General features: G+C 45.0%; 1 protein-coding gene across 2 annotated transcripts; it reads left to right on the top strand.

Moving 5' to 3' along the window:
- The first annotated feature begins 17,001 nt into the window (after positions 1–17,001).
- Positions 17,002–69,248, top strand: DNAAF11 (dynein axonemal assembly factor 11). Of its 2 annotated transcripts, none has more exons than XM_077271253.1 (12): positions 17,002–17,116; positions 20,674–20,841; positions 23,345–23,422; positions 27,730–27,902; positions 39,525–39,748; positions 43,697–43,873; positions 47,841–47,918; positions 50,611–50,676; positions 51,072–51,141; positions 55,180–55,275; positions 60,860–60,936; positions 68,948–69,248. In XM_077271253.1, the coding sequence occupies exons 1-12, from the start codon at positions 17,107–17,109 to the stop codon at positions 69,135–69,137; spliced, it is 1,407 nt and encodes a 468-aa protein (XP_077127368.1). In that variant the 5' UTR covers positions 17,002–17,106; the 3' UTR covers positions 69,138–69,248. The 2 variants fall into 2 exon arrangements, with proteins under 2 accessions (XP_077127368.1, XP_077127369.1); XM_077271254.1 differs by having other exon boundaries at positions 17,024–17,116; positions 68,951–69,227.
- The last annotated feature ends 2,841 nt before the right edge of the window (positions 69,249–72,089 follow it).

Genomic DNA, 72,089 nt, shown 5'->3' with positions numbered 1-72,089 from the left:
GTCCTCTCCTCACACCCTCCATGGTGCAGCCCCTTGGTCCTCTACTCACACCCTCCATGGTGCAGCCCCTCGGTCCTCTCCTCACACCCTCCATGGTGCAGCCCCTCAGTCCTCTCCTCACACCCTCCATGGTGCAGCCCCTCGTTCCTCTCCTCACACCCTCCATGGTGCAGCCCCTCGGTCCTCTCCTCACACCCTCCATAGTGCAGCCCCTCGGTCCTCTCCTCACACCCTCCATAGTGCAGCCCCTCGGTCCTCTCCTCACACCCTCCATAGTGCAGCCCCTCGGTCCTCCCCTCACACCCTCCATGGTGCAGCCCCTCGGTCCTCTCCTCACACCCTCCATGGTGCAGCCCCTCGGTCCTCTCCTCACACGGCTCCATGGTGCAGCCCCTCGGTCCTCTCCTCACACCCTCCATGGTGCAGCCCCTCGGTCCTCTCCTCACACCCTCCATGGTGCAGCCCCTCAGTCCTCTCCTCACACTGGCTCCATGGCGCAGCCCCTCGGTCCTCTCCTCACACCCTCCATGGTGCAGCCCCTCAGTCCTCTCCTCACACTGGCTCCATGGTGCAGCCCCTCAGTCCTCTCCTCACACTGGCTCCATGGCGCAGCCCCTCGGTCCTCTCCTCACACCCTCCATGGTGCAGCCCCTCAGTCCTCTCCTCACACTGGCTCCATGGTGCAGCCCCTCAGTCCTCTCCTCACACCCTCCATAGTGCAGCCCCTCGGTCCTCTCCTCCACCCTCCATGGTGCAGCCCCTCGGTCCTCTCCTCACACCCTCCATGGTGCAGCCCCTCGGTCCTCTCCTCACACCCTCCATAGTGCAGCCCCTCAGTCCTCTCACACTGGCTCCATGGTGCAGCCCCTCGGTCCTCTCCTCACACCCTCCATGGTGCAGCCCCTCGGTCCTCTCCTCACACCCTCCATGGTGCAGCCCCTCGGTCCTCTCCTCACACCCTCCATAGTGCAGCCCCTCGGTCCTCTCCTCACACGGCTCCATATTGCAGCAGCCCCTCATTTCCAGCAGCCTCAGCACAACGCTACTTCCTGCTATCGGGTCTTCCATATCTCCTGTTGTGAATTTGGATTCTGGGCTCCCCCGGTGGCTACTGGTGGAATTGAACTGGTGTCTTCATCTTCTCTGTTCACCTGTTCCCATCAAGATGTGGGAGTCGCTATATAACCTTGCTGCTCTGTTAGTTGCTTGCCGGTCAACAATGTTATCAGAAGCCTCTCTGTGCTTGTTCCTGCTCCTAGACAACTACTAGATAAGTTGGACTCTTGTCCAGGTTTGTTTTTGCATTTTGTTCCAGTTCACAGCTGTAGTTTCGTTACTGTGTCTGGAAAGCTCTTGTGAACGGGAATTGCCACTCTGGTGTTATGAGTTAATGCCAGAGTTTTAAAGTAATTTCTGGATGGTGTTTTTGATAGGGTTTTCAGCTGACCATGAAAGTGTCCTTTCTGTCTTCTGCTATGTAGTAAGTGGACCTCAAATTTGCTAAACCTATTTTCATACTACGTTTGTTATTTCATCTCAACTCACCGCCAATACATGTGGGGGGCCTCTGTCTCCTTTCGGGGTATTTCTCTAGAGGTGAGCTAGGACTAATATTTTCCTCTGCTAGCTTTATTTAGTCCTCCGGCTGGGCTGGGCATCTAGAATCAACGTAGGCATGCTACCCGGCCACTGCTAGTTGTGCGTTAGGTTTAGTTCATGGTCAGCTCAGTTCCCATCTTCCAAGAGCTAGTTCCTATATATGCTTATGCTATGTTCTCTTGCCATTGAGATCATGACAGTTTGACCGGCCCGCAAAGTGTTAATTGTTTGGGCTGAAGCAGGAGAAAAAGAAGTGTTGAAGGGAAATTTTTTTTTTTTTCCCCTCAGAGTTTTGCTGCCTAACCCTTAATTGCTGTCTAGCTGCTTCTTACCTCCTCTTAACTCTTGAATGGCTCTGTGTCCACCTGTTTGTAATGGATCTTCAGAGTGTAACTGCAGGTTTGAATAATCTCGCCACGAAGGTACAAAATTTGCAAGATTTTGTTTGTCATGCACCTGTATCTGAGCCGAGAATTCCTTTGCCGGAATTTTTCTCGGGGAATAGATCCGGGTTTCAGAATTTTCGAAATAATTGCAAATTATTTTTGTCTCTGAAATCTCGCTCTGCCGGAGACCCTGCACAGCAGGTCAGGATTGTGATTTCCTTGCTCCGGGGCGACCCTCAAGACTGGGCTTTTTCATTGACACCAGGGGATCCTGCGTTGCTCAATGTGGATGCGTTTTTTCTGGCCTTGGGGTTGCTTTATGACGAACCTCATTTGGAGCTTCAGGCAGAAAAAACTTTGATGTCCCTATCTCAGGGGCAAGATGAAGCGGAAATTTACTGCCAAAGATTCCGTAAATGGTCTGTGCTTACTCAGTGGAATGAGTGCGCCCTGGCGGCGACTTTCAGAGAGGGTCTCTCTGATGCCATTAAGGATGTTATGGTGGGGTTCCCTGTGCCTGCGGGTCTGAATGAGTCCATGACAATGGCTATTCAGATCGATAGGCGTTTGCGGGAGCGCAAACCAGTGCACCATCTGGCGGTGTCCACTGAGAAGTCGCCAGAGAGTATGCAGTGTGATAGAATTCTGTCCCGAAGCGAGCGGCAGAATTTTAGACGGAAAAATGGGTTGTGTTTCTATTGTGGTGATTCTACTCATGTTATATCAGCATGCTCTAAGCGCACTAAAAAGCTTGGTAAATCTGTTTCCATTTGCACCTTACCGTCTAAATTTATTCTATCTGTGACCCTGATTTGCTCTTTGTCATCTATTACCACGGACGCCTATGTCGACTCTGGCGCCGCTTTGAGTCTTATGGATTGGTCCTTTGCCAAACGCTGTGGGTATGATTTAGAGCCTTTGGAGACTCCTATTCCTCTGAAGGGGATTGACTCCACCCCATTGGCTAATAATAAACCACAATACTGGACACAAGTAACTATGCGTATTAATCCGGATCACCAGGAGATTATTCGCTTTCTGGTGCTGTATAATCTACATGATGATTTGGTGCTAGGATTGCCTTGGCTGCAATCTCACAACCCAGTCCTCGACTGGAGAGCTATGTCTGTGTTGAGCTGGGGATGTAAGGGGGCTCATGGGGATGTACCTGTGGTTTCCATTTCATCATCCATTCCCTCTGAAATTCCTGAGTTCCTGTCTGACTATCGTGACGTCTTTGAAGAATCCAAGCTTGGTTCATTACCTCCGCACCGAGAGTGCGATTGTGCCATAGATTTAATCCCGGGTAGTAAATACCCAAAGGGTCGTTTATTTAATCTGTCTGTGCCTGAACATGCTGCTATGCGAGAATATATAAAGGAGTCCTTGGAAAAGGGACATATTCGTCCATCGTCATCTCCCTTAGGAGCCGGTTTTTTCTTTGTGTCAAAAAAAGACGGCTCTTTGAGACCATGTATTGATTATCGGCTTTTGAATAAAATCACTGTTAAATATCAATACCCATTGCCGTTGCTGACTGATTTGTTTGCTCGCATAAAGGGGGCCAAGTGGTTCTCTAAGATTGACCTTCGTGGGGCGTATAATTTGGTGCGAATCAGGCAGGGGGATGAGTGGAAAACCGCATTTAATACGCCCGAGGGCCACTTTGAGTATTTAGTGATGCCTTTTGGTCTTTCTAATGCTCCGTCAGTTTTCCAGTCCTTTATGCATGATATTTTTCGCGATTATTTGGATAAATTTATGATTGTGTATCTGGATGATATTCTGATTTTTTCGGATGACTGGGACTCTCATGTCCAGCAAGTCAGGAGGGTTTTTCAGGTTTTGCGGTCTGGTTCTTTGTGTGTGAAGGGTTCTAAGTGTGTTTTTGGGGTACAGAGGATTTCCTTTTTGGGATATATTTTTTCCCCCTCTTCCATTGAAATGGATCCTGTCAAGGTTCAAGCTATTTGTGATTGGACGCAGCCCTCTTCTCTTAAGAGTCTTCAGAAATTTTTGGGCTTTGCTAACTTTTATCGTCGATTTATTGCTGGTTTTTCGGATATTGCTAAGCCATTGACCGATTTGACTAAGAAGGGTGCTGATGTTGCTGATTGGTCCCCTGATGCTGTGGAGGCCTTTCGGGAGCTTAAGCGCCGTTTTTCCTCTGCCCCTGTGTTGCGTCAGCCTGATGTTGCTCTACCTTTTCAGGTTGAGGTCGACGCTTCTGAGATCGGAGCTGGGGCAGTGTTGTCGCAGAAAAGTTCTGACTGCTCCGTGATGAGGCCTTGTGCCTTCTTTTCCCGTAAATTTTCGCCCGCTGAGCGGAATTATGATGTTGGGAATCGGGAGCTTTTGGCCATGAAGTGGGCTTTTGAGGAGTGGCGCCATTGGCTTGAGGGGGCCAGACATCAGGTGGTGGTATTGACTGACCACAAAAATTTGATTTATCTTGAGACCGCCAGGCGCCTGAATCCTAGACAGGCGCGCTGGTCATTATTTTTCTCTCGGTTTAATTTTGTGGTGTCATACCTACCGGGTTCTAAGAATGTTAAGGCGGATGCCCTTTCTAGGAGTTTTGAGCCTGACTCGCCTGGTAACTCTGAGCCCACAGGTATCCTTAAGGATGGAGTGGTATTGTCAGCCGTTTCTCCAGACCTGCGGCGGGCCTTGCAGGAGTTTCAGGCGGAGAGACCTGATCGTTGCCCACCTGATAAACTGTTTGTTCCTGATGATTGGACCAGTAGAGTCATCTCTGAGGTTCATTCTTCTGCGTTGGCAGGTCATCCTGGCATTTTTGGTACCAGGGATTTGGTGGCAAGGTCCTTCTGGTGGCCTTCCCTGTCACGAGATGTGCGAGGCTTTGTGCAGTCTTGTGACGTTTGTGCTCGGGCCAAGCCTTGTTGTTCTCGGGCTAGTGGATTGTTGTTGCCCTTGCCTATCCCTAAGAGGCCTTGGACGCACATCTCGATGGATTTTATTTCAGATCTGCCTGTTTCTCAGAAGATGTCTGTCATCTGGGTGGTGTGTGACCGTTTTTCTAAGATGGTCCATTTGGTTCCTCTGCCCAAGTTACCTTCTTCTTCCGAGTTGGTTCCTCTGTTTTTTCAAAATGTTGTTCGTTTGCATGGTATTCCTGAGAATATCGTTTCTGACAGAGGGACCCAATTCGTGTCTAGATTTTGGCGGGCATTCTGTGCTAGGATGGGCATAGATTTATCTTTTTCGTCCGCTTTCCATCCTCAGACGAATGGCCAGACCGAGCGGATTAATCAGACCCTGGAGACATATCTGAGGTGTTTTGTGTCTGCTGACCAGGATGATTGGGTTGCTTTTTTGCCATTGGCGGAGTTCGCTCTCAATAATCGGGCCAGCTCTGCCACTTTGGTGTCCCCGTTTTTCTGTAATTCGGGGTTTCATCCTCGATTTTCCTCTGGTCAGGTGGAATCTTCGGATTGTCCTGGAGTGGATGCTGTGGTGGAGAGATTGCATCAGATCTGGGGGCAGGTGGTGGACAATTTGAGGTTGTCCCAGGAGAAGACTCAGCTTTTTGCCAACCGCCACCGTCGTGTTGGTCCTCGGCTTTCTGTTGGGGATTTGGTGTGGTTGTCTTCTCGTTTTGTCCCTATGAGGGTCTCTTCTCCTAAGTTTAAGCCTCGGTTTATCGGCCCGTATAAGATATTGGAGATTCTTAACCCTGTTTCCTTCCGTTTGGACCTCCCTGCATCCTTTTCTATTCATAACGTTTTTCATCGGTCATTATTGCGCAGGTATGAGGTACCGGTTGTGCCTTCCGTTGAGCCTCCTGCTCCGGTGTTGGTTGAGGGTGAGTTGGAGTACGTTGTGGAGAAAATCTTGGACTCTCGTGTTTCCAGACGGAGACTCCAGTATCTGGTCAAGTGGAAGGGATACGGCCAGGAGGATAATTCTTGGGTGAATGCATCTGATGTTCATGCCTCCGATCTGGTTCGTGCCTTTCATAGGGCCCATCCTGATCGCCCTGGTGGTTCTGGTGAGGGTTCGGTGCCCCCTCCTTGAGGGGGGGGTACTGTTGTGAATTTGGATTCTGGGCTCCCCCGGTGGCTACTGGTGGAATTGAACTGGTGTCTTCATCTTCTCTGTTCACCTGTTCCCATCAAGATGTGGGAGTCGCTATATAACCTTGCTGCTCTGTTAGTTGCTTGCCGGTCAACAATGTTATCAGAAGCCTCTCTGTGCTTGTTCCTGCTCCTAGACAACTACTAGATAAGTTGGACTCTTGTCCAGGTTTGTTTTTGCATTTTGTTCCAGTTCACAGCTGTAGTTTCGTTACTGTGTCTGGAAAGCTCTTGTGAACGGGAATTGCCACTCTGGTGTTATGAGTTAATGCCAGAGTTTTAAAGTAATTTCTGGATGGTGTTTTTGATAGGGTTTTCAGCTGACCATGAAAGTGTCCTTTCTGTCTTCTGCTATGTAGTAAGTGGACCTCAAATTTGCTAAACCTATTTTCATACTACGTTTGTTATTTCATCTCAACTCACCGCCAATACATGTGGGGGGCCTCTGTCTCCTTTCGGGGTATTTCTCTAGAGGTGAGCTAGGACTAATATTTTCCTCTGCTAGCTTTATTTAGTCCTCCGGCTGGGCTGGGCATCTAGAATCAACGTAGGCATGCTACCCGGCCACTGCTAGTTGTGCGTTAGGTTTAGTTCATGGTCAGCTCAGTTCCCATCTTCCAAGAGCTAGTTCCTATATATGCTTATGCTATGTTCTCTTGCCATTGAGATCATGACAATCTCCCAACCGTCCCGGATCCCGCGGGACTGTCCTGATTTTGACAGCCAGCCCCGGGATCCCGGGCGGGACACTAATGTCCCGCACTACGTGACTGGGGCGGGGACAATGCAGGGGGCGGCACCTGAGTAGCTTAGGTTTGTGTTATGATTTTCCCAATGGCAGGGAAATCAAAAATAACAAACGGACTAGCTCTCGGGTGATGGAAACTAAAGTGACCGTGACCTGAACCTGACACAACACTGGAAGTAGCCGGGGAGTGTTTCCTACGATGCCCTAGACACCACGCGCCAGCCGGAGATCTAACTACCCCTATCAGAGGAATATACAGGCCTGCCTTACCTCCAGAGATGAACCCCAAAAGGAGATAGCAGGCCCCCACAAATATTGACGGTGAGTCAAGAGGAAAAGACATACGTAGGATGAACAGCAGATTAAGCACAGTGAGGTCCGCTTACTAGATAGCAGAAGTACAGGAAAGAGTTACTTCACGGTCAACTTCAAAACACTACTCAAAAACACCATCCTGAAATTACTTTAAAACTCCAGTGACAACTCATGCCACTGGAGTGGCAATTTCAGTCCACGAGAGCTTCCAGCTACAGAGAGTCACATTGCAGATAGCTGGACAAAAAATAGCATTAACTAGGAACAAAATTCAACTTAGCTGAACTGGAACTTGAGGCAGGAGAATGCAACAGAATGCTACTGATACATTGTTGGCCGGCATCAGACCAGCAGCCAAGCAGGCTTAAATAGGAAACTCCCCTAATGGGTGTCAACAGGTGATCAAGGATAGAAGAAGGCAAATAAGTGGCAATACCATAAAACACCACCGGGGGAGCCCACAAACAGAATTCACAACAGTACCCCCCCCTTAAGGAGGGGGCACCGAACCCTCACCAGAACCACCAGGGCGATCTGGATGAGCACTATGGAATGCACGAACCAAATCAGGAGCATGAACATCAGATGCTGTCACCCAAGAATTATCCTCCTGGCCATAGCCTTTCCACTTAACCAGATACTGAAGTTTCCGTCTGGAAACACGGGAGTCCAAGATCTTTTCCACCACATACTCCAACTCACCCTCAACCAGCACAGGAGCAGGAGGATCAGCAGACGAAACAACCGGCACCTCATACCTCCGCAATAATGACCGATGAAAAACATTATGAATAGTAAAAGATGCTGGGAGGTCCAAACGAAAGGACACAGGATTGAGAACCTCCAGAATCCTATAAGGGCCGATAAACCGAGGCTTAAACTTAGGAGACGAGACCTTCATAGGAACAAATCGAGAAGACAACCAAACCAGGTCCCCAACACAAAGACGAGGACCGACACGCCGATGACGATTAGTGAACTGTTGAGTCTTCTCCTGGGACAACTTCAGATTGTCCACAACCTGTCCCCAAATCTGATGCATTCTATCAACCACAGCATCTACTCCAGGACAATCCGAAGACTCCAATTGACCGGACGAAAAGCGAGGGTGAAACCCTGAATTACAAAAAAATGGAGAAACCAAAGTGGCAGAACTGGCCCGATTGTTAAGGGCAAACTCTGCCAATGGCAAAAAATCAAGCCAATCGTCCTGATCAGCGGACACAAAACACCTCAAGTAAGTCTCCAAGGTCTGATTAGTACGCTCAGTCTGGCCATTAGTCTGAGGATGGAATGCAGACGAAAACGACAAGTTGATGCCCATCCTGGCACAGAACGCCCGCCAAAATCTAGACACAAACTGAGTACCCCTGTCAGACACTATATTCTCAGGAATACCATGCAAACGCACAACATTCTGAAAAAATAGAGGGACCAGCTCAGAGGAGGAGGGCAATTTGGGCAAAGGTACCAAGTGAACCATCTTGGAAAAACGGTCACACACCACCCAGATGACGGACATCCTACGAGAAACAGGAAGGTCAGAAATAAAGTCCATAGAGATGTGCGTCCAAGGCCTCTTAGGAATAGGCAAGGGCAACAACAACCCGCTGGCCCGGGAACAGCAGGGCTTAGCCCGAGCACAAACATCACAAGACTGCACAAAAATACGTACATCTCGAGACAAGGAAGGCCACCAGAAGGACCTAGACACCAGATCCCTGGTGCCAAAAATTCCAGGATGACCTGCCAATGCGGAAGAGTGAACCTCCGAAATAACTCTACTGGTCCAGTCATCAGGGACAAACAGTCTACCAGGCGGACAGCGATCAGGCCTATCCACCTGAAACTCCTGCAAAGAGCGCCGCAGGTCTGGGGAGACAGCTGACAATATCACCCCATCCTTCAGGATGCCAGTAGGTTCGGAATCACCAGGCGAGTCAGGCTCAAAACTCCTAGAGAGGGCATCCGCCCTCACATTCTTAGACCCAGGCAGATATGAGACCACAAAGTTAAATCGAGAGAAAAACAACGACCAGCGCGCCTGTCTAGGATTCAGACGCCTGGCTGACTCAAGATAAATTAGATTTTTGTGGTCAGTCAAGACCACCACCTGGTGTCTAGCACCCTCAAGCCAATGACGCCACTCCTCAAATGCCCACTTCATGGCCAAGAGCTCCCGATTTCCAACATCATAATTTCGCTCAGCGGGCGAAAACTTTCGAGAGAAAAATGCACATGGTCTCATCACTGAGCAGTCAGGACCTTTCTGCGACAAAACTGCACCTGCTCCGATCTCGGAAGCATCTACTTCAACCTGGAAAGGGAGCGACACATCAGGTTGGCGCAACACAGGAGCAGAAGAAAAGCGGCGCTTAAGCTCCCGAAAGGCCTCCACAGCCGCAGAGGACCAATTAGCAACATCAGCACCCTTCTTGGTCAAATCAGTCAAAGGTTTAGCAATGGCAGAAAAACCCGCTATGAATCGGCGATAGAAATTAGCAAATCCCAAGAATTTCTGAAGACTCTTTAGAGAAGTAGGTTGTATCCAATCACAAATAGCCTGAACCTTAACAGGGTCCATCTCCATAGATGAAGGGGAAAAAATATATCCCAGAAAGGAAATTCTCTGAACCCCAAAAATACACTTTGAGCCCTTCACAAATAGAGAATTAGCTCGTAAAACCTGAAAAACTCTCCTGACCTGTTGAACATGAGATTCCCAGTCCTCCGAAAAAATCAAAATATCATCCAAATACACAATCATAAATTTATCCAGATATTCACGGAAAATATCGTGCATAAAGGACTGAAAAACGGAAGGGGCATTCGCGAGACCGAAAGGCATTACCAAATACTCAAAATGGCCTTCAGGCGTATTAAATGCGGTCTTCCACTCATCCCCCTGCTTAATCCGCACCAAATTATACGCACCACGTAGATCGATCTTAGTGAACCACTTCGCCCCCTTTATGCGAGCAAAAAGATCAGTCAGTAAAGGTAACGGGTACTGGTATTTAACAGTAATCTTATTCAGAAGTCGATAGTCGATACAAGGTCTCAATGAACCATCCTTTTTACCCACAAAAAAAACCCCTGCCCCCAATGGAGACAAAGAGGGGCGAATATGACCCTTTTCCAAAGATTCTCTGATATACTCCCGCATAGCAGTATGTTCAGGTACAGACAAATTAAACAAGCGACCCCTAGGAAATTTACTACCGGGAATCAACTCAATAGCGCAGTCACACTCTCTGTGAGGGGGAGAGAATCAGTTTTAGGCTCCTGAAAGACATCATAAAAATCTGACAGAAATGCTGGGATCTCAGAGGGAGTAGATGAAGAAATGGGAACCAAAGGTGCATCCCCATGAATCCCCCGACATCCCCAACTCAGCACAGACATTGATCTCCAGTCCAAGACTGGATTATGAATTTGTAACCATGGTAATCCAAGTACTAATACGTCATGTAGATTATATAACACAAGGAAACGAATAATCTCCTGATGGTCTGGGGAAAGATGCATAGTCACTTGTGTCCAATATTGTGGTTTATTGCTAGCCAAAGGTGTAGAATCAATACCCTTTAAGGGAATAGAAACCTCCAGAGGCTCTAAATCAAACCCACAACGCTTGGCAAAGGACCAATCCATGAGACTCAGAGTGGCGCCAGAATCCACATAAGCATCCACAGTAACAGATGATAAAGTACAAATCAATGTCACGGACAAAAGAAATTTAGACTGCAAGGTACCCATAGAAAAAGATTTATCAACCTTTTTATCAACCTTCTTTATGCGTTTAGAGCATGCTGATATAACATGAGCTGGATCTCCACAATAGAAGCACAACCCATTTTTGCGCCTGTAATTCTGTCGTTCGCCTCTAGACAATACACTATCGCATTGCATATGCTCTGGTGCCTTTTCAGAGGTCACCGCCAAATGATGCACAGGTCTTTGCTCAGAAGATACCGCCATATGGTGCACAGGTTTTTGCTCAAAAGATACCGCCATATGGTGCACAGATTTTTGCTCAGAAGATACCGCCATATGGTGCACAGATTTGCGCTCCCGTAAACGCCGATCAATCTGGATAGCCAATTTCATGGCATCATTCAGACCTGTAGGCACAGGGAACCCCACCATGACATCCTTCACGGCATCAGAGAGACCTTCTCTGAAATTAGCTGCCAGAGCGCACTCATTCCATTTAGTAAGCACCGACCATCTACGAAATTTCTGGCAGTATATCTCAGCTTCATCTTGCCCTTGGGAAAGAGCTATCAAGGCTTTCTCAGCCAAAATCTCTAAATTAGGTTCTTCATAAAGCAACCCCAAAGCCAGAAAAAACGCATCTACATTTAATAACGCAGGATCCCCTGGCGACAATGCAAATGCCCAACTTTGTGGGTCACCCCGCAATAGAGAAATAACAATTTTAACCTGTTGCGCAGGATCACCAGCAGAGTGAGATTTCAGAGACAAAAACAATTTACAATTCTCTCTGAAATTCAAAAAACGGGATCTGTCTCCGGTAAAAAATTCAGGCATAGGGATCTTAGGTTCAGACATTGGAGCACGAATAACAAAATCTTGTAAGTTCTGGACCTTTGAAGCCAGGTTATTCAGACCTGCAACCAAACTCTGTGGATCCATGATTCAAACAGGTGTAACCAAAGCCATTCAGAGATTAAGAGGAGAGGAAGAAAAAAAAAAAAAAAAGGCTGAAGACTGCAGTTTAAGCAAGAAGTACAAATAAGCACTAAGGTGCACTTTCCAAACACAGAAGGAAAAAAAAAAAACCTTTTCATATCCTTTCCTGCTTTAGTGCATAGTTTTAACACATGTGGCCGGCCAAACTGTTATGATTTTCCCAATGGCAGGGAAATCAAAAATAACAAACGGACTAGCTCTCGGGTGATGGGAACTAAAGTGACCGTGACCTGAACCTGACACAACACTGGAAGTAGCCGGGGAGTGTTTCCTACGATGCCCTAGACACCACGCGCCAGCCGGAGATCTAACTACCCCTATCAGAGGAATATACAGGCCTGCCTTACCTCCAGAGATGAACCCCAAAAGGAGATAGCAGCCCCCCACAGATATTGACGGTGAGTCAAGAGGAAAAGACATACGTAGGATGAACAGCAGATTTAGCACAGTGAGGTCCGCTTACTAGATAGCAGAAGTACAGGAAAGAGTCACTTCACGGTCAACTTCAAAACACTACTCAAAAACACCATCCTGAAATTACTTTAAAACTCCAGTGACAACTCATGCCACTGGAGTGGCAATTTCAGTCCACGAGAGCTTCCAGCTACAGAGAGTCACATTGCAGATAGCTGGACAAAAAATAGCATTAACTAGGAACAAAATTCAACTTAGCTGAACTGGAACTTGAGGCAGGAGAATGCACAGAATGCTACTGATACATTGTTGGCCGGCATCAGACCAGCAGCCAAGCAGGCTTAAATAGGAAACTCCCCTAATGGGTGTCAACAGGTGATCAAGGATAGAAGAAGGCAAATAAGTGGCAATACCATAAAACACCACCGGGGGAGCCCACAAACAGAATTCACAACAGGTTTGTGGCTGTTTTTTTTTTTCTTATACATGCTGGGTCTCCTCCCGACCGATCCCGCCCCCACCCCCCCACCCCGCCCCCGCCCCCTGTGTGTGCGGCGCTGCCACGCTGAGGCAGAGAGCCAGCAGCAATCAAGATGAGAGGTCAGCGACTCACTTCCTCCTGTGTGTGCACGGAGCTCCGGCTTCTCCTGCTCTTAGCTGCTATCCTGGCAGAGAAGGAGAGACGGGGGAGGTGCCGGGACAGTGCAGAGCTGTGAGCAGCCGGAGAAACTGAAGAGCTGCACATGGACAGATCAGCCGCCCCTGCACCACAGAGGAGATTGTGTGTGTGTGTGTGATGTGTGTGTGATGTGTGTGTGTGAGATGTGTGTGTGTGAGATGTGTGTGTGTGTGTCTGATGCTGCATGTGTGTGTCATTGTGTGTGTGTGATGCTGCATTTGTGTGTGTGTCATGTGTGTATGAGGTATCTGGTGTGTGTGATGGCTGGGTGTGTGTGTGATGGCTGGGTGTGTGTGTGTGATGGCTGGGTGTGTGTGTGTGATGGCTGGGTGTGTGTGTGATGGCTGTGTGTGTGTGTGTGATGGCTGGGTGTGTGTGTGTGATGGCTGGGTGTGTGTGTGATGGCTGGGTGTGTGTGATGACTGGGTGTGTGTGTGTGTGATGGCTGGGTGTGTGTGATGGCTGCGTGTGTGTGTGTGATGGCTGCGTGTGTGTGTGATGGCTGCATGTGTGTGATGGCTGCGTGTGTGTGTGATGGCTGCGTGTGTGTGTGATGGCTGCGTGTGTGTGTGATGGCTGCGTGTGTGTGTGATGGCTGCGTGTGTGTGTGTGATGGCTGCGTGTGTGTGATGACTGCGTGTGTGTGATGACTGCGTGTGTGTGTGATGACTGCATGTGTGTGTGATGGCTGTGTGTGTGTGATGGCGGCGTGTGTGTGTGATGACTGTGTGTGTGTGTGATGGCTGTGTGTGTGTGTGTGTGATGGCTGCGTGTGTGATGCATTTGTGTCAAAGCTGCATGTGTTTGTGAGCTGCGTTTGTGATGCTGCGTGTGTATGTGTGATACTGTGTGTGTGATGCTGCATGTGTGTGAGCTGCGTGCGTGTGTGAGCTGTGTGTGTGAGCGTGTGTGTGAGCTGCGTGCCTGTATGTCATTATACAGTATGGAGAACTGTGGCCATTATACAGTATGGAGCATCATGTGCGGTCATTATACAGTATGCAGCATCATGTGCAGCCAGCATACAGTATGGAGCATTATGTGCGGTCATTATACAGTATGGCGCATCGTGTGCGATCGTTGTACAGTATGGAGCATCATGTGCAGTCATTATACAGTATGGAGCATCATGTGCAGTCATTATACAGTATGCAGCATCATATGCGGTCATTATACAGTATGAAGCATCATGTGCAGCCAGCATACAGTATGGAGCATTATGTGCGGTCATTATACAGTATGGAGCATTATGTGCGGTCATTATACAGTATGGAGCATCATGTGCGGTCATTATACAATATGGAGCATCATGTGCAGCCAGTATACAGTATGGAGCATCATGTGCGGTCATTATACAATATGGAGCATCATGTGCAGTCATTATACAGTATGGAGCATCATGTGCAGCCAGTATACAGTATGGAGCATCATGTGCGGTCATTATACAATATGGAGCATCATGTGCAGCCAGTATACAGTATGGAGCATCATGTGCGGTCATTATACAATATGGATCATCATGTGCGGTCATTATACAGTATGGAGCATCATGTGCGGTCATTATACAATATGGATCATCGTGTGCGGTCATTATACAGTATGGAGCATCATGTGCGTTCATTATACAGTATGGAGCATCATGTGCGGCCATTATACAGTATGCATGCGGTCATTATACAGTATGGAGCATCATGTGCGGTCATTATACAGTATGGAGCATCAGTGTGGCCATTATACAGTATGGAGCATCATGTGTGGCCATTATACAATATGGAGCATCATGTGCGTTCATTATACAGTATGGAGCATCATGTGCGGTCATTATACAGTATGGAGCATCATGTGTGGCCATTATACAGTATGGAGCATCATGTGTTGCCATTATACAGTATGGAGCATCATGTGCGGTCATTATACAGTATGGAGCATCATGTGCGGCCATTATACAGTATGGAGCATCATGTGTGGCCATTATACAGTATGGAGCATCATGTGTGGCCATTATACAGTATGGAGCATCATGTGCGGTCATTATACAGTATGGAGCATCATGTGCAGACATTATACAGTATGGAGCATCATGTGCGGCCATTATACAGTATGGAGCATCATGTGCGGTCATTATACAATATGGAGCATCATGTGCGGTCATTATACAATATGGAGCATCATGTGCAGCCAGTATACAGTATGGAGCATCATGTGCGGTCATTATACAATATGGAGCATCATGTGCAGTCATTATACAGTATGGAGCATCATGTGCAGCCAGTATACAGTATGGAGCATCATGTGCGGTCATTATACAATATGGAGCATCATGTGCAGCCAGTATACAGTATGGAGCATCATGTGCGGTCATTATACAATATGGATCATCATGTGCGGTCATTATACAGTATGGAGCATCATGTGCGGTCATTATACAATATGGATCATCGTGTGCGGTCATTATACAGTATGGAGCATCATGTGCGTTCATTATACAGTATGGAGCATCATGTGCGGCCATTATACAGTATGCATGCGGTCATTATACAGTATGGAGCATCATGTGCGGTCATTATACAGTATGGAGCATCAGTGTGGCCATTATACAGTATGGAGCATCATGTGTGGCCATTATACAATATGGAGCATCATGTGCGTTCATTATACAGTATGGAGCATCATGTGCGGTCATTATACAGTATGGAGCATCATGTGTGGCCATTATACAGTATGGAGCATCATGTGTTGCCATTATACAGTATGGAGCATCATGTGCGGTCATTATACAGTATGGAGCATCATGTGCGGCCATTATACAGTATGGAGCATCATGTGTGGCCATTATACAGTATGGAGCATCATGTGTGGCCATTATACAGTATGGAGCATCATGTGCGGTCATTATACAGTATGGAGCATCATGTGCAGACATTATACAGTATGGAGCATCATGTGCGGCCATTATACAGTATGGAGCATCATGTGCGGTCATTATACAATATGGAGCATCATGTGCGGTCATTATACAGTATGGAGCATCATGTGCGGTCATTATACAGTATGGAGCATTATGTGCGGCCATTATACAGTATGGAGCATCATGTGCGGTCATTATACAGTATGGAGCATCATGTGCGGTCATTATACAGTATGGAGCATTATGTGCGGCCATTATACAGTATGCATGCGGTCATTATACAGTATGGAGCATCAGTGTGGCCATTATACAGTATGGAGCATCAGTGTGGCCATTATACAGTATGGAGCATCAGTGTGGCCATTATACAGTATGGAGCATCAGTGTGGCCATTATACAGTATGCATGCGGTCATTATACAGTATGGAGCGTCATGTGTGGCCATTATACAGTATGGAGCATCAGTGTGGCCATTATACAGTATGCATGCGGTCATTATACAGTATTGAGCATCATGTGTGTTCATTATACAGTATGGAGCGTCATGTGTGTTCATTATACAGTATGGAGCATCATGTGCGACCATTATACAGTATGCATGCGGTCATTATACAGTATGGAGCGTCATGTGTGTTCATTATACAGTATGGAGCATCATGTGTGGCCATTATACAGTATGGAGCACTGTGTGGCCATATTTTTTTGTTTATAACTATTGTATATGAAACAGTGTGATCAGCAGTGCTAAATGGGTGTGGTTGGGACGTGGATATGGGTGTGACTAATTATGAATGGGTGTGGTCAGAGGCGTGGCCGAAAATTTGCCGCGGCGCGCTTTGCGCGCCGCAAAATTTGTCCCTCTTTCCCATCTTCAAAAGTTGGGAGGTATGTCTTCACTGATTTCACTGACAGTGGACAGAAGGAGGCCTCGCCCTTCCAGTGACATTACCTCAAAAAATCAACTCCGTTCTAGTCGGTACCCCCTGACCACTCATTGGCTTTACAGAACTTGAAATTAGAAATGTCGCAAAAGTCAGCGCTGCTCAGTCACATCTCGCCTTACGGCGACGCGTGTACTCTGCGCCCTCTGCTGGAGGATTGTGGTATATCACCACATCGCGCTGAAGCTTTTTGGTCCGTCTCTCCTTCCGTCCGCAGCTCGTTGTCATGGTTACAGAGCCGCTTCTCTCGGCACACACCGCACACACCGGAGACGTCTCTATCCGTCCGCCGCCGCCGCCGCCATGGTGCTCAGTGAGTGTCCGCGTCCTCATGTGTAACCTGCATCTGTTTATATTGTGCTTGTGAACTACAACTTCCAGCAAATGCTGTCTCGCTGCAGTGACATTACTGGGACCTGTAGTACCACAGCCTCTGCATTCATATTACTAGGGGGGTGCAGGGATGTTGAAACCTCAGGACTTTGATCCGTGATTGCATTTACTCTTTTGTTTTAGCTAAAATGTATATTTACAGCGGTGCTAGTATATAAGGTGTCCTATTGCTGCAAATCTAGACAATAAACACCATGTTGTCAAAAAAGAGTAGAAATGTGAAAAATATTAGATTTGCGCACAGGAAGCCAGATGAAAACAACGTTAAGTCCATAGATTATGAAAAACACTGAATGGAACCTAAATAGAAACAAATGTGTGTTTACGCGGGATCTAGCCGCTGTGTGTTTACGCGGGATCTAGCCGCTGTGTGTTTACGCGGGATCTAGCCGCTGTGTGTTTACGCGGGATCTAGCCGCTGTGTTTTTACGCGGAATCTAGCCGCTGTGTGTTTACGCGGGATCTAGCCGCTGTGTGTTTACGCGGGATCTAGCCGCTGTGTGTTTACGCGGGATCTAGCCGCTGTGTGTTTACGCGGGATCTAGCCGCTGTGTGTTTACGCGGGATCTAGCCGCTGTGTGTTTACGCGGGATCTAGCCGCTGTGTGTTTACGCGGGATCTAGCCGCTGTGTGTTTACGCGGGATCTAGCCGCTGTGTGTTTACGCGGGATCTAGCCGCTGTGTGTTTACGCGGGATCTAGCCGCTGTGTGTTTACGCGGGATCTAGCCGCTGTGTGTTTACGCGGGATCTAGCCGCTGTGTGTTTACGCGGGATCTAGCCGCTGTGTGTTTACGCGGGATCTAGCCGCTGTGTGTTTACGCGGGATCTAGCCGCTGTGTGTTTACGCGGGATCTAGCCGCTGTGTGTTTACGCGGGATCTAGCCGCTGTGTGTTTACGCGGGATCTAGCCGCTGTGTGTTTACGCGGGATCTAGCCGCTGTGTGTTTACGCGGGATCTAGCCGCTGTGTTTTTACGCGGAATCTAGCCGCTGTGTGTTTACGCGGGATCTAGCCGCTGTGTGTTTACGCGGGATCTAGCCGCTGTGTGTTTACGCGGGATCTAGCCGCTGTGTGTTTACGCGGGATCTAGCCGCTGTGTGTTTACGCGGGATCTAGCCGCTCTGTGTTTACGCGGGATCTAGCCGCTGTGTGTTTACGCGGGATCTAGCCGCTGTGTGTTTACGCGGGATCTAGCCGCTGTGTGTTTACGCGGGATCTAGCCGCTGTGTGTTTACGCGGGATCTAGCCGCTGTGTGTTTACGCGGGATCTAGCCGCTGTGTGTTTACGCGGGATCTAGCCGCTGTGTGTTTACGCGGGATCTAGCCGCTGTGTGTTTACGCGGGATCTAGCCGCTGTGTGTTTACGCGGGATCTAGCCGCTGTGTGTTTACGCGGGATCTAGCCGCTGTGTGTTTACGCGGGATCTAGCCGCTGTGTGTTTACGCGGGATCTAGCCGCTGTGTGTTTACGCGGGATCTAGCCGCTGTGTGTTTACGCGGGATCTAGCCGCTGTGTGTTTACGCAGGATCTAGCCGCTGTGTGTTTGCCGCTCGTCTGATGCAGGGTGCGACCTGAATTGAATGGTCCCTGTTGCACCCTGTATCAGACGAGCGGCAAACACACAGCGGCTCCACGGGGTTGATGACGTCCCGCCAGGTCCTGCCCTGATCATCGCACACAGTTATCTTTTTTATTTATATATACTTGTATGTAACCCTTCTCATGTAGAGCACCATGGAATCAATGGTGCTATATAAATAATAATAATAATAATAATAATAGCATCATTAATCAAATTTTGCTGGCTTCATGGGCATATTGCAATCGAATCATACAGGATACTGTTGTCTCCACATTGTATGCTCTATACATTTGTAACTACCCCCCTCTTGTTGTACACTATACAACTCTTTAATATATATCCCGAGTAAACATACATTTTTTTTCCTATTTAGATTCCATTCAGTGTGTTTTTCGTAATCTGGGGACTTAACGTTTTTTTCATCTGGCTTCCTGTGCACAAATCTATTTTTCACATTTCTACTCTTTTTTTTATGCCTAATTTTTGGTGTTTTTCCCTTTTTAATTTTTCACCTTTTATTAATGTCACTTTTTAAATGTATTTCCTGTTTTGTCTCTTCCTTGTGGCCTTTAGGCCGTGTGCACACGCTGCTGCTTCTCTGCGACTTGCCGGTTTGGTGCAGCGTGCCAGTTCTTTTGTAGATTTTTTTTCACCCATTGACTTCAATGAAGTCAGATAAAAGCGCAATAAAACCGCCGCAGGTCTACAGATGACAGCGGTGATACAGATACAGACATATGACTGCACAACCCCCACATGTTCCACATTTGCCCCCTGTGGAGCTTAATCTACAGCGTTTTATGATTAAATAAATAAATGAAAAGAATGGCCCGGGGTTTTTTGGTAACCAGCCAAGGTAAAGCAGACAGCTGGGAGCTGATATTATCAGGCTGGGAAGGTCCATGGTTATTGGACCCTTGCTAGACTAAAAATACAAGCCTGCAGCCACCCAAGAAGTGGCGCATCACGTTAGATTAGAGGTCAGCGAATTTCTTTGGGTCCCCGCTTATTCGGCCAGCCATAGTGTTTGCCGAATAAGCTGCAGAGAGAACCCGGATACATGGATCAGGTGATCGGCACTGCAGCTGCATGGGTCACGGCTGTGTCACTGTCACATGAATGGAGAGCCCAACACACAGGCCCAGCACACAGGCTCTCCATACATGTGCTGTGACACAGCCGCGATGCATGGAGCTGCGGCAACGGACAGCTGATCAGCCGGCGCGCTCCATGTATCCGGGTTCCCCCTGCAGCTTACTCGGTAAGCGCTATAGCTTGCTGAATAAGCGGGGACCTAAAGAAATTCGCTCAACTCTACATGAGATGCTCCAGTTCTGGTGCTTCGCCTTCACTCTTCCCGATTGCCCTGGTGCGTTGGCCATCGAGGTAACAGTAGTTGGGGTTGATGTCAGCTGTGAATTTTCCAAAATCACAGCCGGGATCAAGCCCAGAGGTTAGTTATGGAGATGAATCTATCACACTCTCCCCATTACTAACCCAGTAAGAAGAGACACAAATACTGTACTGAAATAAACACCCCCCACACTCCCTCGTTCCCACGCCGGTCCGATGCAGTCCACCGAATCTGAGGCAGTCCAGAGCACAGGATGGCCGGGAATGTCACTGACCTCACTGCTCCTCAGTCGTTTCTGGCCATTCTGTGCTCCGCACTACGTCAGATTCGGTGGACTACATCGGACCGGCGTGGGAACTTTTTTTTTTTCCTTAATAAAGTGGTGAATGATAGAAAGTGTCGGGGTGTTTATTTCAATAAAGTATTTTTGTGTGTGTGATTGGAGTCACTGACGATAATCGTGTCCTAATGTAGCAGATCTGAAGAGCAGCCGACGATGTGGCGAGGACTGAGCTCCCGTTTTTGTCATCGTCTTCCCAGTCACAGAAGATCTGATCCGGAGACGAGCCGAACACAACAACTGCGAGATCTTCTCCTTGGAGGAAATTTCCCTTCACCAGCAAGATCTGGAGAGGATCGAGCACCTGGACAAATGGTGCCGAGAGCTGAAAATCCTCTACCTCCAGAACAACCTCATCCCCAGAATAGGTCAGTGTGGTGTTCTGTAGGACTACAAATCCCAGAATCCGTTGTCCATCTGGAGTCAGTCTTCGTATTTCACTCAGAGAAGCTGACGAGAAAATCCCTTTAATATTTTAACAGCTGTCAATACTCCTTTAACAGCACGGTTATTCCCATCATTAAAACTTTCGGATTGGTGGGGTCCCACTGGGTTAGACCCCTAGCTCGCCCTGTCAGCAGTAGACACCACTCCATTCATTCTCTATGAGACATCCGACAACAGCAGTCCCATGGAGGATGACAGGATCAGAGAACACCGTTCCCAACCGAGCATTTTATAGCCCCATTCTAGGGGTCTGACCACTGGGAGTCCCAGCGATCTACAAGTTTTGGATAGATCAAAAGGTTTAACACTGAGAATAACTTTGGAAGAGCTAATTGATTCGTAGGATGATTCGTAGAACCCTGACCCAGCCGCCACACCACATGTGAACCCTGCGTACTGCCCCCATCACCGGCAATGCAAGGATGACGTTGCTCCAGGCCTACTGGTCAAAAGAGGTGGCGGAGATGACGGCATGTAGGACGCCATGGACTACTGACCCGCATCCTGAGAATCAACGTGCATCATCTCAAAGGGCGCAGTCAGACAGCCCTATAAATCGGACCACAATGCAAGGACTGGCCGACGGCCCTCCCAACCCGAGCGTGACAGCTTCATATGTTTCTAATCAGCTGTAACGCTGAGGTCGAGGGCGCTGCGGCCGGTCCGAGCATTGCCATCCGATCTTGGTCCGGTTTATATGGCTGTCTGACTGCACCATAAGAATAACACTTTAATGGTCCTTTTTCTAGAGCGCTGCTTATTTTTCTGGTGGGGCGGTGTACTATAACGAACAGAGATCAGAGGCAGACCAAAAAAAAGACAGCAGTGGTTTTCTATTGTTCCTGCCTTTCCATAGCTTTGTACACAAAGCTCATATGAGGACTGTGTATGTAAAAGAGGGAGCGACGCTGCAGGTGCCGCCTCTACTGATCCTAAACGATCGCAGGATCAGCGATAACAGGTCACATGACCCTGGCGCCCCATTTATCTAGACCCAGCGGAGCTCTGACTTTAACAATTATCACAGCAGTTTTACCAACTTCACTTAGGGAAGAAAGAAGTAATAAAACTATAGAATAAATGAAAAAATCCATAGCGCATAAATTGTCTAAAAAGCAAAAAAATGTATGACCAAAAAGATATAAATAATAAAAATTTAAAAAAAACCTTTAATATTATATATATATATATATATATATATATATATATATATATATATATATATATATATATATATATATATATATGTTATTAAAGAATATAAACTTTAATAAAACATTTCATTTTTTTACATTGTGCAATGGTTTGTTTGATATATGACCCGCCTTACGGTATGTGTCCACGTTCAGGATTGCATCAGGATTTGGTCAGGATTTTCCATCAGTATTTGTAAGCCAAAACCAGGAGTGGAACAAATAGAGGAAAAGTATAACAGAAACATCTGCTCCACTTCTGTATTTATCACCCACTCCTGGTTTTGGCTTACAAACACTGATGGAAAATCCTGACCAAATCCTGATGCAATCCTGAACGTGGACACATACCCTATCAGGGGCCATAAAAGGCAGACATTATTTAATTAATTATTATTATTATTTATATTTTTGGTCATATAGGGTACATTTTTTTTTTTTGCTTTTACTTTTTAAGGAATATGTGTTCTATAGATTTTTTTTAATCTATATATTATAATTATATGTGTGTGTGTATATATATATATATATATATATATATATATATATATATATATATACAGTATATATATATATTTTTTTCTAATATTAGGGCTTTTATTTTGCCTTATTAAGGCCAATTATATTTTTTTCACACATTAAAAAGGCCGTTTTCTTCATGAAACAAATAGGTCCAAGAATCCCATTGATAATCTAAAAATGTAATAGCCGATTAGCCACTACATACAGAAAATTTGTTTTGCTCATTAGGGTACAAGCCAGTGTTAGTATTTATCTCTCTTCTCCTTAATCATCTTCTGAGCTGAATAATGACCAGATGAAAGTTGAGAGAGGAGCTCACTGAGGGATTCATTAATAACTCATTCTGCAGTCTGCTATGTACTGTGATACATACAGGATGCAGAAGACAAATGCCCCAACATTGCTAATGAAATCATATTGCAAAGATGCTATGGAGCCAAAAATACGCACATTTAATAAAAATAATGAAGTTCCCCAAAGGTGCCACTGAGTAAATTAAATAGTAGTGCAATTATTTCAGATGATCGCTCGTAAAGGTCACTGACTGGTGGTAAAGTCCGCTCCGCAGCTAATCTGAGGCGCCATTGCTTGTTTCTTCTGTGCTTACCTTGTCTGGTAACACACAGAATCTATCACAGTCGCAGCGTCCCTGGTGGTCCATGTTCCTATAATCGCTGATCCCGGCTGATCGCTCGTTTTTGCATTCCAGAGAATGTCGGCCGACTGAAGAAACTGGAGTATCTGAATTTAGCTTTGAACAACATAGAAAAGATTGAACATTTGGAAGGTAAGTGTGGTTAACCCAATCAATGTGCCCCCCTTAAAGGAGTTGTCCACTTTTTTGGGGAAAAAAAATCAATGCATTAAACCAAACACTGGACGTATATGTAATTTCCACATTGGGTACCAGTGTACGGCGTGTGAGTACCGGTGTATGGCATGTGAATACTGGTATATAGCAGGTGGGTACCGGTGTATGGCGTGTGGGTACCGGTGTATGGCATGTGGGTACCGGTGTATGGCGTGTGAGTACCGGTGTATGGCGTGTGGGTACCGGTGTATGGCGTGTGGGTACCGGTGTATGGCATGTGAATACTGGTATATAGCAGGTGGGTACCGGTGTATGGCGTGTGGGTACCGGTGTATGGCATGTGAATACTGGTATATAGCAGGTGGGTACCGGTGTATGGCGTGTGGGTACCGGTGTATGGCGTGTGGATACTGGTGTATGACGTGTGGATACTGGTGTATGGCATGTGGGTACCGGTGTATGGCGTGTGGGTACCGGTATATGGCGTGTGGATACTGGTGTATGGCGTGTGGGTACCGGTGTATGGCGTGTGGGTACCGGTATATGGCGTGTGGATACTGGTGTATGACGTGTGGGTACCGGTGTATGGCGTGTGGGTACCGGTGTATGGCGTGTGGGTACCGGTGTATGGCGTGTGGGTACCGGTGTATGGCGTGTGGGTACCGGTGTATGGCGTGTGGGTACCGGTGTATGGCGTGTGGATACCGGTGTATGGCGTGTGGGTACCGGTGTATGGCGTGTGGGTACCGGTATATGGCGTGTGGGTACCGGTGTATGGCGTGTGGGTACCGGTGTATGGCGTGTGGGTAGCGGTATATGGCGTGTGGGTAGCGGTGTATGGCGTGTGGGTACCGGTGTATGGCGTGTGGGTACCGGTGTATGGCGTGTGGATACTAGTGTATGGCGTGTGGGTACCGGTGTATGGCGTGTGGGTACCGGTATATGGCGCGTGGATACCGGTGTATGGCGCGTGGATACCGGTGTATGGCGTGTGGGTACCGGTGTATGGCGTGTGGGTACCGGTGTATGGCGTGTGGGTACCGGTGTATGGCGGGTGGGTACCGGTGTATGGCGGGTGGATACTGGTGTATGGCGTGTGGGTACCGGTGTATGGCGGGTGGATACTGGTGTATGGCGTGTGGATACCGGTGTATGGCGGGTGGGTACCGGTGTATGGCGGGTGGATACTGGTGTATGGCGTGTGGGTACCGGTGTATGGCGGGTGGGTACCGGTGTATGGCGCGTGGATACCGGTGTATGGCGTGTGGGTACCGGTGTATGGCGTGTGGGTACCGGTGTATGGCGGGTGGATACTGGTGTATGGCGTGTGGGTACCGGTGTATGGCGGGTGGATACCGGTGTATGGCGTGTGGATACCGGTGTATGGCGGGTGGGTACCGGTGTATGGCGGGTGGATACTGGTGTATGGCGTGTGGGTACCGGTGTATGGCGGGTGGGTACCGGTGTATGGCGCGTGGATACCGGTGTATGGCGCGTGGATACCGGTGTATGGCGTGTGGGTACCGGTGTATGGCGTGTGGATACTGGTGTATGGCGTGTGGGTACCGCTGTATGGCGGGTGGATACTGGTGTATGGCGTGTGGGTACCGGTGTATGGCGTGTGGGTACCGGTGTATGGCGGGTGGGTACCGGTGTATGGCGCGTGGATACCGGTGTATGGCGTGTGGGTACCGGTGTATGGCGTGTGGGTACCGGTGTATGGCGGGTGGGTACCGGTGTATGGCGCGTGGATACCGGTGTATGGCGTGTGGGTACCGGTGTATGGCGTGTGGGTACCGGTGTATGGCGGGTGGATACCGGTGTATGGCGCGTGGATACCGGTGTATGGCGTGTGGGTACCGGTGTATGGCGGGTGGATACTGGTGTATGGCGTGTGGGTACCGGTGTATGGCGGGTGGATACTGGTGTATGGCGTGTGGGTACCGCTGTATGGCGGGTGGATACTGGTGTATGGCGTGTGGGTACCGGTGTATGGCGTGTGGATACTAGTGTATGGCGGGTGGGTACCGCTGTATGGCGTGTGGGTACCGGTGTATGGCAGGTGCCCCGGAGCTGAGCGCTCTCCATACAGGGCGGCTGCCGGCTCTGTTTTACACCCAGAATCTGGTTCTAGCAGCAGCGAATAGAGGTAGGAGTGATCGCTGCTGATTAACCATGTAGATGCTGCTAATCACTGACAGCAGCGTGTATACGGTATGATTCTAACTGGTCTGAGCCTCTGTTCCTGCGCCCATTGCCCTTGACATGCTGTTGCACGGTGTCGATGGGTTGCTGAAGGCCCACGTCATGGTGCACCTGTAAACCCCAGCTCCGGCCTCAATGGAAAATTGTTCATTTCACTATATACTGCAATACCAGGGTATGTACAAAGTACAAGCAAACATTGTAGGTTCTGGTCCCCTAAATAAAATAAAAAATATGCCAAAAGTAAAAAAAAAAAACACTTAAAAAATATAAACCATCCCCTTTTTCCAATCCGAAATGTAAAAAAAAATACACATACCGTACTTGGTATTATTGTATCTGTAAAGTCAGATTAATCACAATATAAAATTATTTCACCATAAATAAATGCCGGAAAAGGTAAAAAAATATATAAATGCCAGAACTGCCGTTTCTTAGTCATCGCCCCTTCCGCCAAAAAATGCAATAAAAAAAAGATGAAAGCGTTATATTCGTCAAAATGGTACAAACAAGAAGTACTAGCAAAGAACAAATTAATTCCCTCTTTGAAAACAAAGACCTTTTTTGCTTTCTTAAAGGTGTATTCCCATTTCCAAGATCCTATCCCAATATGTAGTAGGTGTAATAATAATAATATTAGCAAATACCTCCAATTAGCAATGTAGTATAGTTCTTCTGATTCGCTATGTCTCTTTCCTCATGTGCAGACATTGCAGGACCTTGGGTATCCATGGTTACAACCACTAACAACTAGCTAACTAACTGTCAGTGGTCGTAACCATGGATACCTAAGGTTCTGCAATGCCTGCACATGATGAAAGAGACATAGCGAATCAGAAGAACTATACTACATTTCTATTTGGAGGTATTTGCTAATATTATTATTAATACACTTACTACTTATTGGGACAGGATCTTGGAGATGGAAATACCCCTTTTTAAAAGTCTGATTTATGAAAGCGTTTGGTAACAGTCGTAAAGGTAAAACAAGAATTTGCCAGGATTTCCTTTTTTCGTCGGTCTCACCATACCAAAAACAATCCTTAGCACAGCTCAAATGAGCCGAAAAATAAAAAAGGTTCTGGATCTCTGAAAATGGTGACACAAATAAAACATTTTATTTTGATTTATTTATTTCACAAATTTATGATTATTTTTTTTCACTTAATTTTTTATTTTTTTTTTTACGTATTCCCGTTATTCGCCCCGATCTGAAGAATCGTGTTTCCAGGTCATTTTTACCGCACAATAAGCACCGTAAAATGAAAACCTAAAAAGCAACGGTGGGATTGTTTTGGGTTTTTTTCTTTTTTTTTTTTACTATTTTGACCACTTTAATTGTTTTCTTGTTTTTCAGTACTTTATATAGTAAAATGAATGGTGTCATTCAAACTTCCAACTCGTCCTGCAATAAACAAGCCCTCATACAGCCGCGTTGCTGGAAAAATAAAAAATAAGTTATGGCTCTTGAAAGAAAAGGAGGAAGAAAAAATGAAGGCACAAAAACGAAAAATGGCTCCAGTTGGAAAGGGGTATTCCCATCTCCAAGATCCTATCTCAATATGTAGTAGGTGTGATAACAATAATATTAGCATATACCTCCAATTAGAAATGTAGTATAGTTCTTCTGATTAATCATGTTGCTTGCCTCATGTGCAGGGCATTCCAGTAGCTTAGGTATTCATGGTTATGACTACTCATATAGTAAGTTAGCTGTTACTGGTCGTAACCATGGATATTTAAGCTACTGCAATGCCTTACACATGGGGAAAGTGACATAGCTAAGCAGAAGAACTGTACTGCATCTCTAATTGGACGTATTTGCTAATATTATAATTATTATTATTACACCTACTACATATTCTGATAAGATTTTGGAGATGGGAATGATCTTTACTGCAATGGACGCCATAGTCCTACTACAGAGTATTCAGCATGGGGCTCGTATGCCCACCAGAGGGTACTGTAAGTTTGTAGCCTCCTCAGCCATATGGACAGTACCACATACAAGCCAGGTCATGTGTGTGATTGTAGGGCGTGTGTCCGCTATATGTAACCAGCGTCTTCCTGTCCTCCAGGGTGTGAGTCTCTACAGAAGCTTGACCTCACGGTGAATTTTGTGGGGGAAGTGTCCAGTATCCAAAGCCTTAAACACAACCTCCATCTCCGAGAGCTTTACATGGTGGGAAACCCCTGTGCTCAGTTTCAAGGCTACCGGAAGTACGTGGTGGCTACTCTCCCGCAGCTGAAGGTACCGTCCTAGTACATAGGAACAGTATTATAGTAGTTGTATTCTTGTACATAGGAGCAGTATTATAGTAGTTATATTCTTGTACATAGGAGCAGTATTATAGTAGTTATATTCCTGTACATAGGAGCAGTATTATAGTAGTTAGATTCTTGTACATATGGGGGCAGTATTATAGTAGTTATATTCTTGTACATAGGAGCAGTATTATAGTAGTTATATTCTTGTACATAGGAGCAGTATTATAGTAGTTATATTCTTGTACATAGGGGGCAGTATTATAGTAGTTATATTCTTGTACATAGGAGCAGTATTATAGTAGTTATATTCTTGTACATAGGGGCAGTATTATAGTAGTTATATTCTTGTACATAGGGGCAGTATTCTAGTAGTTATATTCTTGTACATAGGAGCAGTATTATAGTAGTTATATTCTTGTACATAGGGGCAGTATTCTAGTAGTTATATTCTTGTACATAGGAGCAGTATTATAGTAGTTGTATTCTTGTACATAGTGTGAAGGAAGAAATTAAGAAAGAATCTCCATTTTGTGCTTTTCGACTCCATTTTGTTGTTTTGATATAAATTTTGTTAGTAGGCTAAAGGTTACAGCTGTTATGAGATTTTGATGAGACCTTGATTGTTGCAACCTCGGTAGAACATGAGACTGAGGGTGTATTGTTCTACAAAACTTTGACGCACAGATTGTTCCTGTATTCTTATAGGCTAAGAACCGTGAGCGTGTTCTTATGCTGATTGGTTGAAGTGTAATTTCTATGACTGTGATAAAGTCATGCAGAATAAACGGGGGCTAGAGATCAGCTCGATCCCCCATACAGAGACACACGTCTCCGTCTGGTCATTTTCAGTTGCCGGCAACACTTTATATATTAATTTGGAAATCACTGGGTTAACCGTGAAGGATCACTTTAAATCCTCCCTCAACAGTTGGTGCCGAAACCCGGGATCCAAGCAGGAACGCTTCTGCCCCCCGGAGGACAACAAGACAAAGGACCCTCGGACCGGACGCAGGCACTGGAAAATTGGGATTGATCATCCCCCACAACAACCACGGTAAGTTGGCAGTTATACTGTCCAGACTGACCGTTTGGTGTGGTTTTCCTGTGTTTGTTGCTGCAAAGAGGATCTGAGGTTTGTCCCCGGAAGTGGGATGATTCTTGGGTGGAATCATATAGAGGTGTAGTTCCGTTGGAAGCCCAGTGCTTGAACCGTACCTCATAAGGGACGGACACCCCGGATTAACCAGTGATGTAATTCTCTTTACAGTCAAAATACCCTGAATTCCTGATCACTGTTAGAATCAGGCGCGGTGAGGTGATCGAAGATTGGGTAGGATGCGCAACTCAGGAATACATAGATATATATGTGTATGTCCAGGGGCGTCCGGAGGGGTTAAGTCTGAGACGCCCTCCTCCTTTCACTGAGTACCGCGATTTGCGCGGTGAGGTGATCGAAGATGGGTAGGATGCATAACTCAGGAATATATTGATTTAAATATTTCCAGGGGTGTCCGGAGGGTTAAGTCTAAGACGCCCTCCTCCTTTCACTGAGTACCGCGATTTTGGGTTGTCCCAGAGGGGGACAGGTAAAAACCCCAGTGGAATAGACTAAGGGGCCGCTCTGGTATCTATGCACGACTAAGTAGGGGTATTTAACTCTAAAAGAGAATCAGTCCGTGGAAGAAGAAGACTTTGAATTGTGTGATAAAAATTTGATATTGTTAGCCCAAAGAAGGGAAAAGAAATCTGTCAGGAATGCAGGGAAAATATTCTCAATCTGGTATGTGAATTGTGTGATGAAGATTTTGTAGAAATTAATTAAGTCTGAGAACTGCTGTATTTCCGTGTCTGTGTTTGTCTTTGGAATATCCGATGGTCGGGGTGAGTTATACAGCTGCGTTATGGCTTTTTTCTGTGCTGAGGAATGCTTTGATTCTTCCTATCTCCGTGTTTCTGGTAGGGAGGGGCAGCAGCAGGTCGCTGCGCTCTTGAGTCTCTCTGTGTTTTTTTAGTGTTGTACACGCTGATAGATCTGTGTTTTGTTTAAAGCGATAATATTGTTTTGAAGTACAAAGAAATATAATCTGGAAAATTGAAAGTGAAATCTAGTGTCTAGTTTTAGAAGGAAATTTGTAAGTGATTGGTAAAAGCAAGTTGAGTGGTTGATATATAGCAAATTGAGGATCAATAGAGAAAATGAATTCTGATTGTTTTTTGCTACGTTGAAAAATGAAAGCTGTCTACTCCTATGATAAAGTCTGGATGTTTTGTGGTGCAGGAAGGTATTGAGAAAGCGTTTGAGAATAATGTGTCAGAAAGACAAACAATTAAAAATGATGATCTGGAACAGGGGGTCTCCTTGCTTGATGATAAGGTCCCTCCCCAGGAAATCAAGCCTCTTCTCCCGACCGTAAGCTCTGTGCCCCTCAATCCCAAAGCACCAATATATGGTGATCGTGGATCTGTGATGTATGTGGAGTTACTAATTCCCAGTGTAGAGAGGTCCGTTACAATTGTGAAGCAAGAAGACCCGGAGTTGTAGCCCCCACCTTTCCCTTGCTAAACGCTGACAGCAATTCCCCCGCTCCAAATACAGCCCCCCTTTTCACAGCTGCAAGGACGCTCATTATCAGCGGTTCATGTAACAGATTCTAGTTTCTGCCCTCCTCCCATGGTACACAAGTCCAGTCTCATACTAAAATATCCCTTTTAACCCTGTCTGGGAATCTCCCTCCCCAGCCCCATGTCAATTCTCAGATCAAGAGCTTGTTTTAATTAGAGTAGATGACGGACCCAATAAATATACTCTTATAAAACCTATCCCTGTGGGACCTTTCCCTGAAGTTACTGCTCAGTTCGTAATCTCTCCCATATGTCCGGTAAATTTACTGGGGGCAGATTTATTATCACAGTTCTGCTCCAGGATATAATTCCAATATGATGGTCAGATGGTCCTTGCGTTATATAACTCCTATGCAAATGAATATAAAGAGATGTGTATCCTACTTGCCCTTCCCACAGTTATGATGGTCCTGATAGACCCAGATTCTCCCCCAATAATGCCTGTAGAACCAGTAAAAGTGTTTCTCAAACCTGGTGCCCCTTTTTCTAAAGTCCATCAATACCCTTTGAAATATGATCAGGAGCAGTGCCTCAAGGGGCAAATACAAATGTTATTCGATAATGGTGCCCTGATACCCTGTGTTTCCCCATGTAACACACCCTTGTTTCCCGTTAAGAAAAAGACCCCACCCGGCCAACCCCCTGTGTACCGGCTGGTACAAGATCTACAGGCATTTAATGCAGTTACTGTTCCAGAAACTCCGGTGGTGCCTAAGCCACATACTCTTTTGTCCCAGATATCTCAGGATGCCGCTTGGTTCATAGTTATCGATCTTGCCAATGTCTTTTTCAGCATTCCATTACACCCAGATTGCCAGTTCTGTTTGCATTCATTTATCAGGGATGACAATTGACGTGGACAGTTATGCCAAAGGGGGGCCAGTCATAGCCCAAGAGTGTCAGGCCTACCTTGCCACTTATGGCCCCTTGCAACCAGGAGAGGCTATGGCCACCCCACACGATGTATATAGTATCCTTAACCAAGTACAACCTAGCCACATGTCCATGGCTGGACAGCTGCGACTTCAGTGTGCTATTTTAAAAAGGTGCGCTGTCCTAAACCCCGCTACTCTTCCCCTAGTTCCTATGGATCCAAAGGGGGGAGGAGTAGGAGACATGAAAAAGGACACTAAAGGACACTTTTTCTTTCTAGGATGGATCCAGAGGAACAAGATTAGGTTTCCAAACCACATGATTGTCTAGAATTGATGTCTCAGGAAACGGCTGGTCTCTAGTTTGCCTATTCTAATGCTGATTTTGAGCTTTTTGTAGATGGATCCCGTCACCAAGATGACCGAGGATGCTACTGTACCAGATATGCTGTGGTCTCAGAACATGAGGTAATCAAGGCAGAGTCAATGTCAGCTCATATGTGTGCACAAGAAGCAGAAGGTAAGACTGTAAATATCTACACTGATTCCAGGTATGCTTTTGGCATTGCACACGATTATGGGCCTATCTGGAGAGCCAGGGCTTTCCTGACAGCAAATGGCCACCCCTTTAAACGTGCTGAGGCAGTCCAGCAACTTATGAATGCACTACAGCTTCCCACCCAAGCAGGCATCATAAAGGTAAAGGCACATACCAAAGGCACTGATGGACGGACAAAAGGGTAACGCACTGGTAGACCAGGCTGCCAAGAAAGCAGCAAGCACTCCTGTAGCCTCTAAAGTACATCACCTAGACACCCCACCATCTCCATTTGTGTTGAAAGACATCTTAGCCCGGTTACAAGAACAGGCAAGTAAGGAGGAGAAAAATAGGTGGCAAAAGATAGGGGCTTGCCCTGATACCGTCACTGGACTATGGGGGAGGGGTGAAAAGGTCTGCCTACCACAGGTACTGTACCCAATGATGGCACAGGTTCTGCACGGGAATGTGCACCACTCGAAGACGGCCATGTGTGACACCCTACAGAAACAATGGATTGCCCCCGGGTTTTCCACCTGCGCGGAAAGGCAGGTACAGAGCTGCATGATATGTGCCACACATAATCAGAGTAGGACAGTGAAAACCCCATCCAAACACACTCCCCGGCCCCTTTACCCATTCCAGAGACTGCAGATTGATTATATTCAGTTACCCAGGGTAGGGACGTATGAGTATGTGTTGGTCTGCATTGATTTATTTTCAGGTTGGCCAGAAGCCTACCCAGTTGCCAAAGCTACGGCTAAGACAACGGCAAAGAAACTGATGGCTGAGATCATACACCATTTCCATTGCTCTACAGCACCACGGTCTCAGACCAAGATAGACTCTTCATATATTGGGTAGGCCACCGTATTACCTTACTCACTCTATATAGGATATACACCATGATATGAATCTCCCTATACTTGTCTCTCTAAATAGATATGTCTTTATGCCTATTTATCTGCATATGTTTTTCTATGACATCTCACTACTAGGTTACACAGAGACCTATTCTCTGTACATGAATACCTCAATTGTAAATTCTGTATATTGATGTACATTCTTTGATTTATGTATATACACCACTTATTGTTTAAATCTAATTGTAAATATTTGTATTTTCCCTAGCGACGTTGTGATCAAGGCTATACATTAGCCGAAACGTCAACGCTCACCAAGTCGCCCCTTTTTTCTGAAAATCACTATAAATAAATTTTCACTTGAAGCATACTTTCCATTTGTACGTGTGCAGTGATCTCCATACCTAGCATATTAGGAACCTCTGGCTCCTTTCACTAGCACCGTCACCCTCAATTTTGTCGTGTGCGGGCCATCACAGCTTCATATGTCAGAGGTAATGGCAGCACTGGGGGTAAGTCAAGCATTGCATAGTCCATCCACAGAGCAGTGGAAAAGTGGAGAGACTAAATGGAACTCTTAAGCTTAAAATCCAGAAGGCAATGGCAGAGACTGGTAAACCATGGACAGAATGCCTTCCTCTAGCTTTGTTTTCAGTAAGATATACCCCAAACAGGAAGACAGGACTGTCACCGTATGAGATTCTGTTTGGCAGGGGCCCCAATCTTGAATGTTTCTTTCCACAACACTTGCAGCTCAAGTACCAGGACTTGACTAGCTATGTGCAGGCCTTACATGGACACCTTGCCAAAGTGCATTTAACTGTCTTCAGTTCTCTTCCAGACCCAGACAAGGTTCCTGGACACCATCCCTTTGTGCCAGGAGACCTGGTGTATGTGAAAAAGTTTGTGCGCAGAGATTGTCTCCAGCCGAGATTTGAAGGACCCCACACGGTGATCCCGGTCACCCCCACTGCAGTAAAACTTGAAGGAAAGAGCACCTGGATCCATGCCTCACACTGTAAAAGAGACTGTTGTTTTTGATCCTGGGACCAGGGGCCATCCTCGCCCCTACCTCTTCGGCCCCTATTGCATAAATAAGAATTCTGGTCCCACTATTCTCTGGGTAAACCTGACAGCCCCGGTGAATATCTGGCGATTTGATTTCTGTGATGTAGTCAAGTGCCTCGAGACTGAACGGGTGGTAGAGGGAATCATCCAGTTTTATATGTGTGTTACCAGAAATGACAACAATAATTGTTATTATTGGACAGATGCCGCCTGGAATACAGGAGATAATTGGGGATATAAACCTAGTGGAGCCATGTTCCCAAGGATAGGACGGGTAGGAGTCTTCGTGAGAGAATGCATCTAACAGCCCTTCTGCAACCACTTAGGGGCTGTAAATGGGGTAAAAGTTGTCACCCCCTCCTCCTAAATCTCGAAAGCCCCCAATCTGCTGACCTGCAGACATTTGTACTGGGAAGGCATTATAATTATGTATTTAGTAGTGGATACCATGGGAATTTAGGCCCAGGTGAGCGTTTGCAAAATGTAGTCAATGAAGTGATCCCCATTCCAGGTCTCAGTTGGCAAGAGGTTTTCTCCATAGAAACACAAACAGCCCCAAGGAAAAATCTATGGTTAGAATGGGTGAGATACAATGTAAGAGTCCAGAATATCTCTGTAGGATGTATTGCTTGTGCTGCTGCGAATACGCATCTATACACACATGCATTGCTTTTTCCTGATGACAACACCACTGCCTGTGTCATGAACTTGTTGAAAGGTTTGAAGTCCACTGATTGCCCAGATTATGTCCCACTAATTCATGAGAAACCCAAACTAAAGGTCCCAGGAGAAGTAACCGTATTAGCTGACAATTACATCTGCTATAATTCCCACGACATTACAGGTACACCAGTAGGGATCTTCGAGACAGGTTTCTGCAAAGTATTCACCTTTATCTTTGTCATGTATGTAATACTAAAACTTGTTTTTTGGTGTATTTCTGTATGTATTAGGAAATTCTGCACTAGGATAACTAGTGATGAAACCAAAAGCGTTGCTATCTCTGCTCTTCTCTACACCGATTTCACAAAGTTACCTGATGAAGATGTTGAAGCCAAGCGCATGGCTATCTTCAAAAGATCCCCACTACTGTTATCAATAATTGTTATTCGTAAATTCTAGTATACAGGGGGGACGGGTACGCCGCAGCAGCCATGGCTGGTAACATGGCACCAGCCATGTGAAGACCAGTACCCCTCGAGCTTAGAGCTTGGGATAGTACCTCTGATGCTGGACATTAATTAACAAAATTTATCTAGGGGGGAATGTGAAGGAAGAAATTAAGAAAGAATCTCCATTTTGTGCTTTTCGACTCCATTTTGTTGTTTTGATATAAATTTTGTTAGTAGGCTAAAGGTTACAGCTGTTATGAGATTTTGATGAGACCTTGATTGTTGCAACCTCGGTAGAACATGAGACTGAGGGTGTATTGTTCTACAAAACTTTGACGCACAGATTGTTCCTGTATTCTTATAGGCTAAGAACTGTGAGCATGTTCTTATGCTGATTGGTTGAAGTGTAATTTCTATGACTGTGATAAAGTCATGCAGAATAAACGGGGGCTAGAGATCAGCTCGATCTCCCATACAGAGACACACGTCTCCGTCTGGTCATTTTCAGTTGCCGGCAACACTTTATATATTAATTTGGAAATCACTGGGTTAATCGTGAAGGATCACTTTAAATCCTCCCTCAACAATAGGATCAGTATTATAGTAGTTATACAGGTCCTTCTCAAAAAATTAGCATATAGTGTTAAATTTCATTATTTACCATAATGTAATGATTACAGTTAAACTTTCAGATATTATAGATTCATTATCCACCAACTGAAATTTGTCAGGTCTTTTATTGTTTTAATACTGATGATTTTGGCCTACAACTCCTGATAACCCAAAAAAAACCTGTCTCAATAAATTAGCATATTTCACCCGTCCAATCAAATAAAAGTGTTTTTTAATAACAAACAAAAAAAAACATCAAATAATAATGTTCAGTTATGCACTCAATACTTGGTCGGGAATCCTTTGGCAGAAATGACTGCTTCAATGCGGTGTGGCATGGAGGCAATCAGCCTGTGACACTGCTGAGATGTTATGGAGGCCCAGGATGCTTCAATAGCGGCCTTAAGCTCATCCAGAGTGTTGGGTCTTGCGTCTCTCAACTTTCTCTTCACAATATCCCACAGATTCTCTATGGGGTTCAGGTCAGGAGAGTTGGCAGGCCAATTGAGCGCAGTAATACCATGGTCAGTAAACCATTTACCAGTGGTTTTGGCACTGTGAGCAGGTGCCAGGTCGTGCTGAAAAATGAAATCTTCATCTCCATAAAGCATTTCAGCCGATGGAAGCATGAAGTGCTCCAAAATCTCCTGATAGCTAGCTGCATTGACCCTGCCCTTGATGAAACACAGTGGACCAACACCAGCAGCTGACATGGCACCCCACACCATCACTGACTGTGGGTACTTGACACTGGACTTCAGGCATTTTGGCATTTCCTTCTCCCCAGTCTTCCTCCAGACTCTGGCACCTTGATTTCCGAATGACATGCAAAATTTGCTTTCATCAGAAAAAAGTACTTGGGACCACTTAGCAACAGTCCAGTGCTGCTTCTCTGTAGCCCAGGTCAGGCGCTTCTGCCGCTGTTTATGGTTCAAAAGTGGCTTTACCTGGGGAATGCGGCACCTGTAGCCCATTTCCTGCACACGCCTGTGCACGGTGGCTCTGGATGTTTCCACACCAGACTCAGTCCACTGCTTCCTCAGGTTCCCCAAGGTCTGGAATCGGTCCTTCTCCACAATCTTCCTCAGGGTCCGGTCACCTCTTCTCGTTGTACAGCGTTTTCTGCCACATTGTTTCCTTCCAACAGACTTACCATTGAGGTGCCTTGATACAGCACTCTGGGAACAGCCTATTTGTTGAGAAATTTCTTTCTGGGTCTTACCCTCTTGCTTGAGGGTGTCAATGATGGCCTTCTTGACATCTGTCAGGTCGCTAGTCTTACCCATGATGGGGGTTTTGAGTAATGAACCAGGCAGGGAGTTTTTAAAAGCCTCAGGTATCTTTTGCATGTGTTTAGAGTTAATTAGTTGATTCAGAAGATTAGGGTAATAGGTCGTTTAGAGAACCTTTTCTTGATATGCTAATTTATTGAGACAGGTTTTTTGGGTTATCAGGAGTTGTATGCCAAAATCATCAGTATTAAAACAATAAAAGACCTGACAAATTTCAGTTGGTGGATAATGAATCTATAATATATGAAAGTTTAATTGTAATCATTACATTATGGTAAATAATGAAATTTAACACTATATGCTAATTTTTTGAGAAGGACCTGTATTCTCGTACATAGGAGCAGAATTATAGTAGTTATATTCTTGTACATAGGAGCAGTATTATAGTAGTTATATTCTTGTACATATGGGCAGTATTATAGTAGTTATAGTCTTGTACATAGGAGCAGTATTATAGTAGTTATATTCTTGTACATAGGAGCAGTATTATAGTAGTTATATTCTTGTACATATGGGCAGTATTATAGTAGTTATAGTCTTGTACATAGGGGCAGTATTATAGTAGTTATATTCTTGTACATATGGGCAGTATTATAGTAGTTATAGTCTTGTACATAGGAGCAGTATTATAGTAGTTATATTCTTGTACTTAGGAGCAGTATTATATTAGTTATATTCTTGTACATAGGAGCAGTATTATAGTAGTTATATTCTTGTACATAGGAGCAGTATTATAGTAGTTATATTCTTGTACATAGGAGCAGTATTATAGTAGTTATATTCTTGTACATAGGAGCAGTATTATAGTAGTTATATTCTTGTACATAGGAGCAGTATTATAGTAGTTATATTCTTGTACATAGGGGCAGTATTATAGTAGTTATATTCTTGTATATAGGGGCAGTATTATAGTAGTTATATTCTTGTACATAGGGGGCAGTTTTTTGTAAAGAAAAAGCAACGAAGATCAGCTCACCTCCTCTCAGTCCCAGCGCACGGATCATGCAGTGCTGCAAGTGGTACGAAGGAAAAGCAGAAGTCCAGCGTGGGTGATGTCCATAAAAAATACCTTTTATTCCATTTTTGTTAAAAGCACATAAATCCAAAGTCCATCTTCATATCCATAGACACAAAAACGGGTGATTCATACCAGTGACAGTCACAGGCTTAAAGTGCATTAAAATCAAACGCGTTTCAATGGTCTTGCCGCCTTAGGCTGGTTTCACACTTGCGTTTTTGTCTGCAGCGTTTTTTGCACAAAAAACGCATGCGTTTTTTTCCCTATATTTAACATTGAAAACGCATGCGTTTTTTTGCACATGCGTTTGGTCGCGTTTTCAAACGCATGCGTTTTTTGTCTGCATGCGTTCATTTTCAAAAATGCTACCTGCAGTATTTTCTTGCGCGTTTTTTCGCGGCAAAAAAATGCATTGCTTTCTATGTAAACGCATGCGTTTTTAAGCACATGCGTTTGTTTGCGCTAAAAACGCATGCGTTTTTATAGAAAAAAACCAGAAAACACACTGAAAAGCCACCCACCACCATCAAGGTGATAAAGGGATCCAAACCCTAACTCTACCCCTAACCTCACCCCTAACCGTTTAATGAACATTTTCTGACAGTCATATTGCCACGTATTTAAGTGCCACGTATCACGTATTTCAGTGCCACGTATGCCACGTGCCACGTATTTAAGTGCCACGTGCCACATATTTAAGTGCCACGTGCCACGTATTAAAGTGCCATGTGCCACGTATTTAAGTGCCACGTATTTAAGTACCACATATTTAAGTGCCACGTGCCACGTATTTAAGTGCCACGTGCCACGTATTTAAGTGCCACGTGCCACGTATTTAAGTGCCACGTATTTAAGTGCCACGTATTTAAGTACCACGTATTTCAGTTGCACGTATTTCAGTCACGGTTAGGGGTAGGGTTAGGGTTTTCTTGTTTTTTCTTGTGTTTTCTTGTGTTTTTCTATAAAAACGCATGCGTCTAAAAAACGCATGCGTTTTACCGCGTTTACATGCGTTTTTCACACATGCGTTTTTTTTTTAAAACGCATGCAGATAAAAACGCAAGTGTGAAACCAGCCTTACTCATTATCACAATTACTAAGGCGGCACGACCGTTGAAACGAGTTTGATTTTAATGCACTTTAAGCCTGTGACTGTCACTGGTATGAATCACCCGTTTTTGTGTCTATGGATATGAAGATGGACTTTGGATTTATGTGCTTTTAACAAAAATGGAATAAAAGGTATTTTTTATGGACATCACCCACGCTGGACTTCTGCTTTTCCTCAGTATTATAATAGTTATTTTTTTTCCTCTGACTGTTACATTGTAACAAACTCTGAGTGTAGGTGTAGTGCTATCCCTCATCTCTGAGAGATGCTTCTTGCGGCCCTGTTTCCTGGATTTGCGCCTGTATATATGACCTGTATGTCACATGTTGGCAGTGTTTCCTGAATCCTTATAGCCTCGGAGTTCCGTATATCTCTGGTCTGGTGTCTTCTCGCCTCTTGTTAATGTTACATTGCAGATGTCATTTCTGTTCTGATTATATTGGTTTCTGTCCTTCCTCTTGTGGGAGCTGCGACTGTTACGTTGTTTTTTCTTGTAGTGGTTGGATGGGAAGGAGATCGAGCGCTCTGAGCGGATCCAGGCCCTGCAGGATTACCACCAAGTACAGCAGCAAATTAAGGAACAAGAGGAGTCTTATCGGCTGAAGAGAGCGCGGGAGCGACAAGAGGCCCAGAGCAAATCCTGCTCACAGCCGAGCGTCAGCAAGCACGGGAAGAAGCCTGGCTACGATGGCCGCTGGTACACTGACATCAACAACACATTGTACGTGCGGCTGGTCGTGTCTGGGAGGGGAGATGGTACCTTCCTAATGGCTGAGGCTTAAAGGGAAATGTATCCCACCAATAAAATGAAGATTAGCTAGAGGGTCTGGTTCATGTATTGCAAGCTCTCAGCATCATAATTCCAAGATGCGGATGAATTACAATGGCAGCCATGGTCCTCATGAGACCCCATGGCTACCATGTTGGTACTCCTGTGAAGCCTAGTCACTGGCTGGGCTTCATAGTGTACTGTGATTTTTTTTTTGCTACATACTACATTACAGGAGTATTTCAGTATGTAGAACAAGATCAGAGAATCGCCGGTTAAAGCCTCCCATGGGGATGAAAAATTAGGAGAAAAGGTGTTAAAAATGAAAAATATCATGGGTTTCGGTGCTGGCTCGGCTTCAGTCACTACTCTGTGTAGAAAGCAATGGCTGTAACCGCGCTTCTGCCTCAGAGCTGGCTGTCAGTCAGTGGCTGTCAGTCAGTGTCGCCGGCGCTGTTACAGTTGCCTCTATCTATAAAAAGTGGTGACTGAAATGGCGCCTCCTCCATGACTGAAACCAGTACGCTGCCGAGGGCAATAAAGTTAATTTTCTCCCTGCAGTGGGGTCGTAACTGGGGCAGGTTTAGAGCGCTATAAACATGCAGGTTAATAGCATTATTTCACATGAGAGGTTCCTTTAAAGAACACGAGAGACATCCCTGTGTCACTCTCCGCCCTCAATCCCTGCCCAGCCCAAATCCCTTACCCCATCATATCCGAGAAACCCCAATCTTGTTTAGTCTAGTCCTGTGTCAGGTTTCCTATGTCCAATAGGGGACAAATTTCAGGCGTGTAACTTCCGGATCTGACTACGCAGGGTTTGCTTGTTGTCTGTTACCTTGGGAACTCACTGGTCTGCAGCGGAGCTGGAGCTACAAAACAGTAGGGCACGTTTAATGGGAAAGATGCTTCATTTTTTACTGTAGATGTATCAGTGTGAAAAAAAAAATAGATTGTGAAGGTGACTGTGGCCTGAGCAGCGTATTTTACCGAAATAAGGACTTTGTCGACCCTCATGCACCAGGAAACAACGAAAAAGTTTGTTGAGCTGCAGCCGGCGACGTCCCAAATCTCTGCCGCATTTGTAATCTCCCGAGGCCCCGTCACCTTATTATTCGGCTAATTGCTACTTAGGACGAGGAACATTTTGCTTGGCTGCTTCTCCAGCTCTTAGGAGACAAGTTGTGTCACTGGAGAAACTGCAGAGAGATGGAAGCGTCTTCAGCCAGGCTCATTCGTCTTGGCGGTCGTCTGCTTGACATTAGTTGTGAGAAGAATTACACGGCAGCAACTTGCAGCAGATCACACGTCTGCCCGTTATAAGCCTTTATCAACCAAAGGCTCAGAATGGAGCAAAACGCGTCTTGCTGCAAGATGCTGTGCAGTATTATCTTACATATGGTGGAATAAAGCGGAGCTCTGAGCACAACACGAGAGCGCCAGGAGATCTCTGCATAGACCGTTATGGGGGATCGTGTGGCTGACATGGGGGCTACTGTTGTGAATTCTGCTTTTGGGCTCCCTCCGGTGGTTGTAGGTGGTAATGCAGTTGTCTCTGGGATGCAGCCCTGGTCAGGTGTTTCTGCTAATTGCAGTTCTGACTGGGGTATTTAGGTTAGCAGGATTCATTAGTCCTTGCCAGTTGTCCATTGTTTTTGGAGGTTTTGTCCTTGCCTGGTTCCTTCTGCCTTGCTGCCAAATCTGCAAAGATAAGTGTCTGGTTTTCGTGGCACACATGCCGTGTGCTTATGATTTAGTGCTATTCAGTGTTTTTTTTGTCCAGCTTAGATTGTATCAGTAATTTCTCAGTCATGTTGGATTCTCAGGAGTTGCAGATATACACTCACTGGCCACTTTATTAGGTACACCATGCTAGTAACGGGTTGGACCCCCTTTTGCCTTCAGAACTGCCTCAATTCTTCGTGGCATAGATTCAACAAGGTGCTGGAAGCATTCCTCAGAGATTTTGGTCCATATTGACATGATGGCATCACACAGTTGCAGCAGATTTGTTGGCTGCACATCCCAAAGATGCTCCATACAAGGCAGGATGGATCCATGCTTTCATGTTGTTTACGCCAAATTCTGACCCTACCATCCGAATGTCGCAGCAAAAATCGAGACTCATCAGACCAAGCAACGTTTTTCCAATCTTCTACTGTCCAATTTCGATGAGCTTGTGCAAATTGTAGCCTCAGTTTCCTGTTCTTAGCTGAAAGGAGTGGTACCCGGTGTGGTCTTCTGCTGCTGTAGCCCATCTGCCTCAAAGTTCGACGCACTGTGCGTTCAGAGATGCTCTTAGGCCTACCTTGGTTGTAACGGGTGGCGATTTGAGTCACTGTTGCCTTTCTATCAGCTCGAACCAGTCTGCCCATTCTCCTCTTACCTCTGGCATCAACAAGGCATTTCCGCCCACAGAACTGCCGCTCACTGGATTTTATTTCTTTTTCGGACCATTCTCTGTAAACCCTAGAGATGGTTGTGCGTCAAAATCCCAGTAGATCAGCAGTTTCTGAAATACTCAGACCAGCCCTTCTGGCACCAACAACCATGCCACGTTCAAAGGCACTCAAATCACCTTTCTTCCCCATACTGATGCTCGGTTTGAACTGCAGGAGATTGTCTTGACCATGTCTACATGCCTAAATGCACTGAGTTGCCGCCATGTGATTGGCTGATTAGAAATTAAGTGTTAACAAGAAGTTGGACAGGTGTACCTAATAAAGTGGCCAGTGAGTGTACATTCCATGTCTTTAGTTAGATTGTGGAACTTTTGTATTTTCTGCTGTGGATATTTTTAGAGTTTTAATACTGACCGCTTAGTATTCTGATCTATCTTTCCCTGTTTAGCTAGAGTGGCCTCTTTTGCTGGAATCTGCTTTCTGCCTGTGTGTGTCTTTCCTCTCCTATTCACAGTCAATATTTGTGGGGGGCTGCCTATCCTTTAGGGTTCTGCTCTGAGGCAAGTTAGTATTCCTATTTCTATCTATAGGGGTATTTAGTCCTCCGGCTGTGTCGAGGTGTCTAGGGTTTGTTAGGCACACCCCACGGCTACTTCTAGTTGCGGTGTTAAATTCAGGGTTTGCGGTCAGTACATATTCCACTTCTCCTGAGAAAGTCTCATGCGGCTCCAAAGTCACCGGATCATAACAGGCTACCACCATTAGGAGAGTGCGTGTCAGTCAGCGTGAAGGGCAGGGAGCTGGCACTGATGGGGAGAGTATGACAGGTACCGACATGAGAACGTGGAGGCTGGTGATATTGGCATTCACCAAGGGCTTTAAGGACTGGCACTGACATGGTGGCTCCGTTGGGCTAGGAGTGTTATGTGGGCTCTGATATTGGGGTTATGTGAAGCGTGCACTGTTATAGGGGCTGTATGGGGTAAGTACCGGTATGGGGGATCTGTGGGGCTAGTACCGGTATGGGGGATCTGTGGGGCTAGCAGTAAGGGCTAGTAGTGATATGAGGGATATATGAGGCAGGCTCAGTTATGGAGGCTTTGTGGGGCTAGCACAGTTATGGAGCTAGGGCTTTATTGGGGCTATGTGGGGTTAGACCTCTTTTCTGGGGGCTCGGTGTGGTAAGCACAGTTATGGGGGCTCTGTGGGGTTAGGGCTTTTGTTATGAGGGCACTGTGGGATTAGCATTTTTATGGGTCTACCACTAATATGGGGGCTCTATGCAGCATGCATTTTTATGGGGGCTATGGGAAGCATGTAGTGGTCTCGGGGCTCTATACAGGGCAAGAGCTGTTATGTTTGCTTTATGGGGCTAGCTCTGTTATATGATGGGGGCTCTGAGCGTGGGTACTGTTGTGGAGGATCTATGTGACAGACGCTCTTATCTGGACTCCATGGGACTAACATTACACTGTTAAGTATTGACTTATTTTTTCAGACCTGAATGTACAGAAAACAAAGAAAATTGTCCTGATGTGAACTCCGAGGACATGAGAGAAGATGACGGTGAAGAGGACCAAGCGTTTTGGCAGCAGCCGTCACATTACACTCCAGAAAGTAGATTGGAAACTCACAGATACATCGAGGAAAAGCGGAAATCTAAAGAGATCAATGGGTAAGGAAGAAGCGGGTTTAGTATTGAGCCTGTAGACCTGGGGTCCACCGGGGGATATTTATCATCAGGCTGGGTTTATTGTATCCTCAGCACTGTGCAGCCAGACTGTATAGACAGTGAATGGAGCAATGGTCGCAGATGTCACTACCCCTGTTATTATGATCAGTGGGCTTCCCAACGATCAGACCCTCAGCGATAAGAAATTCATCACCTATTCACATTGGTTTTGTGACAACCCCTTTGATTTGTCCCATACTAGAAGTATGTTTGGATCAAGGGTCTTCATCCTGCGGCTATCTTTTCCAAAGTGCAACATCCGAATGTCCTTTGGAAGAGGTTGCATAGTCTCGCTGCTCTTACAGTAAAGAATCCTTATCTATGTTGGTATCAAAATCTAAACTTGGAGGTCAAGGTATTAATCCTGGTATAAAAGCATCTATCCGTATAGAAATAGTAATTTAGTCATCCCTAAACTGGATACCTGTGACCTAGCGTGAACGGTGCTGTAATCTGTTCATTACACTATATATATATATATATATATATATATATATATATATATATATATATAGTCACTTCCTGTGGAGAGGCAGACCGCCCCCCACTTCCTGTGGAGAGGCAGACCGCCCCCCACTTCCTGTGGAGAGGCAGACCGCCCCTCCACTTCTTGTGGAGAGGCAGACCGCCCACCCACTTCCTGCGGAGAGGCGGACCGCCCCCCCCCCACTTCCTGCGGAGAGGCAGACCAGATCAGGCCGCCCCCTACTTCCTGCTGAGAGGCAGACCGCCCCCGCTTCCTGTTGAGAGGCAGGCCACCCCTCCTTCCTGCTGAGAGGCAGATCGCCCTCGCTTCCTGTTGAGAAGCAGACCAGATCAGGCCACCCCTACTTCCTGTTGCTAGGCAGATCGCCCCCGCTTCCTGTTGAGAGGCAGACCGGACCACCCCCTCGCTTTCTGTGGACAGGCGGACCGCCCCCCACTTCCTGTTGAGAGGCAGACCGGACCACCCCCTCACTTCCTGTGGACAGTCAGACCGCCCCCCACTTCCTGTTGAGAGGCAGACCGGACCACCCCCTCGCTTCCTGTGGACAGGTAGACCGCCCCCCACTTCCTGATGAGAGGCAGATCGCCCCCGCTTCCTGTGGAAAGGCAGACCGGACCACCCCCTTGCTTCCTGTGGACAGGCAGACCGCCCCCCACTTCCTGTTGAGAGGCAGACCGGACCACCCCCTTGCTTCCTGTGGACAGGCAGACTGCCCCCCACTTCCTGTTGAGAGGCAGACCGGACCACCCCCTTGCTTCCTGTGGACAGGCAGACTGCCCCCCACTTCCTGTTGAGAGGCAGACCGGACCACCCCCTTGCTTCCTGTGGACAGGCAGACCGCCCCCACTTTCTCTGTCTTTGCCGCTAGAGGTGGATTACACCTGACAGCAGGCAGTGATCGCAGGTTACAGGTAATGAGGCCCGTAGTGGCCGATGCATTGGAGATATCTTTCTGGTGATAAGTCTATTAGATTTGCAGCTTGCCTGCTCAGCACATGATTTTTTCGGTGAGATCCGGCATTGTTGCTTTTGTTCTTTCCGCACACAGGGGCTCTGTAGTCGTTGCGTGTCAGCTTTGTCCTTCGTCCTCAGAGATCAGCACTTTACATGAATGCAGACATTTCTCTGGTAATAGCCGGCAGTGCGGCAGGACTCGTTGTGATGTGTTACCAGTCATCGCTGCTCTGTCGTATATTGCCAGCTTTGTAGTTTTTTCAGATGCTGTCAGCTTTTTATCTCTTTTCTGCTTGCGGATATTTTCACACTGAGCTGTAGTTTCATTCTTTTCCATTCCTTTTATTATAAATACTCTTAGATTTACAGATGTCTCGCTTTAGGATGAGGGAATAGGAACGATGCATTGCTTTCTAGATTTACTACAGACCTATCACCAGTACGCTCTATCTAGACATAACTAAGCGACCTATGAAATTACCCATCCCACTACGATGGGATCCTAGCTATTGATGCCATCACCCAGTAGACATGTGTAATCGATGTAATTATGTATGGGAAGAAATTACCTTAAAGGAATGTTCTAAACTTGTGTCTTCAGGGGCGCATGGCCTCCCGACTTCCTGGTTCCTGAAGGTTGGTGCACTCCTGAAGATTGACAGTTCAGATCAGTAAGCATCCCACTTTTCACCAAGACGTAGTGCAGCAGCTATTGGCTGCCATGGAATGGTGGGAATTGTAGATTAACAACAGCTTCAGTTCTGAAGGTTGCTGGTCCTCAGCCAAGAGCATCACACTGCCTCCACCAGCTTTCTCAGACCAGTCCGCCTTCTACAAGTGCTCCAGGTTCCATTTCTCATGCTCACTTGCCCATTGTAGGTGCTTTAGAATACACACTAATAACAGGCTGCAATACTCTGCTTGTCCTGACACCTTTCCAATAAAGCTGCGATGCTCTGCATTCCCCGACCCCTTTTTATCATAGCTGTGATGTTCTGCTTGTCCTGACACCTTTTTATCATAGCTGCCACACTCTGCGTGTCCTTACACCGTTCTATCATAGCTGCGATGCTCTGTGTGTGCCGACACCTTTTTATCATAGATGTGATGCTCTGCATCTCATGACACCTATCTTTCATACCTGTGATGCTCTGCATCTCCTGACACCTTTCTTTCATAGCTGTGATGCTCTGTTTGTGCTGACACCTTTCTATCATAGCTGTGATGCTCTACATTTTCTGCCACCTTTCTATCATAGCTGCAATGCTCTTCATCTCCTGACACTTATCTTTCATAACTGTGATGCTTTGTGTGTGTGCTGACTTCTTTTTAGCAAAGCTGTGATTCTCTGCTTGTCCTGACACCTTTCTATCATCGCTGCAATGCTTTACGTCTCCTGACACCTTTCTATCACAGATGTGATGCTCTGCGTCTTCTAACACCTATTTTTGATAGCTGTGATGCTCTGCGTCTCCTGACACCTATCTTTCATAGCTCTGATGCCCTGTTTGTGCTGACTCCTTTCTATCATAGCTGTGATGCTCTACGTCTCCTGACACTTATCTTTCATAACTGTGATGCTGTGTGTGTGCTGACTTCTTTTTAGCAAAGCTGTGATGTTCTGCTTGTCCTGACCCCTTTCTATCATAGCTGTGCTGCTTGACGTGTGCTGACCCCTTGCTATCATGGCTGCGATGCTTGGCGTGTGCTTTCACCTTTCTCTTATAGCTGTCATTCTTTGCGTGTCCTGACACCTTTGTATCATAGCTGCGATGCTCTGTGTGTCCTGACCCCTTTCTATCATAACTGTGATGGTCTGCGTATCCTGACACCTTTCTATCATAGCTGTGATACTCTGTGTGTGCTCACAGCTTTCTGTAATAGTTGGGATTCTCTGAGTGTGCGGACACCTATCTATCATAGATGTGATGCTCTGCATCTCCTGATGCCTATCTTTCATAGCTGTGATGTTTTGCGTCTCCTGGCACCTTTTTATCATAGCTGCAATATTCTTCATCTCCTGACACCGTTCTATCATACCTGTAATGCTATGCGTCTCCTGACACCTATCTTTAATAGCTGAGATGCTCTGTGTGTGCTCACACCTTTCTGTCATAGCTGCAATGCTCTGCCTCTCCTGACACCTTTCTATCATAGCTGCGATGCTCAGCCTCTCCTGACACCTTTCTATCATAGCTGCGATGCTCAGCCTCTCCTGACTCCTTTCTATCATAGCTGCGATGCTCAGCCTCTCCTGACTCCTTTCTATCATAGCTGCGATGCTCAGCCTCTCCTGACTCCTTTCTATCATAGCTGCGATGCTCAGCCTCTCCTGACACCTTTCTATCATAGCTGCGATGCTCTGTGTGTTCTGCAATGGATGCAGCAGTGATGAATGTGCGCCTATGCTCTCAGTAATATGGAATTCCAGACAGAGAATGATTGTTTCTTTCTCATTTTTTACTTCAGTGAAGACAAAAAGAAAGTAAAACCTCCGAGGACTCTGATCACAGAGGACGGACGCGCTCTGAATGTTAACGAACCCAAGTAAGTGACTAACCAAACACACAGTGAATGAAGTTTGTGAGCAGCTTTTTATAACCGCCTGTAGTGCTCAGAGTCAGATCTACAATCTTCCATACAAAAACACATTTGACAGATCTGTAAAACTGCGTGGCGGCTCGTGCCTCCCTGAGATTCCCCGTTAATTATAGCCATGTCCTGGAACCAGGCAACCGGGGAATTATCATTCATTGTAAGCACTCATGTGAGAAATGAAAGTCTCTGCCGCTTCATATGAAGTTACTTTTCCATGCAAACAGGAAAGAACATTTGGCAAGTTTATATACTGCAATACACCACGGATACAGTACGTAGAGCGCTAATTAATAGACATTATTTATAGTTTCCGCACATACAATACTTGTCACTTATTATCACCTAACCCAAAGTAAATGATTATTACTGTGCTACCAAGCTAGGTTAATTGTGCACATAGTAGACAGTAGTACAGTAGTTATATTGTTGTACATAGGAGGCGCAGTATTATAGTAGTTATATTCTTGTACATAGGGGCAGTATTATAGTAGTTATATTCTTGTACATAGGAGCAGTATTATAGTAGTTATATTCTTGTACATATGGGCAGTATTATAGTAGTTATATTCTTGTACATAGGGGGCAATATTATAGTAGTTATATCCTTGTACATAGGGGCAGTATTATAGTAGTTATATTCTTGTACATAGGGAGCAGTATTATAGTAGTTATATTCTTGTACATAGGAGCAGTATTATAGTAGTTATATTCTTGTACATAGGAGCAGTATTATAGTAGTTATATTCTTGTACATAGGAGCAGTATTATAGTAGTTATATTCTTGTACATAGGAGCAGTATTATAGTAGTTATATTGTTGTACATAGGAGGGGCAGTATTATAGTAGTTATATTCTTGTAAATAGGGGCAGTATTATAGTAGTTATATTCTTGTACATAGGGGGCAGTATTATAGTAGATATATTCTTGTACATAGGGGCAGTATTATAGTAGTTATATTCTTGTACATAGGGGGCAATATTATAGTAGTTATATTCTTGTACATAGGGGCAGTATTATAGTAGTTATATTCTTGTACATAGGGAGCAGTATTATAGTAGTTATATTCTTGTACATAGGAGCAGTATTATAGTAGTTATATTCTTGTACATAGGAGCAGTATTATAGTAGTTATATTCTTGTACATAGGAGCAGTATTATAGTAGTTATATTCTTGTACATAGGAGCAGTATTATAGTAGTTATATTCTTGTATATAGGGGACAGTATTATAGTAGTTATATCCTTGTACATAGGAGCAGTATTATAGTAGTTATATTCTTGTACATAGGAGCAGTATTATAGTAGTTATATTCTTGTACATAGGGAGCAGTATTATAGTAGTTATATTCTTGTATATAGGAGCAGTATTATAGTAGGTATATTCTTGTACATAGGAGCAGTATTATAGTAGTTATATTCTTGTATCTAGGAGCAGTATTATAGTAGTTACAGTATATTCTTGTACATAGGGGCAGTATTATAGTAGTTATATTCTTGTACATAGGGGCAGTATTATAGTAGTTATATTCTTGTATTTTGGAGCAGTATTATAGTAGTTATATTCTTGTACATAGGGGCAGTATTATAGTAGTTATATTCTTGTACATAGGGGGCAGTATTCTAGTAGTTATATCCTTGTACATAGGGGCAGTATTATAGTAGTTATTTTCTTGTACATAGGGAGCAGTATTATAGTAGTTATATTCTTGTACATAGGGGCAGTATTATAGTAGTTATATTCTTGTACATAGGAGCAGTATTATAGTAGTTATATTCTTGTACATATGGGCAGTATTATAGTAGTTATATTCTTGTACATAGGGGGCAATATTATAGTAGTTATATCCTTGTACATAGGGGCAGTATTATAGTAGTTATATTCTTGTACATAGGGAGCAGTATTATAGTAGTTATATTCTTGTACATAGGAGCAGTATTATAGTAGTTATATTCTTGTACATAGGAGCAGTATTATAGTAGTTATATTCTTGTACATAGGAGCAGTATTATAGTAGTTATATTCTTGTACATAGGAGCAGTATTATAGTAGTTATATTGTTGTACATAGGAGGGGCAGTATTATAGTAGTTATATTCTTGTAAATAGGGGCAGTATTATAGTAGTTATATTCTTGTACATAGGGGGCAGTATTATAGTAGATATATTCTTGTACATAGGGGCAGTATTATAGTAGTTATATTCTTGTACATAGGGGGCAATATTATAGTAGTTATATTCTTGTACATAGGGGCAGTATTATAGTAGTTATATTCTTGTACATAGGAGGCAGTATTATAGTAGTTATATTCTTGTACATAGGAGCAGTATTATAGTAGTTATATTCTTGTACATAGGGGCAGTATTATAGAAGTTATATTCTTGTACATAGGGACAGTATTATAGTAGTTATATTCTTGTACATAGGGGGAGGAGTATTATAGTAGTTATATTCTTGTACATAGGAGCAGTATTATAGTAGTTGTATCCCTGTATGTAGCTGCAGTATTTGGATAGTTCTTTATATTCATGTTGCTTCTATTTATACTATGTCTTTTGTTACAGTGTATTTAGCTGTAGATGTAATTAGTGTGAGATGATTGTGCCTCCTCCTTTTATTAATTATTGGCGCACTCATATTAAGGTTGGATTTCTCCTTGGTTGACGATGAGGAGAACAATCAGTACATCTTGGATCTCGGCATCTACAGGTATGCTCTGCTGTGTTCTTTTTCCATAGCTCTCGTGTATATGTTCAGGACACCACATACTTTTTACAGATTTTGAGCTGCAAACTCCGTGCTATTATTCTGCAGGAAGAACCATCTATAGGGTCAGACATCTTTTGTAGGCGGATGTACACGGGGGGATATGCTCCCCTAGAAGCATATATACTTATACCGTACATATAATATTGGGTTACAATATCTAGGTGCTTGTGGAGACTGATGTTTTTATACAGAATGCATCAGAAATAAACTTGTGATGTTACGTGGATATAGGACGGGCGCTGCCGCAGAATACGCTCTACATTTCTGTGCGTGAGATAGCAGTTTGAGGGTATTTTGTATCGATTTTATAGAATAATATTTCTGCTTTCTTACAGACACCTGGACACCTCTCTTGTTAATGTCGACGTTCAACCCGGCTATGTAAGAGTCCTAGTGAAAAAGAAGGTAAGAGAACACCGCAAAAATCAAAATGACACAAGAGTCGCCTTCTCTGAGGATGAAGTCGGGCATGTGTACCACCCCGTAGAATAATATTTCAAGACACTGGACTTTTTCAAATCAAATATGTATATTTATTTATTTTCTTTATTTTTAATAGGGGAAAAAGGCGGAGGTGATTTATTTATTTTTTATTTACACATTTATTTTTTTAAATTTGTATTTTTATTTTATTTTTTTTGTTATTTTTAGTTCCCTTTTGGTCTTGAACCTGCAGTCATCTGTTCGCTTATACTAATGTTGCAGTGTATAGTGAAATTCTCATTCTCCTACGAAGCTGACACTATGGCTGAGCTTTATAGGAGTACCAGGATGGCAGTGATGGGGGGCCTCCTGCAGCCATGGTAACCCTTCGGTACCCCGCGATCCCATCACGTGTGGCTAATAGGAGCCAATGTGCACGAGCGTTCTGCTGATGAAAATTCACAAATGTTTAAATGGTTAACAGCAGCGAGATATTAACACTTTTTTCGTTTACAGCTCGTTACCTAGGAGACCGACCACTGCTGCTGTCTAGCTTGTAAGCGCTGTGCTGGAGGTGGCCGGGATTAGGAGTTTACAACGCACTCCGCCGATCCTGGCTAGCTTCAAAACAATGGAAAAAAGCTTGTAAAGGCTGCTTCTGTTTTGCTTTCTATAAACGGTGGTCGGTCTCCAAGGCAACCAGCTTTAAACAAAACAAACCTGTTAATATCTTAAGAACGGCTGAAAATTTTAATGAGCAGTAAATTGCAAAATTTCTTTTGTGTACAAGATCTATCTGACAATACCCATATATGAAGGTGGGAACGACTGTAATGAACTATTGGCATCTTGTTCTGAAGAGTTATGGCTCATGCTTGTCCACCTCGTTATCAATCACAAGAATGGCTGGCCACGTCATGTACAAGGCAGCGCCTCATTCTACCTTTGAGCGGGGGTCCATAGCCCCTCTAAGTGGTCATAATTGGGGGTCGTCTTTATGAGCCTCAGCTGCACCCGGGAAGAGGAGCCAATTTAATGTTGGTTTTATGCTATTTTGCAGAATATTATTACATTATGAGATATAAGATAACGCATCTTTTTAGAGCAGCGTTTGCGCATAGAATCCGGATTGTAGACCGATTTCTTCTGGGATCATCTTTCTAACCGGAGGGAAAAAAGGAAATGTATATTCTTAGATGAATCTCTGCTTCGGGCGCTCACTATTTGGTATCTGCCACTTCCCGCTGCTCATTTACTCGATCATTCTCTGCACACACAGGAATAATGGCCATTACATCAGCTCGGTGACAGACTGGACGGTCACTAAGGTCAAACTGGGACATTTCCCAAAACTGTAAACTACAGGGGGCAGAAAGGCATTGTCTGGTGCCCTGAAATACTCTGTGCTGCTGGGGACCCTGTTGTCTATGACCTTCATCTTGTCTCGGTCACATCCAGTCCTGACCTCACTAACATCTTCACACGAGTACTCTCCTAAAAATACTCTCATCTCGGATCCCACTCATCACCGTTCTGTCCCTGCTCAGTGCCCCTCCAATCTCTTCTTTTTGCTGTGGTTATGACATTCTGACATATGGACATGTGACCGCTGCAGTCAATCACTGATTACCGCTACAACTAGTTATTGGGACATCTTTGCTGCAGCAGGCAGTGGAGCCTGTCAGGGGACCAGGCAGTATCAAAACGGGATCTGCTAGGGATCAGTTTTTTTGTTTTTTTTTTTAAACAAACAAGACCTGGCCTTGCTATAAGCGGCACTTCCACATTAAATATTAAACCTACAAATACACAGGAAGCATATGCCAAATAATTTAGGTAAATACAAAAAAATCTTTATTAAATACTGAAAAACATAGATAAATTAAAAGAATTAATCATCACAAGACTCCCCAAAAGGAAGAAGCTATCACGAAACGCGCGTCGGGGCGCCGCCTGCAGTCAGGTTATGTATATTTTATTCATGCAAAACTTTTATCTCCTCACCACTATTACCTAGTCACTGAATAGCACTACACATTTGAGCTTATGCACTATGCTGATTAAACCTTGATAATGACGTTATACTTGTGCTATCAGCACCATTACTACTATTAATATAAAGGGTGCACATTGTTTTTTAGGTGAGGAGTGTTTTCCTGTGGTATTTTTTTAGATCTTCTCTTGACTTTGATCTTGTACCTAGCATTAGAATCTAGTTATTTGACTATTTACTAGGTATACTATTAGACCTGAATAATAAAGTATTTATTGAATATATTATCTTTTTTTTATATATATTTTTTAATATAAAATTGAAACTTTCCAATACTATTTATTACCTATACTGTTGAAGGGTCTATTAGTATAAGGATACATCATCAATTGGAAAATCCTTTTGCTTCTACATAGAATTTTATAAGCACTAACTGAATATGGAAATTATTTCTCATAAATGAATTAATATTGATTACTTTTTGCTTTTACTAACCATGAGACCAATTTATCTAAAAGAGAAATAATCACTCACATATATATTTAGATATTAACCTGTGCTTGCTGATCCATTTGGTGTTTACCCACTGATTAATTCTTTTAATTTTTTTTTTTTTTCAGTATTTACCTAGATTATTTGGCATATGCTTCCTGTGCACTTGTAGGTTTAATTTTTTTTTTAGTAGTTTTTTTTTTTTTTACCTATTCTGAACCTTAAAAACAAATTTTTACTGCATCTTTTTAAAGTTCTTCAATTACCCTGACCCAGTTTCATTAGTCTTAGGTTTCCGGTTGGGCTTCCATCGTGGATTCCAGCCTTTTTAACCGCAAGAATATTGCAGCGTGCAGCTCTATCGCTACCATTAAACATAAGCGGAAACCTGACAGAACCCATTATAAATCACTGGGAGAGGTCAGGATCTGCTGGGAATCGGATCCATCATAGCTGTCATCATTTCTTGCTTAATGTTAACCATTGTGCTGCAGTAACAGAGACTTCTATTTGCGATAAGAACTAATCGCAGTTGGACAACAGAATAATTGTAAGCAGAATACCCGGCAGCTGTACGTAAAGCTGGCCCGATACATAAAATATATATTTTTACACCCTAAGCTTTGTGTAATTTTACTTTATTATAAAATATCTTGCTATTCTCTCTATAGAGCCAATCCCTAAAGGGGTTTTCTTTCTTCATTTTCTCTGATGTTTTATTTGAGGAATCATCACAGGAGGCTGGGGCTGCAGTCACTTCCCCGCAGCTTCAGGACGTCATCTGTTCCTGAATCCTTAGCATTGACTGAAGCTATGCAAGAAGTGACAGAGGTGCTGGCTCTCTGCTTCTGCCCCCGTCACCAAAGATTGTTACTGATAAACAAACCATAATCGGGTGCGGTGATAGAAGCAGGGTGAGTGACAGCAGAACCGCTTCCCAAATGACGATTCGTTTGATGGTGGTGTTGCTGTCACTCACCCTGCTTATATCTCCATCCCTTGATGACATCTTCTTTCACAGTAACAATCTGCAGCGATGGGGACAGAAGCAGAGTTCCGTCACTTCTCCCGCAGCTTTTGTCAGTGCCATGGATTCAGGACATCTTCGAAGAATGGTAATGAAAGACACCTCAGTGCCTCACCTCCTTAAGACGTCCAGCGATACATGTTGCGGGGAAGCGAGTGCAGCTCCAGCCTCCTGTGACTTCCCCAGACAGCTCAGGAAGATTAGGAGAATGCTAGCAAATATTATAATAAGGCAAATGACAAACATGCTCAGATTGTAAAAGCAGATGTTATAAAGGAAATTTTAACTTATCAGATCACCCCTTTCACACTTCTATTTTTGCAGCATTTTTTTCCACACCTGCGTAAGACTTTTCTGCCCAGTTGCTATCAATGAGTGGAGAATGAAGGTTTGCATTGAACAATCGCACTCCGATATGTTGGAAATCATTGCGAGGTTTTGGAGGGTCTTATCTCAGTCAGACAGATCGTTGGCCTTCATTCATGTTGCATTTTCCTTCCTTTTTCAGCCCTTTCAGCTCGTCCTTCCTGAAGAAGTGAAGCCGGACAGCAGCACAGCCAGGAGGTCACAGACAACGGGGCATTTGGTGGTCACCATGCCAAAGGTACCTGCAGACCCACTCTATCATTTAGGCCACTTCTCTCCTGGTGAGGTGGGTCCTCAAAGTCCTTGATCCTGATGAATAGTTATAATGCAGCAAGGACTGATAACATGGGTGCTGCAGAGTCGTAGTCCACTAGTAAGAGATGTTTAGCAGAAATAAGCAATGTAGCAGAGCCCAGCAATGTAGCAGAGCTAGATATGACCGGTCGCTATATATACACATGTTCAGATGCCCAGCTGAGCCCATCGATGTAGCAGAGCCAGGAATGTCAGGGGACTCAATGTAGAGGTGTTGAGCAGACTTAAATGATGTAGCAGAGCCCAGCGATGTGTCTGAGCTAGGTATGACAAGTCGCTCAAAGTAGATATGTTTAGCAGTCGAATGATGTAGCAGGGTTGGGTTTGTCTAGTGCCTCAATGTAGAGTTATTCAGCAGAGTTAAGCGACATAGCAGAGCCTAGTGATGTATCAGAGGTAGGTATGACAGGTTGCCCAATGTAGATATGTTCAGCAGTGATATGATACAGCAGAGCTGGGTATGTCATTTGCATCAATGTAGATATATTTAGCTGAGCCCAGAAATGTATCTGAGGCCATCGATGTAGCAGAGCTGGGTATGTCTAGAGGAACAATATGGATATGTTTAGCAGAACCCAGTAATGTATCTGAGGCCATTGATGTAGCAGAGCTGGGTATGCCAGGTGGCACCATGCAGAGAGGTGAAGCTATGTTAACGTCTTATGGGCCGGTGTGAAGAACAATGAAAACTGACCTGAACATTTTAAAGGGGTCTTCCATTGTGAACAATCCCAATTTGTAAAAAGATCAGAAAGTCTCCCCCTGCTGTGACCCCTTCCCCCAGCGATCAGCTCTGATCTGTGGGGAAACCTATCAGCGAGGGTTCAGTTTGCCTACAGCGCCACCACTGGGGAAATGCAGCATTACACAGAGTCCATTCACATCAGTGGGGTGTCCGTGTAATGTAGGACAGGACGGGTCCTCCAGAGCGAGGGGCGCGCTCTATAACCTGATCCTGAACAGAAGACGCCCCTCGTCTATTAGTTCCCAATTTCCCTATTGGACAGTGGATCAGAGCGGCCGCGGGGAGCCTTCAGCCTCTGTCAGTGCCGCTATCAATATTGTGAGTGAACTATGCGGCTCCATGACGGCCACCAGGGGCCATTAGGACGGTATCCGCAGCGTCCCCAGAGACCGGCGCGTATTTCCTGGTGCACGTATTGATTGTGGCGTTACATGGATTTTCCACTTCTAGGGAGGGATTTTCCAATGTTCTATGAAACAGCCGTAGACAGAAGTATTAAATCTACACGTCATCCGAATCAATGCAAAACCTCTGCGGATTCATCGGAGTCCTACTGCACTAAAAAGCCATAAAACCTCAGCCCCTTTACTGCCTCATACTGGCGCTAACCCCCAATAAACCCTCCAGGTTCTTAGCAGGGGTCGGCCATCCTGCCGTGGGATCAGGCAATGATGTTTAGTCCCTATGGGCTCAACCGCAGCATCGGGATGGAAATTCATGAAATGGGTAGAGAGCAAAAATTCCTTTAACCTGGATCTATTGGAACCAAAAAGCATCAGATTAGCAAATATTCAGGATTATTGGATGCAGAATAAAAAAGAAGCTAAAAGTCAACTGTATATGGAAAACCTGCAACTATAAATATCAGTATTCTCAATTTTCCTGCCGCAAATTCACACATTAAATCCTCAGCGTATTCGCCATATAACCTTTTTTTGCAACTGTTCCAAAAATCCAGGCACCTGCACCCAAAGGACCCCCTCTCCGTTATGAATCCAACAGAAAAAAAAAAATATTTAAAAAAACTTTAAAAAATAAAACATATATGTTCACACCAACCTCCTCTATTCCTCATGAAAAAATCATCACATCAGAAAGAAAAGCCAGTCTGTGAAAATCTAAAATGATTTAATCCATAAGAAAGAACTATAGATAATACAGACTTGACATTTTTGGTTCATCGCGCCCCCGCCCAAATGCAAGAGAAAACGAATTACAGATATCATGTTTACCCCAAGCTCCATCCACAGGAAAAATTAAAACTTTTTTTTTTTAAATTTCTAATTTTTTTTAACAACTGAAATCTAGAGAGGTGTACGCCGCTCGTCCAACACTCCTGATCCATGACAAAGGCGTACATTTCTTCATGAATCAGGAGTGTCTGACTCCAGAACATCCCCTAATCAAGACTGGTGTGAACAATGCCGTTCTTGATGTTTCATATTGTCGCAACCGACCTGAAAAATCATGTCACCAGGTAATTTTGTCATTTTTACTGCACGCTGAATACTGTATAATAATGGCAGAATTGCATTACTATCGATCACACATGATAGCACCACGAGAGGGGATCCGCCCTTCAAGGACAGGAAACCTATAGGCTAAAGAGGCGGCACCTCTCCCACGCATCTGTTGGTTTCCTGTCCTTGACTGGGGAATCTTCTGAAGAAAGAAGATTTGAAGAACCGAAAATTTATTCCTTCTCATGCCCGGCTGGTCGGCTCAGGCAGCGGTATCTTCCCTGCGTCGGCCGGTGTGAAGTCCTTGGAAGCACCATGGTGTGTCCACAGGGACTTCACTAGTGTCCATGATGGTCGGCTCTAGTGTGGCTCATCAGGCGGGCATGTCCGGGTGTGTGTCTGAGTGTCACAGGTCCGAAGGTACAGGTGTTGCATATAACTGGGGGAGTTTGTTCTATTTTCACTTTTTTAGGAATACATGGTCAAAATATGTGCTCGGCTCCAAAAAAAGTAATATTATTTACGCAAAATGTTGTTTCTTTTTGCTCTTTTGTAGACTTTTCTAAAAATCGTACAGCAGGGAGGGAGAAGGACCTTTCACATCGTGCCAAAATTTTACACCAGAAAGATGCCATACATATAGCTGAAATCTGTATATTATGGGGCACGGACTTCTCAAAAGAAACCCCAAATTTATTACGAGCCACTTACTCCAACGCGTTTTGAGAACTAGACTGATCTATGATCAAACCTGACTCGGTTAGTTCTCCCCCAGGGTGTACAGTGCAGCAACCCTCTGTTATGCATCTCCGTGTGCCGCCATTTATGTGGCTCCTGATTTTACACAGTTTTTGTACCCTTTAGAAGACATTTTGACCTGCTGGTCGTTTTTTTTGTACAGTGTTGTATCAGGTTACATTATTTTTTGTTTCTGGGCAAAATGTAGAACACTTCGAACCCTAGAAATGCCAAAAAAACGTACAGTTTCCATATGCAATGGATAGAAATGGCGCATGAAGTGTAAACAGATCCATAGACACCAAGTCATATTTATTTACAGGATTATCGGAGAAATTTCCTCTTAGTCAATAAATTCTCCTTCCCCTGTGGATGTGATCCCGGGGTAGTGAACATCTGATCCAAGCCCTGAGAACTCTCCGCCATCAATAATTCATCTGCAGCTTTTATCCCGGAGTCGGATAAACACACAAGTTTTTCTCCTCATCAGCATTTCCAATCCCCACACACATTACTGTGTAACCGCACACGGACCACAGTCACTTTATTATCAGATCTAAGAGGAAAATAAAAGTGGAAAAAATGGAAAAGTAACAACCGAAGTGCAGGCATGGAAGTAATGAGGACTGGTTAAGGGTTCCCAGCATGCCTAGCTGCTATAGTTACAATTAAAATTATTCAACCCCCTTTGTTCTTGTTTCATTGCTGTTATTGCAAACATAAGAAATGTTGTAAATTTAGTCATTGAATCAAAATTACAAAGTAAATAGCTTAACACGACTAATGCAACAAGGCGTTACTCCGACCTCGTCACAAAAAAGAAAGTCAAGAGAGTGGTCCAACAAGTGACCAGTAGAGATCATTAAGTGTGTGCAAATATGAGAAAGAATAGAATAAGATACAAAGGCATTGACTTAGAGATACAGCTGGAAGTGGCAGCCACAGCTTCTAAGTTATAAGAACACTGGCTGTACTATCTGGACGTGGCAGATAGAGAAGGATGCCAGCAGATTGCTGAAGGCGCAGGTGGTCAAAATCCCACAAGTGATTGTACAAGACCTGCAGCAAGATTTGGTAACAGCAGCACTGAGGTTTCGGTTCACACGATAAGGCGCATACTAAACGCTGAAGGTCTCCATGTTCTATGTAGACGTCACCTCTACTGAAACCAAAACACAAGAAGTTGGCTCCAATATACACAAAACTATATGAATAAGTCACAGAAGGTTTGGGATTCTGTTGTGTGGAGAGATGAAACGAAACTGGAACTTTTTTGGCCATCTCTGGAGGGGGGAAGAACGATAAGAACATCCTGCCTACAGTGAAGCATGGCGGTGGCTCAGTGATGCCTACAGTGAAGCATGGAGGTGGCTCAGTGATGCTTATAGTGAATCATGGAAAAGACTTGGTGATGCCTACAGTGAAGCATGGCGGTGGCTCAGTGATGCCTACAGTGAAGCATGGAGGTGGCTCACTGATGCTTATAGTGAATCATGGAAAAGGCTTGGTGATGCCTACAGTGAAGCATGGCGGTGGCTCAGTGATGGCTACAGTGAAGCATGGAGGTGGCTCAGTGAGGTTTATAGTGAATCATGGAAAAGGCTTGGTGATGCCTACAGTGAAGCATGGTGGTGGCTCAGTATTGCATATAGTGAAGCATGGAGGTGGCTCAGTGATGCTTATAGTGAATCATGGAAAAGGCTTGGTGATCCCTACAGTGAAGCATGGCGGTGGCTAAATGATGCGTACAGTGAAGCATGGTGGTGGCTCAGTGATGTCTACAGTGAAGCATGGTGGTGGCTCAGTGAAGTCTACAGTGAAGCATGGCAGGGTCTCTGTGATGCTTATAGTGAAGCATGATGGAGACTCCGTGATATCTACAACGAAGCATGGTGGTGGCCTGGTGATGCCTACAATGAAGCATGACGATGGATAATTTCTATTGTACCTGTATGTAAGGTTTATACAGTCTCATCTAGAGTATGGACTCTGCTGGAAAAACACACTGTAGCCATACAGCAAATAGGTGCTGGTTTGAAATTGATATAATAGCCCATAATGGCCCTTGCAAGCCCCGATTGAGTCTACAGGAAAAATGCACGTGGCTATTATACTGAAAACAATGTCTCTGGTGAGCGTCAGCAACCGACTGCACTCCAGCTGTTGTGAAACTATAACTCCCAGCATGGCTGACAGGTGGCTCTCAGGACTTGTTGGAAGCACCCTAGGTTGCGGACCCCCAGTGTACAGGATCACTTGGCATTTCATGTACATATGACCCTCCCCAATATCCAGACACTGATCACTCCAGATCACATGGAGTATTGTCGCCCCGGTCTACGTGTCATCGAGGCCTGGTCCAGTGTGAGGGATGGGGGTAGATCACATGGTACTTGGTTACAGGATGAGGGTTCTGAGAAGATGGGCAAAATGTTACCATGGGCGATGGGAAGTAGCATTCCCTGCAATTGGGAAGGGTGGGATCTGTTAGGAGCACAGACGAGGGAGGTTTCTTCTTTGGAAGGAAATGCCCTTTAAACAATATAACGTTTTTTGTCTTTCAGACCTCAGAACTTATCCAGAAGCCGAGGACGACCTCTTTTGCACTGAAAAGCCAGAACCGCACTAAACTGCAAGACAGGTAACACAGAGTTACACATTTTGCAGATAATATCCCTTTATACCGTCACATTGATAGAATCCTGATGTCTGGCCAATTATCGTCACCAACCACAGGCCACCGATCATGGCCACCAATCACTAGCCAGTCATGGCCACCAACCACAGGCCACCGATCATGGCCACCAATCACTAGCCAGTCATGGCCACCAACCACAAGCCACCAATCATGGCCACCAATCACTAGCCAGTCATGGCCACCAATCACTAGCCAATTAACGCGACCAACCACAGGCCGCCAATCATGGCCACCAATCACTAGCCAATTTTGGCGACCAACCACAAGCCACCAATCATGGCCACCAATCACTAGTCAGTCATGGCCACCAGTCACTGGTTTATTACAGCCACCAACCTCAGGCCGCCAATCACTGGCCATGGCGGCCAATAGTCGTATACGGTAACACCTCCTCACACTTCTGAATCGAAGGTTTTGTGCCCCCAATAACCGCAGTCCAGACACATTACATAACTAATGAAAAGAGCCCGAAGAGTAATATTAGAATGCAACAATCACCAATAACACAAAAACTATTCTACAGCGATAATAACCCCACGCCTTTCACTCGAAAGTTGGCTTCACCAGGGCCAGAATGAGTGCCATTTATTTAGAGGTTAATAGAGTGATGGATTTCCTTTGAATCCCATCTCCATCCCCATCACAGTTACTGTATACATGGACGCCATTATCATCCGTGTATGGGGGTTAGCAGCGGTCTGCAGTCTCCATGTGTACAGATCTTATATGAAAGCCATAAATACCTTTGGGAAGTCTGGGTCTTAGCAAGCGGAAGTGGAGCTTATACTGAATAAACTGTGCAGCAAACACTTCAGTCTGTATCTGCTCCGCACATAAATCACATCCGAGGATGTACAGTCTATTGCTCCATTAATCAATTACCTCTGCAGTATGAGCTGCCTCATATAAGCAGAAATAAGAGCAGCAAGCTAAAGACACATACAGGCTGAGCCACGACCAGATTTACTATGCACCTCATGTACTGTGGGTGTCATACAGAACGTAGGCAGAGTTACCTCCTGTATTATACCCCAGAGCTGCACTCACTATTCTGCTGGTGCAGTCACTGTGTACATACATTACTGATCCTGAGTTACATCCTGTATTATACCCTAGAGCTGCGCTCACTATTCTGCTGGTGCAGTCACTGTGTACATACATTACATTACTGATCCTGAGTTACATCCTGTATTATACCCCAGAGCTGCACTCACTATTCTGCTGGGGCAGTCACTGTGTAGATACATTACATTACTGATCCTGAGTTACATCCTGTATTATACCCCAGAGCTGCGCTCACTATTCTGCTGGTGCAGTCACTGCGTACATACATTACATTACTGATCCTGAGTTACATCCTGTATTATACCCCAGAGCTGCGCTCACTATTCTGCTGGTGCAGTCACTGTGTACATACATTACATTACTGATCCTGAGTTACATCCTGTATTATACCCCAGAGCTGCGCTCACTATTCTGCTGGTGCAGTCACTGTGTACATACATTACATTACTGATCCTGAGTTACATCCTGTATTATACCCCAGAGCTGCACTCACTATTCTGCTGGGGCAGTCACTGTGTAGATACATTACATTACTGATCCTGAGTTACATCCTGTATTATACCCCAGAGCTGCGCTCACTATTCTGCTGGTGCAGTCACTGCGTACATACATTACATTACTGATCCTGAGTTACATCCTGTATTATACCCCAGAGCTGCGCTCACTATTCTGCTGGTGCAGTCACTGTGTACATACATTACATTACTGATCCTGAGTTACATCCTGTATTATACCCCAGAGCTGCGCTCACTATTCTGCTGGTGCAGTCACTGTGTACATACATTACATTACTGATCCTGAGTTACATCCTGTATTATACCCTAGAGCTGCACTCACTATTCTGCTGGGGCAGTCACTGTGTACATACATTACATTACTGATCCTGAGTTACATCCTGTATTATACCCCAGAGCTGCACTCACTATTCTGCTGGAGCAGTCACTGTGTACATACATTACATTACTGATCCTGAGTTACATCCTGTATTATACCCCAGAGCTGCACTCACTATTCTGCTGGTGCAGTCACTGTGTACATACATTACATTACTGATCCTGAGTTACATCCTGTATTATACTCCAGAGCTGCACTCACTATTCTGCTGGTGGAGTCACTGTGTACATACATTACACTACTGATCCTGAGTTACATCCTGTATTATACCCCAGAGCTGCACTCACTATTCTGCTGGGGCAGTCACTGTGTACATACATTACATTACTGATCCTGAGTTACATCCTGTATTATACCCCAGAGCTGCACTCACTATTCTGCTGGTGGAGTCACTGTGTACATACATTACATTACTGATCCTGAGTTGCATCCTGTATTATACCCCAGAGCTGCACTCACTGTTCTGCTGGTGCAGTCACTGTGTACATACATTACATTACTGATCCTGAGTTACATCCTATATTATACCCTAAAGCTGCGCTCACTATTCTGCTGGTGCAGTCACTGTGTACATACATTACATTACTGATCCTGAGTTACATCCTGTATTATACCCCAGAGCTGCACTCACTATTCTGCTGGGGCAGTCACTGTGTAGATACATTACATTACTGATCCTGAGTTACATCCTGTATTATACCCCAGAGCTGCGCTCACTATTCTGCTGGTGCAGTCACTGTGTAGATACATTACATTACTGATCCTGAGTTACATCCTGTATTATACCCCAGAGCTGCACTCACTATTCTGCTGGTGCAGTCACTGTGTACATACATTACATTACTGATCCTGTGTTACATCCTGTATTATACCCCAGAGCTGCACTCACTATTCTGCTGGGGCAGTCACTGTGTACATACATTACATTACTGATCCTGAGTTACATCCTGTATTATACCCCAGAGCTGCGCTCACTATTCTGCTGGTGCAGTCACTGTGTACATACATTACATTACTGATCCTGAGTTACATCCTGTATTATACCCCAGAGCTGCGCTCACTATTCTGCTGGTGCAGTCACTGTGTACATACATTACATTACTGATCCTGAGTTACATCCTGTATTATACCCTAGAGCTGCACTCACTATTCTGCTGGGGCAGTCACTGTGTACATACATTACATTACTGATCCTGAGTTACATCCTGTATTATACCCCAGAGCTGCACTCACTATTCTGCTGGAGCAGTCACTGTGTACATACATTACATTACTGATCCTGAGTTACATCCTGTATTATACCCCAGAGCTGCACTCACTATTCTGCTGGTGCAGTCACTGTGTACATACATTACATTACTGATCCTGAGTTACATCCTGTATTATACTCCAGAGCTGCACTCACTATTCTGCTGGTGGAGTCACTGTGTACATACATTACACTACTGATCCTGAGTTACATCCTGTATTATACCCCAGAGCTGCACTCACTATTCTGCTGGGGCAGTCACTGTGTACATACATTACATTACTGATCCTGAGTTACATCCTGTATTATACCCCAGAGCTGCACTCACTATTCTGCTGGTGGAGTCACTGTGTACATACATTACATTACTGATCCTGAGTTGCATCCTGTATTATACCCCAGAGCTGCACTCACTGTTCTGCTGGTGCAGTCACTGTGTACATACATTACATTACTGATCCTGAGTTACATCCTATATTATACCCTAAAGCTGCGCTCACTATTCTGCTGGTGCAGTCACTGTGTACATACATTACATTACTGATCCTGAGTTACATCCTGTATTATACCCCAGAGCTGCACTCACTATTCTGCTGGGGCAGTCACTGTGTAGATACATTACATTACTGATCCTGAGTTACATCCTGTATTATACCCCAGAGCTGCGCTCACTATTCTGCTGGTGCAGTCACTGTGTAGATACATTACATTACTGATCCTGAGTTACATCCTGTATTATACCCCAGAGCTGCACTCACTATTCTGCTGGTGCAGTCACTGTGTACATACATTACATTACTGATCCTGTGTTACATCCTGTATTATACCCCAGAGCTGCACTCACTATTCTGCTGGGGCAGTCACTGTGTACATACATTACATTACTGATCCTGAGTTACATCCTGTATTATACCCCAGAGCTGCACTCACTATTCTGCTGGAGCAGTCACTGTGTACATACATTACATTACTGATCCTGAGTTACATCCTGTATTATACCCCAGAGCTGCACTCACTATTCTGCTGGTGCAGTCACTGTGTACATACATTACATTACTGATCCTGAGTTACATCCTGTATTATACTCCAGAGCTGCACTCACTATTCTGCTGGTGCAGTCACTATGTACATACATTACATTACTGATCCTGAGTTATATCCTGTATTATACCCCAGAGCTGCACTCACTATTCTGCTGGTGGAGTCACTGTGTACATACATTACATTACTGATCCTGAGTTACATCCTGTATTATACCCCAGAGCTGCACTCACTATTCTGCTGGTGGAGTCACTGTGTACATACATTACACTACTGATCCTGAGTTACATCCTGTATTATACCCCAGAGCTGCACTCACTATTCTGCTGGGGCAGTCACTGTGTACATACATTACATTACTGATCCTGAGTTACATCCTGTATTATACCCCAGAGCTGCACTCACTATTCTGCTGGTGGAGTCACTGTGTACATACATTACATTACTGATCCTGAGTTGCATCCTGTATTATACCCCAGAGCTGCACTCACTATTCTGCTGGTGCAGTCACTGTGTACATACATTACATTACTGATCCTGAGTTACATCCTGTATTATACTCCAGAGCTGCACTTACTATTCTACTGACAAAGTCACTATGTATATTTAGTGGATATAAATAACAGGTTTTTCTCATGAAAAAAAATCATACCAAGAAGAATCATTTCAGAGCTTTTTTCATCTTTAATGTCATCTGTAATCTGTGTAATTCAGTTGAAGAATGTACTAGAATTGCAGTAGCGCCACATCAGTCAGATTGCAAGGACGTATCCTGTGTATAGCGCCCCATTCAGGCCACCCACAGATTTTCAATTGGATTCAGGTCTGGGCTGTGGCTGGGCCATTCCAAAACTTTCATCTTCTTCTGGTGAAGCCATTCTTTTGGTGATTTGGAGATCGCTTAGGGAGGGTCGTTATCTTGCTGAAAAGTAAAAATTCTCTTCGTCTTCAGTTTTTTTTTCAGCAGAGGCCTGAAGGTTTTGTTGCAAAATTGACTGATATTTAGAACTGTTCATAGTCCCCTCCACCTTGACTAAAACCCTAGTTATATCTGCCAAAAAACAGTCCCAAAGCATTTTGATGCTTCCACCATGCTTCACTCTGTGTATGGTGTTCTTTTGGTGATGTGCAGTATTGCTAAGCAGATAGAATGGTTTGTAATATGACAGTTAAACCCCACTTTGATTATCCTCCCCCTACATGAACTGCTGGGTCTTTACCTTAAAGGTATTAGATCTGGGAGTAGATAACAGATGACTTTCTAATCATGCAGGAGGTTAGAGCAGATCAGAGCTGTCTGACATACATCTCACACACTGAGAAATCTGCTCCAAGCTGTGGTGGGGGTGTGTTCTTTTATACTCTGAGTGTTGCTGCCTTTTTATGATTGGTCAGCATCATACAGGGAGAAGAAGGACACGCCCCCAGTGAAAACTGTCTGATAACGCCCACTTGAACTTAATGGAAAGTAACTGATTAGATGCCAAATACTTTGATTGCTAACATTTCTGCAATAAAAATGTGAAATAAAAAAACTGTGTCCAGTTCATCATGAAGAGTTTGGTGAAAGGTACTCTTTAAGTACATGTTGTGAGTGCCTGTAGATGATAAGGATGAGCAAATCGATTTTAAACAAGATGAATTATCGTATTTTGTGGACTATAAGATGCACCCCAAATTTTGGGGAGTAAAATAGGAAAACTTTTCTTTAAATAAAATTGGCTGTGGTGGAGCGGGGTCACAGAAGACAGGGTCGCTGCTTCAGGAGGATGGCGGTGGAGGCAGGTGTGAGATGATGCCGTGGCTTCCGGGCTGGGAGAAGGGGATGTCCTTGCACTGCAAGGCTGTGGGTCTTGGGCTCTCCTAAGATGTTGCCACTGATTGGAGTCCTCCTTTCCATTGATTACCGTGTGATGGGCTTCGGTAACATGGCCGCCAGAGGCAGCGCATGCGCAGATTAACATTTCAGGAGATGAGATCTCAATCTGCGCATGCGCAGCCTCCAGCGTTCATTCTCTCAAAGCCCATCGTAGGGTAATCAATGGGAAGGAGGACTCCTGTTAGTGCCGACATCTTAGGAGAGCCTAGGGCCCGTAGCCTTGCAGCACTTGGACACTCACTCCTCCCTGGCCGGGGTCCACAGCTTCACCCCGCTCCTGTTGCGGCCGGCTTCCTGTGACCCCGCTCCACTGCAGCCACCATCCATCCCCTAGTTAACTACCTTCGGATTATATCACGCACCCCCATTTTCCTCCCAAATTTTTTAGGATTCAATTTGTTGAACTCCTATGGGCCGCGAGCCAGCCACCATGTTTCTGGATCCATATTGGCCAAGAAGTGGTTATGACAACAATAAAATCTCACTCACCTCCCCTCTATCCCCTCTTCTCCAGCACCGGTCAACTAGGTCTCACCCCCACCAATCTGATATTGATAACCTTTGTGTCATAAATATTTGAAAATGGATTTTCTAGACCAGACACGTCCTTTACGCGCATGACTGTAGTCGTTATTGAGTGTGATCCGTGCCCGTGATGGCGCTATCGGCGGTGACATGTATGTAAAGTCTGCGCGTCTCTGCATCGCTACTGAATATAGCCGCTAATCAGTGGTAAATAAGTGTTATTCATACCATATTTTTCTGGCATTAGATGATCCCGTATGAATGGGAACATTTCGCCGTTGCTGCGCCTGCTCCCGGGGCTCCTTTGTTGGTAATAATGCCGCGGTAATTATCCCAACAGGACTGCGGCGTACACAACATCTCAAATTTGTGTGCATGACTGCCGCCGCTCGCCGGGATCATGACTCCGCATAATCACCTTCTTACTCTTTCATTTCACAATTAAAATAATAACGTTGGCAGCACAGCCGCCTCTCAGCGAGGAGAGCTTCACGTCTGGGAAATGTGACAGCAGCCTCCTTATGGACTAATGTGAAGATTGGCTGTAGTGCGGGTGAGAGGGGCTTCATTACTGGGCCCACCTCTGCCACTCAGGATGGAAGTTGTCTACCCGTCGTCTTCTATTTCATGACTCTTCTGCTAGATTCTCATCCCCATTTTAGCTAAGAATGGAGTTTTCTTTTTATAGAGAATAGTCCGACTTCTGCCCAAGGTCTCTCCACACTATAAATATCTATTTAATACAAATTCTGGTGTCAATATCTATAAAGTGCAGGTTTTCGTGTTATCAGTTCTAAACTGCAGTTTATATGATGTCAGCACCAATTATCTACAGCTTGTGATATTATCACCAATTATCTACAGCTTGTGACATTATCACCTTTAAACTACAGCTTGTGATGTCATCACCTATAAACTACAGCTTGTGATGTCATCACCTATAAACTACAGCTTGTGATGTCATCACCTATAAACTACAGCTTGTGATGTCATCACCTATAAACTACAGCTTGCGATGTCATCACCTATAAACTACAGCTTGTGATGTCATCACCTATAAACTACAGCTTGTGATGTCATCACCTATAAACTACAACTTGCGGTGTGATTTTTTTTTTCATTCTGCTTTAACCTCTCTGGATATGGCAGTATACTGATCAGCATTAGCTGCTCCCATAGATGAGGGTGATTGTGTCCATCATCCTGTTGTCCTCCTCCAGTGGAGCGCCGGCTGTCTCTGACCTCCCTGTATCGCAGCGTCCTCTCCTCTCACTGATTTCAGCCTTTTGTTTTATTTCCAGCAGTTCAAACAGAATTGAGAAACTTGAAGTGGATCCGAATGCGCGTTCTTTTCCCGATGTGGCAAATATCGTCCAGCAGAAGAGAAGCGGAGCACAAGGACCCCTCGTGCTGAGCAACTGCAAACCCAAACATGTGACCGAGGATGAGGAAGATTTCACTGAACATTCAGAGGTCCCTCCTCTTATCTAAGAAATTCTCTTTAACTGCCTATTGTATACCGCACATTTATATTTATAAGGTTATTTCGGAAGTTTGCCTGTGCAAATATTCATTAAAAATACCCCGTTATTTCATGTCTACAGCTCTTTTACAGTTGTCTCTGCTGTCTGCACAGAGCTGTAGGTATACATGCACAGAGACTCTGCAGGCGGCAGCAGGAAAGACTCTGCAGGCGGCAGCAGGAAAGACTCTGCAGGCGGCAGCAGGAAAGACTCTGCAGGCGGCAGCAGGGAAAACTGCAGGCAGAAGCAGGAAAGACTCTGCAGGCGGCAGCAGGAAAGGCTCTGCAGGCGGCAGCAGGAAAGGCTCTGCAGGCGGCAGCAGGAAAGGCTCTGCAGGCGGCAGCAGGAAAGGCTCTGCAGGCGGCAGCAGGAAAGGCTCTGCAGGCGGCAGCAGGAAAGGCTCTGCAGGCAGCAGCAGGAAAGACTGCAGGCAGAAGGAGTAAAGGCTCTGCCCAGGGGCGCAGCCTGTGGGCTGATGCATTAGGGACCTGCCTCTCACATGGAACCTATTATACATACATATAACTGCACAACATTTTCTGGGTACTGGGGGTTTCTGTAACAAATACGTTTCATGTTTTATTTTTATTGTTATACGAATCTTAGAATGTGGTTGAAAAAGCGGCTTTTAGTACCAAGGGTACGCTGGAGTAAGGTGTACTAAGTTCAATAAAGTGAATCTGTCACCAGGTTTTTACTACCCCATCTGAGGACAGCGTATTGTAGGGGAAGAGACCCTGATTACAGCGATGTGTCACTTACTGGGCAGCTTACTGAAGTTTTGATACAATCACTGCTATATTTGCTACAGATTTAGCTGTTCTTTGAATGTTCAGCTCTTGGTAACCCCGCCCACACCACTGATTGGCAGAAAGCTGCCAATCTGTGCTGGGGGAGGGGTTATACAAAGCTCATGAATATACTTGACTACCTGGCAGCAGGTTTACTAGTCCTGTAGTGATAACCTCTTGCTGATAAAACAGTGATTTTTATCAAAACCGCAGCAAGCAGCCCAGTAAGTGACACATTGCCAGAATCAGTGTCTCGGGCCCTACATTTAGCTGCTCTCAGATTAGCTGGCTAAAACCTGGGAACAGATTTTCTTTAAGAGGCATTCACCTCTTAATACATTTGGCTCCTGTTTCGCCTGCCATATGCCAGACCAGAGAGCAACGTTGGACTACATATCCCAGTCGATTGCAGCCAGGACTCTATGGGGGGTGCGGAGGGAACCGTCAAGGTTCCCACTGCAAGCTTACAGGGCACTAATATTATAAATTGCACATGGTAGATTACGCATTTTTTATTGGGTTCGCCTTGAGCTTTAAGTCATACCTCAATAATTAGAAAACTGGAAACTATGGGCGAGATTTATCAAGAGGGACATTGTAGGAGCCGGCTTTGCTGTGCTGGATGCTGCGTCGCACAACGTCTGAAATATTTGACGCAGACGGTTCTCCCGTCCATTTTACTCCACCCTCCGCCCTTAGTGAGAATTGCAACTTGCTTTTTTTAAAGTCACAACTAATAAAGCCGGCTTACACCTATTAGACCTGGTGGTATATACAGGACTGAATACCTGCTGACCCAGTGGTATATACTGAACCCAGGTCACCCAGCAATATATACAGAAAAGAACCATTAGTTACCCACTGGTACATACAATAGTCCCTGGTCACCTAGTGGTATATACAGGATCCTGTCCCTGGTTATCCAATGGTATATACAGGATCCCCCTTGTTACCCAGTGGTATATACAGAATCCAGTCCCTGGTCACTCAGTGATATATACAGAATTCAGTCACTGGTCACTCAGTGGTATATACAGAATCCAGTCTCTGGTCACTCAATGGTATATACAGAATCCAGTCCCTGGTCACTCAGTGGTATATACAGAATCCAGTCCCTGGTCACTCAGTGGTATATACAGAATCCAGTCTCTGGTCACTCAGTGGTATATACAGAATCCAGTCTCTGGTCACTTAATGGTATATACAGAATTCAGTCCCTGGTCACCCAGGAGTATATACAAGATCCAGTCCCTGATCACCCAATAGTATATACAGAATACAGTCCCTGGGTCACTCAGTGGTATATACAGAATTCAGTCCCTAGTTACCTAGGGATATATACAGGATCCAGTCACCCAGGGATGTACACTGTACAAGATCTAGTCCCTGATCACCCAGTGGTATGTACAGGATTCAGTCCCTGGTCACCCTGGGGTATACAGAATCCAGTCCCTGGTCACTCAGTGGGGTATACAGAATCCAGTCCCTAGTCACTTAGTGGTATATACAGAATTCAGTCCCTAGTCACCGAGGGGTATATACAGAATCCAGTCACCAAGGGGTATATACTGTACAAGATCTAGTCCCTGGTCACCCAGGGGTATATACTGTACAGGATCTAGTCCCTGGTCACCCAGGGGTATATACTGTACAGGATCTAGTCCCTGGTCACCCAGGGGTATACACTGTACATGATTCAGTCCCTGGTCACCCAGGGGTATATACTGTACAAGATCTAGTCCCTGGTCACCCAGGGGTATATACTGTACAGGATCTAGTCCCTGGTCACCCAGGGGTATGTACTGTACAGGATCTAGTCCCTGGTCACCCAGGGGTATATGCAGAGCCCATCCCTAGATGCCCCCTACTATACGCCAAGCCTGGTTACACATCGGTCCAGATCTCAGGATACATTTCCAAGCTCCAGCAGTAGAGTTGGGGAACCAGCCATGAATTCATGTATGGGTGATGGGTCACAGTGGGCCCCTGAGCCTCCGGGCCCTGGTGCCGATGATACGTGTTGTAATCTATCTCATTCCATCCTCTCTGAGCATCTGCAGCTTGTAATGAATATGTATTATTGGTTTTTTTTCAGAAGCAGCTGCCATGATGTCTCCATAAATCTGCAG

Source organism: Ranitomeya variabilis, chromosome 6, assembly GCF_051348905.1.
Source record: "Ranitomeya variabilis isolate aRanVar5 chromosome 6, aRanVar5.hap1, whole genome shotgun sequence".
Taxonomy (NCBI): Eukaryota; Metazoa; Chordata; class Amphibia; order Anura; family Dendrobatidae; genus Ranitomeya; species Ranitomeya variabilis.
Note: the sequence above shows the minus strand (reverse complement) of the source record. Positions and strands in the feature narration are given on the sequence as shown.

Bases quoted from the DNA above. Each gene is read 5' to 3' on its own strand.
- DNAAF11 (XM_077271253.1), top strand. The intron at 50,677-51,071 runs GTATGCTCTGCT...GCTTTCTTACAG, and splicing joins TTGGATCTCGGCATCTACAG to ACACCTGGACACCTCTCTTG. The intron at 60,937-68,947 runs GTAACACAGAGT...TTTTATTTCCAG, and splicing joins CGCACTAAACTGCAAGACAG to CAGTTCAAACAGAATTGAGA.